General features: G+C 38.8%; 3 protein-coding genes, 1 non-coding gene and 1 pseudogene across 4 annotated transcripts; 1 reads left to right on the top strand and 4 right to left on the bottom strand.

The window, feature by feature from the left end:
* Positions 1 to 11543: 11543 nt before the first annotated feature.
* Positions 11544 to 13337, bottom strand: LOC133791184 (WD-40 repeat-containing protein MSI2-like). The gene is made up of 5 exons (XM_062229142.1): positions 13059 to 13337; positions 12587 to 12955; positions 12351 to 12488; positions 12081 to 12205; positions 11544 to 11988 (listed from the first exon to the last, which is right to left on the bottom strand). Exons 1-5 carry the CDS (start codon positions 13335 to 13337, stop codon positions 11544 to 11546), a joined length of 1356 nt encoding a protein of 451 aa, XP_062085126.1.
* A 6310-nt stretch (positions 13338 to 19647) lies between these two features.
* On the bottom strand, positions 19648 to 45102 carry LOC133791100 (uncharacterized). The gene is made up of 6 exons (XM_062229033.1): positions 44681 to 45102; positions 43929 to 44556; positions 43707 to 43847; positions 43074 to 43526; positions 42287 to 42309; positions 19648 to 19816 (listed from the first exon to the last, which is right to left on the bottom strand). Exons 1-6 carry the CDS (start codon positions 45100 to 45102, stop codon positions 19648 to 19650), a joined length of 1836 nt encoding a protein of 611 aa, XP_062085017.1.
* Positions 34466 to 34572, bottom strand: LOC133813071 (small nucleolar RNA R71). The gene has a single exon (XR_009884116.1). It is a non-coding gene; the product is annotated as a small nucleolar RNA R71 (small nucleolar RNA).
* On the top strand, positions 44593 to 44734 carry LOC133813115 (small nucleolar RNA R71; annotated as a pseudogene).
* Positions 45103 to 65879: 20777 nt separating the features above from the next.
* On the bottom strand, positions 65880 to 68566 carry LOC133788308 (WD-40 repeat-containing protein MSI3-like). The gene is made up of 6 exons (XM_062225743.1): positions 68158 to 68566; positions 67642 to 67965; positions 67404 to 67547; positions 66866 to 66990; positions 66513 to 66608; positions 65880 to 66355 (listed from the first exon to the last, which is right to left on the bottom strand). Exons 1-6 carry the CDS (start codon positions 68461 to 68463, stop codon positions 66154 to 66156), a joined length of 1197 nt encoding a protein of 398 aa, XP_062081727.1. The 5' UTR covers positions 68464 to 68566; the 3' UTR covers positions 65880 to 66153.
* Positions 68567 to 72089: the final 3523 nt, after the last annotated feature.

Genomic DNA, 72089 nt, shown 5'->3' with positions numbered 1-72089 from the left:
TGTGGCCCATGCTCCAGGCCTCAAACTCACCCACGCTGGTATGGTCTTTCTCCTCCTTCTTGGCCAACCGATTGTAAAAGAGCTCGGGAGTCGATTCTACTCCCAGATGCTTCTGCAAAGCATCCAGCATCCAGTAGTTTCATAATTCGTTTTTCTCCCTGTCCATCACCCATGTGTTACAACTGGGAGGTTTGTCTCCTTCCAGGATGATAGGGGCAGATTAGACATATTCTTCCAGGTGCAGAGTAACGCCAAGGCTCATGGTTGGTGATCTGGGAACAAAAAAGGAAGCAAACAACCATGCAGTTAGCACCAAAATCCAAAAAGGATGGTTAAGATACAAGGGTTCTCCTAAGAACTGCTTGGAGGAGTCCCCTCCGGACCAGATCCAGGATCACTAAAGATCCCCAGAATCTTGATCGGGAACTAAGAAGAAGAAGTTTTTTCTCAGTTTTCCCAAGTCAGCCTATTACCGCTTGTTCCAGGACGACCTAAACCCTTGTTCTACAGACCTACTACGCACGAAACCACCCTAAATGGTGGCCCCGACTCTAATAACCCTATAGCCACAAATATAATACTACAAAACAACAAGTATGAAGAAACATAAATAAAGGTTCAGGGAATTTACTGTAAAGTGCTGGTGTTGGAGTGTGTAGTGTTTCCAGCGATAAGGTCGGCAAGATCTCTATTTTGAACAGGCGTACGTGACACAAGAGCTCATTTACTGGTTAAACTGGGATTGCGTTGTCGATTGATGGCACGAAAATAGGGCGTGTTGGGAAGAAACATCGACGAAAATAGAGCAGTTATCGGAGAAGTTCGTTGACAAATTCGGACATAGAAAGCTCTCTTTATAACTCTGGTTGTTCAGAATACGTAAACTTGCAAATGAAAATCTAGGGGTATTTATAGAGCCAAAAACACATTTCTCGATCCTACGGTTCAGGATGACTTCCCCCATCTAACGGTCCCGGATTACGCAGGGGCTTTAATTAGCCCACTCGAGTACTGGATCGTGGATTCGCCAAGTCGCGATTCGCGCCATCCCGATCCAACGGCTCAAGAAAGGAAATTTAAAAAAAATTCCCATCCGACGATCCCAATTGACACAGAAATATTAAATGATCCACTCGATTACCTTATCGACATCACTCATACAGATGGGACGCCTCAGAATTTACGCTGACGTTTGGTTGCCAACATGATAACCAAGAGATTCTCTCCAAATCCGTCAGGCGCGAGTAATATTGACGCACTAGTTATAGGGAAACACGTACGTGTAGCGTGATGAAATTGAAAGGTCGGGGGTCACCCAAGCGTCCTTGAAGTAAATGAACCCACCTCTTGGTAAACGAACTGGGCCATTGGGATTTTTTCAAGGATATTGGCACGAACACTTTTCATGCGAATTTACATCAAGCGGTCCCCCACGAAAATGGACCTGTTTTCTGAGGAACAAAGCGGGACACCGAAAATTGATCCGGGAGATGAAACAAGCCTCCACTGCGCGAACACAGATACCCGCAGATGTAGCTCGGAAGGAAAGGTTTATCTAGGGATTGAATCCCATAATAGCTCAGGGCATTAGAGTTGCCCAAGTGCATGAAACCTCTTCCTGTGCTCAGGTTGTAGGGAAGGCTATTGCTGTTGAGAGCACAGGAAATGAGATTATAAAGGAGGGTGCTGAAGAGTGTCGTACTCAAGTATTAACACCTCTGTTTATTGGTTCGAGCAAGAATAAGAACAGGAGGACTTATCGAAAATGCGCTCGGTGCAAGAGGCATCATCTGGGAGAATGCCAAGCAAAGGCATGTTTCTTATGTGGAATGGTTGGGTATTTCATGAAGGATTGCCTAGGGCGGAGGACAGATGAGCAAAAAGGGGTGGACACCTTGACTCCGACTCGAGTGTTTGCTCTGATGCAGTCAGAGTCGGAGACTGAGGCTGAGGCTGGTTCCTCAGTGGTGGCATGTCAACTTCCTAGTTTTGATTTTTGTATTGTGCTGACTGGATTTTGGTGCCATGTTGTTCTTTGCTTGTTCCATCTAGAGAGGCATAGATTTGATACGCATATTACATGGTTAGTTGGTTTGATAGGGTTGGTTATGACTGACTTCAGTATGATCTTGGATATAGATTGGTTAGCCAAGTATGGGGGCAATGATAGATTGCAAGGAAAGGATAGTAACTCTTGTGTTTGAGAGTGAGAAACCCTTGGAGTAGTTGGCATCATGCTTATGACATCTGTACTTAGAGCTAGAGATCTAGTGCAGGAGGATGCATAGAACTCTTAGCTAGTGTGGTGGATACCACTTAGGTCGTGCTAGTGGGACCAGGACATATTGAATTAGTGTGTGAGTTTCTGGATGTGTTTCCAGGAGATTTGTCAAGATTACTTTCACATAAAGAGATAAAATGGTGATTAGATTGGTGCCAGAGATGGAATCAGGACGAGGGTACTGTATTGAATGGCTTCAGCAAAGCTGTAAGAACTAAAGGCTCAGCTATTGAGTAAGATGTTATTCTCCAAGGTGGATCTTTGATCTGGTTATTACCAGCTAAAGATCAGGGAGAAGGATACGCAAAAGACTGTTTTTATATCAGATAAGGGCACTAAGAGTGCTGAGTTGTTTTGATGAATTAGATGAATAGAGTATTAAAAAATTATCTAAATTAGATTTGTGATCGTCTTGATCGACGGTATTGTAGTGTACTCGTAGCTCGAGATTTTCCAAGGTCTAGGAGCGCCTCAGAGGACAGGAGTTTACTTGGACGGGCATGATATTATATGTATTTTGTGGAAGAGTTCTTAGTCTTCTTACAGATCAGAACCAGTTGTGGGTTGTTATGACACCTCATTGATAAGAAAAGGTGATTGTCCAAACATCACGTTATTTGAAGAGTATGACCAGAACTAGAGTGTTATTGGTGGGCCAGTTGGCCAACATTATGTTTGAGTTACTCTTGTAGAAAGGATTAAAGGAAAATAGTTAAGTGAAACACAAATGGGAGAATTGAGGGGAATGTCTTAGCTGGATTAGCTAAGGATTATGCAATGTCAGGTATGCGTTTATTGTGGTATAAGGATCGGACTCGGGATCCGATGGACACTGGGATTAAATGAGAGATTCTGGATGAATCCCATATTACTCTCTTATTCTCTTCATCCAGGCATCATGAAAGATGTATTAGGATATGAAAGCTTTATATTGGTGGCTTGGGATGGAGAGGGACATGTCTGAATATGTGGTAAAGTTCTTAACCTGTTAGCAGGTCAAGAAAGAGTATCAGAAACCAGTAAGGCTATCATAGCCTTTGTGTATTCCATAGTGGAAGGACATCGCGATGGGTTTCGCGGTGGGGCTGCCCAGGATAGTGGGTCAGCGTGATTTGGATTGGGTCATTATGGACCAATATTTAAGTCAGCTCACTTCTATCAGTAAAGACAAGTAACACAGTTGATCAGTATTCATATCTTTGTGTGAGAGAGGTAGTACACCTTCATAGAATTTGAGGTCTATCTTATCAGATGAAGACTCTATTATTACTTCCAAGTTTTGGGGAAGGTTGCAGAAGGCGATGAGTATACAGTTGGAATTTAATACAGTTTATTATCCTTAGACTGATGGTAAATATGAGAGAAAGAGTTATCCAATTATTGGAAAGGCATCGTATGAGATGGGTGAGATGTTATATCTAGATCCTGAGGTAGCTCAGAGGATCATTAAGGATATTAAAAAAAGGTTATAGCTTGGATGCTCACTTCTCAGAGTAAATGAAAATGTTATGATGATTTAAAATTCAGGAACATGGAGTTCCAGGTGGAACATTGTATCTTCCTTAGAAGATCACCATGGATAAAGGTGAGGAAATAAGGGCAAGTTGAGCTCTGGATTGGTAAGACTGTTTGAATCCTGAATAGGATCAGTCAGGTTGCCTTTGCGTTGACCTCAGTTTTGGCACTGTCGGTTGTATACAATGTATTTTATATTTCCATGTTGAGGACATGGGTTAAAAGAGACTCATGTGTTGAGTTATGAGAATCTGGAGATTGAGGATAAGTTATCCTGTGAGGAATAACCAATTTAGATTTTGACAGAAAGAATAAGGTTCTGAGGAACAAATTTGTACCTTTGATTAAGGTATTATACAGAAACAGTGAGGTCGAGGTAGCGACCTGGGAACTGGAATCAGATATGCGGAATTTATATTCCAGGCTGTTCAGATAAATTTCGATGACGAAATTTCTGTAAGGAGGGGATAGTTGTAATGACCCAAATTTCCTAATAAGGCTTAGGGCCTTGATTAGGGGGCATGATGGAAAATCTTGGAGTTATATGATTATGTGAGTTATATTATAATATGACTATATATGCATGTTTAGGTGTATTAAATATGCATGTGGGCTCATTTCTCTTTAATTGGGCAATTTTCATATTTTGGCCATTTTGGGCATATTTGGCATATATGTGGTATATGTGTGGTGCATCATTATTTTTTGGTTATGCTAAGGTTACTCAATATGAGGCGATCCTAGGAAGCAAGCTACTGGGAAAGTCACAATGGGATTTATACTTGACTCAGAGTGAGTCAAGGGGTATTTAGTCCATTACCGGGATATTGAGTAATGGGAATAAATATTTGGTGATAAATTGGGAGTTAGTGAGATCAGGGGGAAATTCTGGAAATTTTGACTATTTTACCCTGGGGGCGTTTTCAGGACCCCGAGCATTAGGATTTTCTTGAGATTACTTAAGCTTGAAGTAACCTGTCAGAACATAAAAAGAACGTTCAATACGTTCTCTCTCCGTCAAAGTTCCATTTTTGACACCAATTGCATTTTCGAAGTAAACTTAAGTTTTAAGACTTGGATTCAAGAGAGGATCGAGGCATAGCGATTTTAGGGAAGATTAGAAGCTTTTTAGTCGAAGGATTTAGTTGGGAAAAAAATCAATCGGAGGTAATCCAAGTTTTAATAAGTTCTAAGTTTTTAAAGTTTTTAAGCTTGGATTGGATTTTGTGTTTTGATGAGTTTTTGAATGAATTGAAGCTTGGGTTTTATTGGTTTTGGTTGGTTAGGATGTTTGGGAACTTTGATTTTGGAATTTGGAGATGTTTGGATAGGTTTTTGGAAGGTTTTTAAATGGAGAAAATGAGGTTTTTTGGCTGGTTCGTGGTTGGGTTGCGACCTTATTCTAGGGCGTCGAGGCTAGCTTTTGTCTAGAGGCGGGCTGCGGCATAGGATTTGGAGGGTTGCGGCGCTTAAGGGAAAATTTTGCCATATTTGGTTTTTAGTCCTGGGAACTTAACTCTAAGGGCCTGGGATTGATCCTACTACCCAGTTTGTGGGATTCGACGTCCCGAAGGCTTGGGTTGGGTCTGGAAGTATTTATTTACTCATTTTGATGAGGTTTTATATTATGGTTGTGACTAGGTTATCACTAGGGGCTTGGAAACAGGATCGTGCTTGTGGCTCATTTATTGGTAACCTGTGCTTGGACCAAAGGTAAGAAAACTGCACCTAGTTTGTGATGCATGTAATGCATAAGATACATGTGATTAAGGCATGATATAAATCCTGAATATGGAATTGATCAGAGCTTGAGTCTCTGTAATTGTGCATGATCATAATTATGCTAGTGATTGTTGAGTAAGCATGCTGAATGCCCTACATTTGGATATTTTACATATGATATATGCCTGGTTGCATTGCTTACTTATGAATGGAACTGACCTATGAGTTGGGAATCGACAACGATGTCAGTATTGACTGTGAAGCTGGGACTTACTAGTCAAGTTCGACAGTAGTATTGAGCACTGGTCGTATGATATTGGCTTATGAGTCAAGAACGGTATTAGCATGTTTAACGCAAGCTGAAAAGATTAGATCTAATTGACATAAGCATTATCAACATAAGCATGAAATGCTTGACTGACCTTAAGTTCGATGAAAAACAAAAGCACTTGTCTAGTCTAAAGGCCAGTTATTTAGAGCCAGAGCCAAAGGGCTAAGGTGACCGACACATCACATGGCTAAGAGGGTGTAGGACCTCAGAGATAGACTTATCAGTCATCTACACACAGAGAGGCTTATTAGTCATCTACTCAGAGCACAGGACTCCACAAACATTTATTTATACCTGCTTGCATGCATGAGTAGGGTTATTACTGCTAGGCATGCCTATTATGATTTAGTGACATGTTATTACTTGTTCATGAGCATATTGAGTTTTCTTACAGAGCTTTGGCTCACGTGTGCTATGTGGTACAGGTAAAGGCAAAAGAAAGCTAGACCATCCTTGAGTTGGAGAGCTTTGGTGACGATGTGTACATATGCGGTTGCTCGACCGCCACGGCCGAGGGTTTAAAGAGGAACTAGGGTTAAACCCTATTTCCCTGCTTAGGTCGGCTGGTTGTAAATATTTTATTGTAATTAACCTTTAAATTATATTTTTGGGATCCCATTGGATACAGTAAACGTTTTAGTGAAACGTTGCATCTTAACCAAAAATTTTAACCCTAAACAAGTAATCATACTTAGTTACACAATTATGGCCAAATGGCTCGGTTAGCGAGTTTATCACTGTTTAAAATGCATATCGTAACGGTCCCTAGAGATTAGGGCGTTGCACTTGATATGCAGGTTACATGGTTATGTTGTGATGAGAATTTGATACTCTAATGGTAGTTTTAAGAGATGAGTTAGATTATGATGGGGAATGACTCATCAGTTGACTTGATAGAGTTGGTTATGACCGACTTCGATATGATCTTGGATATGGATTGGTTAGCCTAGTATGGGGCAATGGTAGATTGCAAGGAAAAGATAGTAACCCTTGGGCTTGAGGGTGAGAAACCCTTGTATTTTTTGGCACTGTGCATGGACCATGTATACTCATGACATCTGTACTTAGAGCTAGAGACCTATTGTAGGAGGATGCATAGGACTCTTAGCTAGTGTGGTGGATACCACTTAGGTCGTGCCAGTGGGACTAGGACAAACTAGATTAGTCTGTGAGTTTCTGGATGTGTTTCCAGGGGTTTTTCAGGGTTACCTCTACACCAAGAGATAGAACGGTGGTTATGTGATACCAGGGACGGAACCAGGTCTAGGGTACTGTATTGAACGACTTCAGCAGAGCTGTAGGAACTAAAGGTTCAGTTATTGAGTAAGACGATATTCTCCAAGGTGGATCTTCGATCTGGTTATTACCAACTGAGGATCAGGGACAAGGGTATGCAGAAGACTGCCTTTTATATCAGATATGGGAACTAGGAGTGCTGAGTCATGTCTTTTGGGTTTGACTAATGCCCCAGTTATTTTATGGATAGATGAACAGAGTTCTTGAGGATTGTTAACTCATTGATAGAAAATGTGATTGTCTATGCATCACGTCACTTGAATAAAATGACCAGAACTATAGTAGAGTTACTGGTGGGCCAGTTGGCCAACATTACGCTTGAGTTTACTCTTGTAGATAGGATCAAAAGAAAAAAGTTGAGTAACCCACATATGGGAAGGATTGAGGGGAATGTCAAAGATGGATTAGCTAAGGACTATGTAGTGTCATGCTTGAGTTAGTAAGATATAAAGATTGGATGGGTATTATGATGGACACTGGGATTAAACTGAAGATTCTAAATGAATCTTATACTACCCCTTATTCTCTTCATCCAGGCACCATGAAGATGTACCAGGATCTGAAACTGTATATTGATGGCCTGGGATGGAGAGGGACATAATTGAATACGTGGCAAAGTGTCTAACCTATTAGCAAGTCAAGACAGAGTATCAAAAACCAGTAAGGCCATTATAGCCTTTGTGTATTCTAGAGTAGAAGTGGGAGGACATCACGATGGATTTCGTGATGGGGGTTGCCAAGGATAGTGGGTCAGCGTGATTCAATTTGGGTTATTATGAACCGATATACAAAGTCAGCTCACTCTTACCAGTAAGGTTGAATAATATAGTTGACAGTATGCATATCTCTGTGAGAGGGATAGTATGCCTTCAGGGGATATCGAGGTCTATCCTATTGGATAGGGACCCTGTATTTACTTCCAAGTTTTGGGGAAGGTTGCAGTAGGCGATGAATATACAGCTAGAGTTCAATACAACTTATTATCCTCAGACTGATGGTAAATCAGAGAGAGTTATCCAGTTATTGGAAGGGCACCTCATGAGATGTTGTACAGTAGGAAGTATAGATCGCCCATTCAGTGAGATAAAATAGGGTGAGAGAAAAAGTAATTGGGTTCTGAGGTAGTTCAGAGGACCATTGAAGCTATTGAAAAATTGGAGCACGGATGCTCAATTCTCTCAATAGATAGAAAAGTTATGGTAATTTGAAATGCAGGAACATGGAGTTCCAAGTGGAAGACTATGTTTTCCTTAGAGTCTCACCATGGTAAGTGGAAGACTATGCGTTGAGCCCTAGATTTGTAGGACCGTTCGAGATCCTGGAAAAGATCAATCAAGTGGCTTATAGATTGGCCTTATCTTCGGCACCGTCGGCCGTATACAATGTATTTCATATTTCCATGTTGAGGAAACATGTGTTAGACGAGACTCATGTGTTGAGTAATGAGGAATTGGAACTGGAGGAACATAGTTAAGGAACTCAGGGCCTGGGGTATTCAGTTTTGCCTAGGTGCGCCGCGAACCTTCAGGGCTAAATCGTGGCGCGTTTCCTTGGGTTTGTGGTCGTAGGGGCATTCTAACTTGAGGCGCGTCGCGATGCGCATAGGTGAGATAGGCCAATTTAGGTTTTGGGTGACAGGAACTCAAACCTAAGGGATCGGGATCGGGATCGATTCTACTGCCCGATTTATTAGAATTTGACATCCCGGAGGCTAGGACTCGGTTCGTAAGCCTTTATTCGCTCGTTATTGATGGTATTCTATATTATGGTCGTGACTAGGTTACCGCTAGGGGCTTAGAATCGGGATCGTGCTCGGGTCATTCTTATTATACATTGCACTCAGACCTGAGGTAAGAAAACTGCACCCAATACATGATATATGTGATTAGGACTTGGCTCGGTTGTTAAATTTAATTATGAATAGGGTTCGGGCCCCTGAGAATGAACATGATTAAGATTATGATTGTGATTGTTGATTATGCATGCTTGAATGCTCTGTATCTGGATAATTGTTAAATGGTATACGCTTGTTTGCATTATCTGCGTAATTAGAGCTCGACCCCGTTAAGGAACATAGTTAATATTGTGTTTATATTTAATCGGTTGAGATATATGATTAATATGTATGCATACTTGTATTGTTTGAGGTATGGTTATCTGTGTCTAGTTATCTATTTATCTGGTTGTCTGAATATCTGGTTAAGGCATTGACTTATTAGTCAAGGACGACAATAGCACGCTATGCGCTGGTCGAGAGGCTTAGGCCTAATCAGGGACGTATGATTACGTTGGCCGACCCTATGGTCGTTTGGAAAGAACCAAAGCGCTTGACTAGCTCTATGGCTAGTTACTCAGAGCTAAGGGCCAAGGGCCCGGGTGACTATATGGTCACATAGCTAGGGCATAGGGCCCCGTGTTGACTCTATGATCACCTATTCAGGACAGCGGGCCCCAGAATGATCCTATAATTGTTTATTTGTAATGGTATGCATGCATGAGTAGGTTATTACTGTTGGGCATGCTAGATGTGAATTTGGAATCTCTATTTACTGTTTATGCACATGTTAAGTTTTCTTGCTGAGCCTCGGCTCAAGGGTGCTATGTGGTGCAAGTAAAGGGAAAGGGAAGTTGGACCAGCCATGAGTTGGAGAGCTTCGGTGGAGGCATGTACATATGCGGCTGTTCGACCACCACGATCGGGGTTATCTTGGAGGAACTAGGGTTGTATCCCCTATTTTGCCGCCTAGGTCGGCTTGGCTTGTATTTTGGACTTGTATATAACCATTTTAAACGTCTGTTTATGTTATATTTGATCCCATGTATATACTAAACTTTTAAATGAAAAGTCAACGTTTCTCTTTGACCAAAATTTTTAACCCTAACCCTTGTCACTAACCTTAGTTACACATTTATAACCAAGGGACTTGATTAACAAGTCTAGCACTATTTAAAGTACACAGTGTAACGGTCCCTGATTAGGAAGACATTACAAGAGTCATCGTAGGGCCACTTATGATGGCTCCTCCAACAACGTCTCCCATGGGGGGAGACATTAAATGTCTATAATATCTCCCCCATATAGCCATTAAACTACTATTTTGTTGTAGTATTCATACGACCTGAGGAGCTACCAAGACGATAGATAACTTCCATCGCAACACCTCGCTTCGAACTTGATTGGAATATCTATGACATTAAACTGCAAGCTTAGTCAAACACTTAATTCGTATTTGACCTTAACCAAAGAATATGTATTGTAATTGTCATACGATAGGTATGTTTAACCAATGTATCTACCATTATTCTGTATTACGAACTAGATAAGTCAGCTCATATTTTTCGGGTACACCATATATGATGATGTAAAAACCTTTACAAACTAGCATGATTTATATATTGACATCTTTCAACAGAAGAAAAACGTTGTATATACATAATGTAATATTTTGATAAAGAAAATTTAGTAATACTATGTTGTTTAACATTCAGATTTGTAGCCCAAAAATATTATGATTTAATTGTGTTTTTTGTTTGGGACATTTTTTCTTGAAACAAATATTTACCAATTTTTTATTTATTTAAAGAGTTGGTAATTATTTTAATATGGAAAAAATAACACTTTAAATAAATTACTTCAAAAAGAAAAAGAAAAAAAAAATATATCTTTATGTGAAAAAGAATAATGTCTAATAATGTTTTATAGATTTTAATTTAAAAGGTGAAATCATGTTTTTCTTTATAAATTATCTTATATGTTAAATTTAAATAAGATGAATTTTAAGATTTTTTTTAATATTAAGAAATATAAAAATAATTCTAAATAAATAAGTATATAATAATAATAATAATAATGAATTATGAACAAAATTAAACGCAATGAAGTATTTTATAATAATTAATAAAGTATATAAATATGATTTGATTTGATTTGATTTTATAGAATATAAAAAAAATTAAACAAAACTCAAAGGATAATAATTTGGTATTATTGTTATGAACTTATACCTTGATGAAATTATAAGAAAGAAAAAAAAAGATGATAGAGAGTACAAAATGTCAAGCGAAATCACGAAAAGATATATAATTCGTTTACGCCACTGTTCACAAAGTAGAGTAGAAGAGAATTCAAAATAAGAGAAATTTGTTCTCTCAAGTATGAAAGATATTTTTCTCATGGACGATGAACTTGTTAAAAGACAACATGATTTCATTTCGCACACAAATTATTAAGTTTTCCAAGTTCTAATGAATCTGTCATTTGTGGATATACTCTTTATTAAGTAGTGAGTTTGGCTTTCTTTAGGCTTCTTTCATATTCACTAGTCACAGCAGATACAGCAATTTTGCAATGCAAACAGAAAGCTATAAAGGTAAAACATCTAAAAGAAATTTGTACTCTTACACTTGCATGTGCAAAATGGAGCTGGTAATTACAACACCATGAGATTTCTTTCTAAAGATTACAGCAAAGGCCAAACGGTTGCGTTTGAAGATGCTGTACGATTTTGATGAAGTGAGATAATCTTTCTTTCTTTTTTTATTGATTTTCACATGCATAGCAGATTCAGCAATTTTCCAGACCTGAAGAGTTTGGTCCTCGGCCACACTAGAGATGAGCCATGGCACATTTTTGTTCCTCGAGATATCTCTTAACCACTCTGTATGACCAGCATGACGAAACATTAGTTCAGATGGATCGTTCTTATAATAATCTTCTACTGCACACTTATCCTTTACACGCCCAAACCTACGCTGGTCCCAAAGAATCACTGCTCCATCTAAACCAGCAGAAGCCAATATATCTTCATGGTTTGGATCCCACTCAACCCGAGCCACCCCACATCTGCAAATTAATAAAAAGGTAACGTTAATGCAAATATACAATTAAAATTATTTGTCTGTGTATGATTAAACTAATCGTATAGCTTAGCATACTGATGACCACAGAAGCTCAACATTTTCTCTCGTTGCATCCGCATGTCAAATAAATCAACCGTTTTTTCTGCTGATCCAGTGGCCAAAAGCCATTCTTTGTATGGATTAAAAGATATATTTGTATGCTATAAGATCATAAAAAAAAAGGATACAAGTGAGAAAATTAAAGATCCATATATGATAGATGACCAATTAATTCAAAATATGTATTATACATTAGTTGATCAATTATATATATATATAATTGATCAATATATATATATATATGACCTCATGATCATCTTTGATCAGAAACTTGATTTGATTAGAGCGTGAATCCTTTACAACCACTCCATCTTTATCGCTCACATATCCAAATAAATCCTTGTTCAAGCTATGCCATTGTACGTCTCGAACTTTTCCATTTTCCTGATACATAATAAAGATTTGTTATATACAAGAACCCAAATAGTTATTAATTAATTAAGTAAATATACACATAGATAGGTACTTACGAACGTACGTACCTTAAAAACATGGATTGGAAAAATTGTTCTATGAAGATGATGAGGCAAAGCAGACAAGTCCCACAAAGTAATGTCATCAATCGAGCCACTCAAAATGCAACCTTCATTAAAGGGGCTCCATGAAAGACCAAGGTTCATGAGCCCTGAACCGATCAATCTTAGTTCTGGCTGAGCAACCTTATAATTCTGATCATCTTGCAAAGTAAATTTGGTAGAATCAAACACCAACACCTCATCAACATCATCCAGATTCATTCTTCTCATCTTCACTCCGATAATCTTTTCTTGCTGCGGCATGAAACGTGCTCTGCCTACCATATCTCTTTTACGACCAATACCCTCCACAAATAACTTCTGGGATTTCTTAACCTACGTAAATTAATGCAAGATTGTTATTCTTGATATAAAAGAAGATATCATATAAATATGAATTGCACTTATGCATGAATATAATGAACTAGAAAGTACTGACTCGCTCAGTGATAAGGTCAACGTCGGCGAAAGTGAGAAGGGCGTCGCCTGGGGCCGGAATAAAGTTGCCGTAAAGGAGCTTTGCCTGAGATGAGGCGGCGGAGGAGGGTGTTGGGGACCAATGAACGGTGAGAGATGACCATTTGACAGGTTCATGTAAGATGACGTCATAGGAGAATGGCAGGATGTACTTCTTCCACCTCTCGAACTCACTATCGAACCTCTTCTCAAATTCCTCTTGAAACAACATGGCTGCTTTGTCGAGTCGATTGGACGCCATGGTTACCTCTTTCTTTCTTTTTTCTTTCAGTTTTTGTTTTTCGATGGAAATCTATTGGTCTTTGACAATGACAAGTTATGATGATGTAAAAAGCTTTACAAACTATAGCATGACTTATATAGTGATATCCTTGAACAAAAGACGTACAGTTATACATATTTTTATATATAATAATGTAACCTTTATAAGAAAATTTAGTAGCTATTCTTTATACATTAAAAGGTTGGGAAATCTAAAAAGAAAATCTAATTCACTAAAAAATGTAAAAATATATATGGTTGGAAAAAATAATTACAAAAAATATTTGTATTATTTTTTTACTAAAATAGGGAAGACAAAATCGTAAATAGATACCAGCAATTTTGTAACAAATTTATATAAAAAATAAAAAAAACTACAGAAATATATTTCTGTAAACAATATATTAAAAGACTAATTCTTAGCTAAAGAATGAATTGTTTGTTTATACGTAACAAAGATTTACATAACTAATTTATAAATTTAGTTAAACATTTTGTAACTAAACTGTATAGAAATGTTATGTTGTATAAAATGAGTTGTAAATGTAAAAATTCATTGTTTTATTTAGTAATATAATTTTTTTAAGTGGTGGGACCCACTTAAGTCAGAGAGTCAGACCACACTCATTCTTTCCCCCTTTCTCTCCCCGACTACTCTCTTCCTCTTCTCTTTCTCTCTCTATTTTCTTTCCCACATCAGCTCACGGTAAGCACCAAATCGGATCACCACCCTACCTTCATTTCTAACACACGCCAGAGCTGCAGCACCACTGATCAGCAATGGCGACAACCCCAAGTTCGATGGTAATTGGAAATAAGACGTGCCAAAATAGAAGCTCTGAAGCTTCGTCGTCAAAACTTTGAGGTGATATTCCAGCCAACTTCAACATTCGTTTGACAAGTAGTTAGTATCATTGGAATCAGCATCGCGAAAGGAAAGTTGTCCACTAAACCATTTCGACCAACTCATTATTTTTCTTCGGCGAGATTTTTGGATCTCCGCCCCTTGGAAGCATTTTTTGGCGACATTGATAGTTGTTTGGACAAATGGATTGTACTTATGTGATGTACTCATCAAGATGATCATTTTGATATATAGAATGTCAATTTGAGGTGATATTCCAACCAACTTCAACGTTCGTTTGACAAGTGGTTAGTATCATTGGAATCAGCGCCGTGAGAGGAAAGTTGTCCACTAAACCATTTCGACCAACTCGCTATTTTTCTTCGGCGAGATTTTGGGATCTCCGCCCCTTGGAAGCATTTTTTGGCGACATTGATAGTTGTTTGGACAAATGGGTTGTACTTCTCTGATGTTCTCATCAAGATGATCGTTTTGATATATAGAATGTCAATTTCAGTCATTGTTACCAGAGCACCGCCACGGGCCACCACGAACCATCACTACGCGTAGCTGAGGTGATAATTTTTTTTACTATTTTTAAATGGTATCATGGTTTGTGTCATTTAACTATATACGTTGAATAATACATTATAATGATGATAATTGTTTATTCAATTGAGGATTTTAGGACCAAGTAACTTGAAGTGGACTAATCTACTTGGAACCTAAAAATAGGAGACTTAAGAGCATCTTTTTAGACAAATGATAGCGGTAACTTGATTATTGTATTTGTTTTTTATGTGTTAAATAACATTACACATATTCCAATTTTATAAAACATTTGAAAATTGGAATATGTCTAATGTTATCCAACACATAAAAAACAATCTAATAATCAAGTTGAGTCCATACTTCCTTAGAATCACTATCCTCCTCTGTATAAAGAGACGCTACTAATCCCCCTATTTCTAGGTTCCAAGTAGCTTAATCCACTTCAAAGTCACTTTGTCCTACAATTCTCAATTGAACAAACAATTATTATTATCATCATAATGCACTCTTCAAACCGAGTCCAATGACACATAGCGTGATACCATTCAAAAACAGTAAAAAATCTCACATTTGTGAACAATGGAAATTCGCGGTGGCCGGTGGCATTGCTGTGACAACAGTAAAGAAAACTAACTTTCTATATATCAAAACGATCTTCTCGATGAGTACATCAAGGAAGTACAACTCATTTGTCCAAACAACCACCGGTGTCGCCGAAAAATGCTTCCAAAAGGGCGGAGATCCAAAAATCTCTCCCTTCCAAAATGGTTTGGTGGACAATGTTCCTTTTGCGACGATGATTCCAATTGTATCAACCAATCATCAAACAGACATAAAAGTTGGTTGTCATATCGCCTCAAAGTTTTGACAGCAAAACTTCGGAGCTTCCGTTTGGGCACGTCTTAGCTCCAATTGCCACCAAACTTGGGAGTTGTTATTGTCGTCGGTCAGTGGTGCTGCATCTCTGGCACCTGTCAAAAGTAGAGTTCCAACGGTGGTCTAATTTGGTATTTTCTGTGAACTGTTGTGGGAGAGATAAGGAAAGAAAGAGAAGAGGAAGAGAGTACTCAGGGAGAGGCGGAAAGGAGTGTGGTCTCTAACTTAAGTGGGTCCCATCATCACTTCAAAAAAAAAATTATTATTAAAAAGATAATGGGTTTTTTTTATAGTAAATAGGTAAACAAGGTTGACAAAAATGCAATATTGCATAAAACATGTTTTTCATTGTCTCCACACTTATGTTGGTTGGCGACAAGTGGGGTGATAGGACTTGAGAGTTGATGGCTTCAGCACTGATTAACACAATTGGGCAGAGCATGTCAATCGATGTTGGTGTTGGTACCACATGGAAAAAGAAAAGAGAAAGAAAGGAGAATCATCCAATATTTTGACACACCTATTTTTTTGGGTGGATTTTGTAATTTTTCCTTCAAAATTTTGGTAACTCGTTATGATTCACTCGAATTTGTTAGCGTTGTAAACATAACATTTCAATTGAGTAAATTATGTCTTAAATCTTTAAAGTTCAATTATAGGAATTTTTTTTAGGAAAAGAGCATGATGTTAGGATTAATGCCCTAAAAGTATGTAAAGATAGTTTATTGATTTAAATAAAAGTACAATTTTATTATATTTGAATGTTATAATTATTGTTTGAATTAATTATATAATAATATCAAGAAAATTATGCATTCATTCATGAGAATATGATCTTGTATTAGTATGAGAGAATTAAAATCATATATAATGAATAAAATAGTAAGTAACATATTAAAGTATGGAATCTTCAATGAATGGTTACTAGTGCGGTTTACTAAGCAGACAGGATGCAGGTGATCTAGATTCGGATTACTGATGTGGATAAACATCTTAGTAAATGTGTTGTATATAATAGAGATTATATATGACATGACCGATGAGAATTAATTATCCTTATAAACTTGTCGTTTGACATAAAGATTTAATTCTTATCATAATAGATGATCATTTGTAGATTAGTCTAAATCCTAAGTATTCATGAACTCTTGTTTGTGTTTATTGGATCTTTTGATTTACTCGTTAAGGTTTCTTAGAATAATGGGGCTAATAACTTGTAATGACCCACTAATCTAGACTATTTAGACCATTAACGAAACTATACATAAAACTTACATTTTTATGAAAATACCATAATTTATTGAGTAACTTGCAAAATAAGAGTTATTTACAAATAAACAGAATACTAAGAAGGATTATGGGATCCCATTGTCTTTAAAACAAAAGATGATTTAAAATAAAAGACATTACATCATTGGTGCGGAAAATACACATAAAACCATAGAAAACATAAAATGAGACTACATCCTCGAATCGAATAACGCTCGGACCCTTGACTCCATTCATCATCGATACACATCCTCCAAGCGTCACGAATCTTACCGCCTCTAAAGCTTATTTTCCTGCACATAAAACAAAAAGGAATGAGCCTAATGCCCAGCAAGGAAAATCTAACACATAGTCATATACATAATTTCATAAGAAAACATAAAGACTTAACATAATACATATAACATACACTTATTATAATGGCCATTATTACTTGGGGTCCCATAGACTAAACAAGCATATGCCCATGGGATTAGTGGGGTCCTACTAGCTAAGTAGGTCATATGCCCATAACCCATTTGGGGTCTTGTTAGTCATATGGGTCATATGCCCAAGCCTGCAAACATATATACATATCATAACACATTTAATAACATTAAACATATAGATAACATAAGCACATAACATATTGATTCTAGCCTATTTTCCTTACCAAAGTTACCGGGATATAATGGACTGAGTTGGGACTTTTTGGAACACTCCTAAAACCATAAGAAAGAGTGAGTCTAAAGAAAGGAGATGAAATGAAAGAGATGGAAAGACTAAACCATAAAAGAACATACTTACCGACTTATATGCTTAAGAACTTGGATTCCCTAACCAAAATAAGAATGAGGTTAGGGGACTGAGTAGAAGGTTTTGAGAAAGGAAATAACATGAAATAGAGTTTCGGGTTTACCTCAAAGATTTGCAAGATCAATCTAACCTCCACCGAAATACTATAGAACTCACTTCCCAAAGTGTTTGATAAGCTTATGATGTTTAAGCTTATAGTTTTTCCCCAAACCAAGTGTTTACACTCTCACACTCACTTAACACTAGCAGCTTCTGAACTTAGAGCAAATGGTGAATAATGGCTGGGTACTAGGTCCTATTTATGGAGTTTGGGAATGAAAGTATCTTGATTTTACTTGAATAAAAATAATGGCTTTTTAGGTGAAAATCATTTGAATAATCGTTCAGCAGAGGCTGAAGACTCGTTCAAAAGATGCTGGACTGTTGAAGGAGTTTGAATGGCTGAAAGGAAATGAATTCAAAACCATTTGAAAACATACTGGAGGAGGCGATATATCGCCCCCTGTAGGCGATATATCGCCTGGGCCAGTATGCCCGAGGCGACCGTGCATCGTTTCGTGTTTTCCGTATTTACGTGCTGCGATATATCGCCCCTTATAGCTGCGATATATCGGCACACGCTGAATATTTAAACACGAAATTACACATTTTTAGCTAAGTTTGAATGGAGTAAACAGCCTTGACTAAGCCTTTAACGTATTCAAAGCTGCTGACTGACCCTATATCATTCAAACTTTACCCTTATTTAATTTAATCCTCAAAAATACTTAATCCTTAATTACCATTCATAACATGTGCTTAAAATCCTATTGGTTGATGTCTAAATCTTATAATATAATAAATATAATCCTTAATATCAGTCACATTAATCAAACCTTAGGTTATACTTAATATTCTTCAACTATAGATTAAACTTAGAAAATCTATAAGTACTACTATGAGTGTCCAAATAATTCCCGGTCTGAACCAAAAATCCATAGTAACAAAGATAACACTAAACATACTATAATACTACTAAAAAAATTAGCTAAGTAAAGTTCTTAGACTCTACAATTCTCCCCTACTAAAAAGAATTTCGTCCTCGAAATTTACTTACCAAATAACTCCGGATACCGTCTCTGCATGTCCTCTTCCAACTCCCACGTTGCCTCGCGTTCAAAACTATTGCTCCATAGGACTTTGACTATAGGAAAGCTCTTGGACCGCAACTGCTTCATCCCTCTATCTAGGATGCTAACCGGTCGTTCCTCGTAACTTAAGTCTTTCTGGAGCGCTATGGTATCGTACTTGAGGACGTGAGATGGGTCTGACACATATTTGCGTAGCATCGAAATGTGGAAGACGTTGTGACTATCGGCTAGTGCTGGCGGTAGGGCTAGTCTATATGCAACTGGTCCCACTTTGTCCAATATCTCAAAAGGACCTATGAATCGGGGACTGAGCTTGCCTTTCTTCCCAAATCGCTTGACACCCTTCATAGGAGATATCTTCAGGAAGACTTGAAAATCAATAGGAGGTTTAACCATAGGAGAAAAAGTCTCTTGAAAATCAATACCAGGGGTTTGCAAATACCCTTTAGCAACTAACCTTGATTTGTATTTGTCCAAAGTGCCATCTGCTTTGAGCTTAATCTGAAATACCCATTTGTTTCCCACGAGGTTCATGTGAGATTCATAAGGAACTAAGCTCCAAGTACCATTTCTCATGAGTGCATCATACTCAACTTGCATAGATTGAAACCAAGTAGGGTCTTGTAAGGCTTTCTTAGCTGAGGTGGGTTCCTTTGGGAGTAGAGGCTCATGAAGATGATATTTGTGCTAGTGTAAGCCTTAAGCTTATAAATTCCATCCTTAGCTCGAGTCCTCATAGGGTGAGTATTTGATGGAGGAGCATGAATAATTTCTTGAGACATTTCAGGTTGAACAGGTCCAGCAGGTGAAGCAATTGAATGAGGCTACTTTGTTTCAGCAGGTGGTGCCACAAATGCATTAGGAGTAGGTGCAATGGCATCTGGAGTGACAGTTGGAGCAAGTGAAATAACCTCAGTAGCTAGAGGTAGCTCAAGAGCAACAGTAGGTGATTGAGAACAATCATGAAGCACCTCAGGCACATATGTTTGTTCGCTAAAATTGATATGTAAGTATATGTAATCGACACAAGTAATAAAGTGATAAATAAAGATCGCTCCCACGGAGATTGATTTACTAATTACCAACAAATTAATTTCCTATTTCTATTTGGTCAACAATAAATTGGTTTAAAAAATATTAAAATAACAAAAGCAATAAACATAAAATAACACTATGAAAGAAAGCAAATAATTGTAGAAACTTCAAAAATAAAGAACTAGAGATTTTAATTTCATCAATTATTTACTTTATTATTTCGCTAATCAAACTTCACAATTTAGACTCGTTTATGGTCTAGTTTTAGGATGGTTTTTGTTAGTTTAAGATTATTTTATTGCAAAATTATGTTCGTTTGTTCATGTTTTAGGTTTTCCATGCTAAGTTGGTGAAAAGAGTGAAAATGAGTGAAAGTGGAAGAAAATATAGTTAAGTTGGAGAAAATCGTGTTTTTTCAGGGTCGATATGTGCGAGTTTTGACGTTGTCAATAGCACTACAACGCTATTAAAGGAGCGTCATAGCACTAGGAAGGCTAGGAAGGAGGTTGTTGAATCTGTAAGTAGCGCCCCAACACTACAAAGCCAGTGCTACAGTGCTATCAAGAACAGCAGAGCAGCGCCCCGACACTACATCAAGGGCGCTACAGCTCTAGTGAATAAAGTTTTAAGGGATTTTGGCTCTGACTTTAGCGCTATAGCGCTCAATACATAGCGCTACAACGCTGTAAACACGTTTTCTAGATTTTTTATCCATTTTTTTGAAGGACAAAATGGTCTATTCACTTGGGAACATTGGAGGGTTATTTGAGAACATTTTTGTGCGATTTTTGAGAGGAGTCTTAGTTTTAAAAAAAAACCCCTAGATTAGAAGAGGCTGTTGTAATTAGTTTTCTGTTTCATCTAAATTCATTAGGTTGATTTTTATGATCAATTATTTGAAGTTTAATTTCATGATGTTATCTATGAACTAATTTCTTTTATCTAGGGATTAATGTAGTCACTGGAATTTCTATTTAATTTTAGAATGATTTTTCTATTGATACTTCTTTTCTATTCTAATCTATATGATGTTTGTTTAATGCTAGTAAATACTTGATCACTATTTACTTGATTTAATGGTTTTGATTCAAAATTTGAAAGATGAGAATTGAATATGCTATCATTGTATAGACATAGGTTGCATATTGGACGAAAGTACCTGTATGACTTGTGTAGTAATTAGGTTTCCATGTTTAATGCCTTCTTTATGTTCAAGTGTATCACAGAAATGTAGAAAACCTACATATAGATTGAGATCTTATATCTTGAAAAAGAATAGGAATTGTGTACGCCCTGATTTTCCCACGGGCTGATTAGTAGGCCGAGTTACTGACTAATCGTGATTAGTCAGTGAACATCCCCAAGACCGGAGCTCCCGCTTCGAGGTCGTACCTTATTAGCTTGAGCAATCCCTAAGGACACGCCAAGGTTGCCCAGGACTGGGGGAAAGAATCTGAAGGCCGAAGGTCGGGTCAGGGGAGAAGCTCGTGGTACGAGCTATATACGGAGCTCTGACCCTCTGTAAAGTCAACACACGCAAGATAAACGTGCATATATCTGACATCACGTGTCCGATATCTCCCTGACTTCTCAGACACGCAGCAGGAACGTGCATGTTCTGAAACCCACGGTTGGGTTGGGCCGTGCGGCCCATTATCTTCTTACCTATCGATTTGACCATACTTATGTGTCAGGTTTAGGAATTAATCATGAATGTCACAGAGTTGATATGACAAATAATAAGATCACGGGATGACCTCCTTACCAACTTCCAGGTGCCTTCTCCTATAAATATGGAGAACCTGGGAGTTGATAAGGGTTGGAAAAAATAGTCTCTGAATAGATATATGCTTTGTAACCAGATACCTAGAGGATATCAATAATATTGACTAGTGGAGTAGAAGGATTTTAACCTTTGAACCACTTAAAAAAAGTTCCTTGAGTCACCTAGTTCATTCTCTAAGATTTTATATCAGTGACGGTTCTATATTCAGCAGTAATCCCTTTCTCTTCTTCTCTTAATTACCTGTTGGCGAAGAACTGCGTCGACAGTTTGGTGCTTTCATTGAGAGCAAGTTTGATTAGTGCTGCCACAAACATCCAAATATGGTGACTACTCGATCCAGGCATGGCAACGAGACAGAACAGCATGATGGGCAGGAGGCTCATCATATTGCCATCCCTGATGAACAAATTCCTGAAGTCCAGCAGCGGCCAGGAAAGCAGCCAGCGGGCCAAGACGATACGGGTAGTTCGGCGCCCCGGCCACCTAATCCGAACCCGTGTTATTATACTGCGGTGGAGATGGAGAACGCTCAGCTGAGGAGCCAGTTGGCCACGGCTAGTCGGCAAATCCAGGATATCCTGGCCCGATTACCCCCTCTCACAACCAACGCTAACGTTGGAGAGAGGCAAGGTGAGGCTCCTAAGTCTCGCCGGGGTAGTCGGTCCAGGCATAGACGTTCGGATAGACTTCCAGCAGCCAACTCCACCCCTTCATCGGACCATCGAGACGTAAACTTCGGGGAAATGCCTGGGACCAGACAATAGCAATACAGCCGTTCAGTTAGGACGTCAACTCCTAGCTCTCAACCATCCATGAGGACGCCCAGGAGAGCTCGAGGAAATTCCCGGAGGAGATCCGAGGAGGGCCAAAGACGTCAGCCCGTCCCCGAAGATCGTCCTGCACCTCGTCCAGGTCGCCCGGCGCGGGACCAGCAAGCTGGCAGGGCCGAAAGGCCCCCACCAAATTTGATCCATCCAGATGGAACCAGGATCGCTTCTCCAGTCAGGCATCCTCCATCTCCGATTAGATATCCGTCTCCTCCTCGGCCCGTCCGAGACATCCCAGCTTACGGGAGTAGTAGGAGAAACCCACCATCAGCGGGACCTTCCCGGCGTAGCAGGGCGCCGGAAGAAAGCCCAGGTCCTCACCACCAAAGACGGACTCCAAGTCTGTCCAGCAGGAGTCATTGGACCGATAGTCGCCGGAGTGATCTCTCTGGAGGAGATCTACGTCAGCGACTAAGTTCGGCACAAAGCCACCAGACCACCCAGGGAGGCGACCTTCGAGATCACCTCAACTCTCATAGAGAGGACAGGGCTAGAGATGGTAGTCAGGCTCGCTCAGGGGGGGCCCGATCCGAAGTACGTAATGGAGGGAATGTCCCAAATAACCTATCTCAAGATAGGAGGGGCAATAACCCGCCTAATATGTACAATGGATCCGGAGTTGCTGAAATGCCCCGGAATAACCAAGGATCTCAGGATCAAACCCTCGAGCGCCTCACTCAGATGGAGGAACTGATGAAGATGCTCTTATCAGAAAAGGAAAAAGACGAATATGATTCGGGAGACGAGATGGAACTCTTCACCCCCAACATAGCAGCGACGGCATACCCACCTGGTTTCCGTATGCCTCATTTATCAAAGTTCAACGGGGACGGAGATCCGTCGGACCATTTAGGGATGTTCAACACCTTAATGATGGCGCATAATATTGGCCTGGAGCTGAGATGCTTGATCTTCCCCTCCACACTAACCGGACCTGCTCGACAGTGGTTCAAGCAAAGTAAAAAACAGTCAATCAGCTCCTGGAAGGCCTTCTCAGCCGACTTCAAAAGGGCCTTCCGCGCCTCCCAGGCCGCCCGGGTTCAAGCCGACTCCCTGGCCAATGTGAGACAGCAGCCCGGCGAGACGCTGAAGGCCTACCTGAGCAGATTCGCGAACTTCGCTGCCCGAGCTAGGGACGCGGATGATAGCTCCAAGCTCATGGCAATTAGAAACGGAATCCTTGTCGGAGGAGACCTATGGTAGGATATACAGAGGAAGGGAGTCAGCTCGGTTAACGAATTCCTTAATAGGGCCCAAGAGTGGATAAACTTGGAAGAAGTAGAAGCCTCAGCCGCGGGAACCAGCCAGGTTCCCGACCAGCCCACCGAAGTAGGGACGGAGGTCGTGGCAGCGACCCCAGGCGCCATACAGAACAACCAACCGGGTGGAGGCAAAAGAAAGGGAAATGGCAAAAACAATCAGCAAGGCCAAAAGAAGAATAAGTCTGTAGACAAGTTTAAGCCCATGTTCGCGACATATACCAAACTCACCCAGTCCAGGGAAAGTATCTTCCTGGCCAACTCTACTCGGGTCCCCTGGAAGAGGCCGGAACCATTGAAACACCACAAGGGAAAGAGAGACACTTCCAAATTCTGTCGTTTTCACAACGACGTCGGCCACAATACCGACGATTGCAGGCATCTCAAAGATGAGATCGAGACTCTCATTCGAGCAGGCCCCTTGGCGCAATACTCACGAAACAGGGTCCCAACAAGTCGACCCGCTACGGAAGTCCCAGCCAGTCAGCCCGGGCCTCGGGTAGATCAGGACGTCCCTCCTCTCATGGTCGGAGGAGAGATATCCACCATCTCTGGAGGACCGCACATGGCTGGAACGAGCAGAGGCGCCCAGAAGAGATATGTGAATGAATTAAAGGCCCACAACGGAGTGGAGTTCATCCCGGAGCAGCGTCAGTCAAAACAGCAACGATTAGAGAAGCAACCGATCACTTTCACGGAGGAAGACGCAGGCCATGTCCAGCTCCCCCACAATGATCCGTTGGTTGTAACAGTCCAGCTCGCCAATCGGAAAGTCAGAAGGGTGCTGGTGGAAAACGGGAGTTCGGTGAACCTTTTATTCAGCTCCACTTTAGAGAAGATGGGTCTGACTGTCGCCGACCTAAAGGCGACCTCCATGATGCTGTATGGCTTTTCGGGAGAAGTATTGGCATCAACAGGGACGATCGAGCTGGTGATCACCCTAGGGGAAGAATCTCGGACAGTCTCTAAACTACTTGAGTTCGTGGTCATTGACTGCTCCGCTGCCTACAACGCCATTTTGGGCCGACCTACGCTCATAGCTTTCGAGGCTATCACTTCCATTCGACACCTCGCCATGAAATTCCCTACTTCAACAAGAATTTGCACCATCAAGGACGATCAGCTCGCTGCCAGGGAATGCTACAGCATTTCCATGAAGGGAAAATATAAACCCGGGCAGCTGGCTATGGCCATTCTGAGTGAAGAGGAATCCCAGGAGCCCTTGGTGGCTCCTGAGATTGAAAAACCTCAAAACGCCCAAGGGGAAAGTGTCACCCTTAGTGAGGACATTGACCCCCGAATAGGCGAAGATAGGTCCGAGCTCCAGGCTATTAAGGAGCTCGAGGAGGTGAACCTTGATCCACAAAATCCGTCATGGACGGTCAAGCTCGGGAAAAACCTCTGCAGCAAGAGGAAGGCGGAGTTGATTACGTTCCTCCGGGCTAGTTTAGATGTATTCGCATGGTCGCACGAGGACATGGTAGGAATTATCCCGAGTGTCATCATGCACACGCTCCATCTGGATAAAAGCGTTCCCGCCAAGTCTCAGAAGCAAAGGCGTTTAGGGACAACCCGACCTTCGGCCTTCCGAAGCCCTAGAAGCCCTAGGGACAACTCGAGCTGAAGCCCTAGAAGAAGAGGTAGCCCGACTAAAAAAATGTGGCTTTATCCGGGAAGCCAAATTTCCAATTTGGGTCGCCAATCCCGTGCTAGTTCCGAAGCCCAACGGGAAATGGCGGACCTGCATTGACTTCTCCGATCTGAATAAGGCCTGCCCCAAGGATTGTTTTCCATTGCCAAGGATCGACCAGCTGGTGGACGCCACGGAGGGGCACGAGCTCATGTCCTTTATGGACGCGTACTCAGGCTACAATCAGATCGCGATGAATCCGGCGGATCAGGAACACACCAGCTTCATGACCCCGACTAATGTCTATTGCTACAAGGTCATGCCGTTCGGTCTGAAGAACGCCGACGCTACCTACCAAAGGCTAGTAAACAGAATGTTCTCGGACCAGATCAGAAAAAACATGGAAGTGTATGTCGATGACATGCTCGTCAAGTCAAAGACTGCCGACAACCATGTTTCCGACCTGGAAGAATGTTTTAAAATACTGCGGGAATACGGCATGAGGCTCAATCCCCAGAAATGCACTTTTGGGGTTGCATCCGGGAAGTTCCTGGGGTTCATAGTTAATACCCGAGGAATTGAGGCAAACCCCGACAAGATCAGGTCACTGCTCAAGCTTCCTTCCCCCAGGTCGCGGAAAGATGTCCAAGGCCTCACAGGAAGAGTGGCAGCACTCAACCGGTTCATTTCCAAGTCAACCGATAAGTGTTTGCCCTTCTACAACCTGCTCCGGGGAAACAAGAAGTTTGAGTGGACAGTAGAATGCGAAAGCGCATTCCTCGACCTGAAGGCACATCTGTCTGAACCGCCCGTGCTATCCAAGCCCAAGGCGGGAGAGCCTCTTTTCCTCTACCTGGCCGTCACTGAGGATGCGGCTAGCGCCGTACTAGTACGAGAAGAGGACCAAGTTCAGAAGCCAGTCTATTACATCAGCAAGAGACTCCTCGGGGCAGAATCACGATACCCACTGATGGAAAAACTGGCATTCTGCCTAATCACGGCTTCGTGAAAGCTCAGGCTGTACTTCCAGTCCCACTCGGTACACGTCATGACCGATCAGCCTCTAAGGCAGGTTTTGCAAAAACCTGAAGCATCGGGACGTTTGTTAAAGTGGGCGGTTGAACTCAGTCAGTTCGAGATTTTCTATACTCCACGAACTTCTATAAAAAGTCAGGCCTTGGCCGACTTCGTGGCAGAGTGCACGGGATTCCAGGAGGATCCATCAGAAGGCTCATCTCAGCTCTCCTCGCCCGAATCATTGTGGAAGATCTTTGTAGATGGTTCATCCAACGAGAACGGCTCCGGGGCCGGAATCATTCTGATATCCCCCGTGGGACATAGGTTCCACTGGGCGCTAAGGTTCGGGTTCAAGGCCTCCAACAACGAGGCGGAATACGAAGCTTTGTTAGCCGGGTTGAGGATAGCCAATGAGTTAAAGGCGAGCTCCGTCCAGTGCTTTAGTGACTCCCAGCTCGTGGTAAACCAGGTTCTGGGCGAATATCAGGCGCGGGGACCCAAGATGGCCGCCTATCTGGCAAAGGTAAAAGCCGAGCTGTCCGCATTTGAGCGAGGATCAATCGAACAGATTCCTCGAGAACAGAATACCAATGCAGATGCTCTTGCCAAACTCGCCACCTCGGGAGAGACGGAGACCCTGAGGTTGGTACCAATAGAATTCTTGGAAAAGCCAAGTATAGAAGGATATCGGGCGGAGGTCGAGATGGTCGACGCCAGGCCGACCTGGATGACCCCCATTCTTGAGTACCTCGTCGAGGGCAAGCTGCCTGAAGGACGTAACGATGCGCGATGAGTCCTATATCAAGTCCCTAGATATACAATAGTTGATGGGTTATTGTACCGACGTGGGCACTCCCTTCCTCTCCTCCAGTGCGTTCTTCCAGGAGAGGCGAAAGCCATCCTGCAGGAAATTCACGAAGGATTCTGCGGAGACCACACTGGGGGGCAAAGCCTGGCCTTAAAGGTTCTCAGGCAAGGTTATTACTGGCCAAATCTGTCCAAAGATGCGATCTCATACGTGAAGAAGTGCGACAAATGCCAGCGATTCGCTGTAGTTGCCCGAGCTCCTCCAGTCGAGCTAAGGATGATCTCGACCCCTTGGTCGTTTGCTATCTGGGGAATAGACCTGGTGGGCGCCCTGCCCACTGGAAAGGGCGGAGTCCGTTATGCCATAGTAGCCATCGACTACTTTCCAAGTGGGCCGAGACAGAACCATTGGCAACAATCACATCGAAGAAGGTACTCGACTTCGTGGTTAAAAGCATCATCTGTCGATTCGGCCTGCCGAAGAAAATCGTCTCCGACAACGGCACTTAGTTCGATAGCGACCTATTCATCGAATTTTGTGAAAGGCACGGAATTGTGAAAAGCTTCTCCTTCGTGGCCTATCCTCAGGCAAATGGCCAGGTCGAGGGTTTCAACAAGACTCTAAAGGCGAGCCTCAAGAAAAGATTAGATGAAGCAAAGGGAGTCTGGCCGGAACAGCTCCCCCAGGTCCTGTGGGCATACCGAACCTCGCATCGGACTCCTACGGGTCATACTCCTTTCTCCCTAACCTTCGGGAGTGAAGCAGTCCTCCCCGTGGAAGTTAAGGTTCTGACGCATAGAGTTCAGTCCTACGTCCAAGATCGGAACCACGAGCTCCTATGTCATTCCCTAGACCTCGTTGATGAAAGGCGAGAGGATTCGGAACTCCAGCTCGCCCATTATCAGCAAAAATCACTCGCTACTTTAACACCAAGGCCAGAAAACGCGCCTTTAGCGTTGGCGACTTGGTCCTAAGGAGAGTTTTCCTGGCCGGGAAAGATCCCAAAGATGTAGTCTTGGGACCGAGCTGGGAAGGACCTTACCAGGTCATCGAAGTCATCAGGGAGGGAACTTATAAGTTAGCTCGACTTGATGGAGGGGCCGTCCCACGGACTTGGAACGCCATCCACTTAAAGAAATATTATCAATGATCCACTTGTAAGGCCTGGAAGGCCACTTTTTATGTATTAATAAAAATCAGCTTTTTTCGCAAATTTGCAAGTGTAATCTTAATGTAACCACGAAAGACCCTTTCCCAGTTACTTGGGGGGCATATGGTACCTGGATATAACCAGGTCTCCTTAACGACTTAGATGTTGATTTTTATCTATGGATCGTTGCTCTTCCTAAAGAGCTCGAGACACGGATAAGGGTTAACGCCAACTAAGTCCTACCCTGGTTTTAACTGGGTCATAAAACTTGGAAGTTAACTTAAATTTATTGATCGTGGTTCATCTTAAAGAACTCGAGATATGGATAAAAGTTAACACGAACTAAGTTTTCAAAATAAGTTTCTGGTTTTAACTGGGTCATAAAACTTGGAAGTTAACTTAAATTTATTGATCGTGGTTCTTCTTAAAGAAATCGAGATATGGATAAAAGTTAACACGAACTGAGTTTTCAAAATAAGTTCCTGGTTTTAACTAGGTCATAAAACTTGGAGGTTAACTTAAATTTATTGATCGTGGTTCTTCTTAAAGAACTCGAGATATGGATAAAAGTTAGCACGAACTAAGTTTTTTTTTATAAAAAATATATATATATATATAATGTAGCCAAAAGCATGAAAAAAGCCTAAGTTAAAAAGTATGGATTAAAGGAAAAGCGTCTCGAGGTGAAAACACCTCATGCAAAGGTTACACAAAATACTTCAAAATATGTAAAGAGAAAAAGAGAAGAGCGCCCTAAGCTCCGTCATTCGGCCCTTTGGAGGTCGCCGTTTCACCTTGCTTCGCCGCACCAGAGGCTTCCCCAGTCTCCGAAGGTGGCGCCTCTTTGTCGAGGCGAGCTTGGAACTTCACCAGCAAGCGCGCCCAGAGGCTCGGTGGCATGAAAGAGAAGTCAGCCTCCGGGTTGTGGGCCCAGCAATGGTAGAACAGATCCTGCATGGACTGCTCCGAGGTGGTCCGTTCAGCTTCCAGGGCGGCCTGGGCCTCAGTCTTAGCTGCCTCGAGGTCTGTCCGCGAGGTGGCAAGGGAGGTCTCGAGCTCTTGAACCTTCGAGCGTGTCCTCTCCAACTCGGCCTTCGAGGTCGCCAACGCATCCTTTGCCGCCTGAGCCTCCTGGAGAGTGGCCTGGTGCTCAGTCCTCATTTCCTTGAGCTGAGCTCTGGCCTTGGTGATGCTCCGGTGGAGTGCAGCGACGCCCTACGAGAAATGAAGGATAAATTGGCTAAGTGGAAAAATAAGGCAGTATGCAAAGGTAAAAGCTTTAAAAGAACGGGGCAGCTTACCGTTAGGGTCATGCCCATTGAAGACTCTATTACGTCAACCGGGCTCATTGTCTCAATAGCCTGGAGCTCCTTCTCCTTGAACTTGTAAAAATGGCTGACGGCGTAGTTTGCCGTTTCGTACACCGTTCCTCGGAAGGCCTCTGGGAACTTCTCCAGGTCCTGGGGATCGACCGGGATGCGTACCTCGGGGGCTACCACGGTCGGAGTCCCGATCTCCATTCCCACGTCCTGGGTGGCTGATGGAGATCGCTGGTGCGGTGGGAGCATTTGTCATGCTCCGGCAGCTGGAGGGATCGCGCCCATGACCTGGGCTGGCGGGGTTTTCTCCTTCTCCTTCGCAGGAGATTTAGTGGGGACCCCGGCAGAACTTTTGGAACCCCGGAGCCTTTTTGCTCTTGGCCCGGCTGGGGGGTTCCCCCCGAAGACTATGCCCCGCAAGCTATCCTCGGGCTGAGACATCTCTTCTGTCAAACAAAAAACATGGTTATTACAAGTTAGCAATCATACAAAGATAAGGACAAAAGTTTAAAGCTAAAAAGCATGTGAATACTGAGGTAGCCCTACCCCCCGAGCTGGAAGAACCTAAGACGATTATTTCGCGAACTGGCGCAGGTTCTAGCTCCGGTTCTGACTCAGGGCTAGACTCTTCTACATACTGCCTAAGCCCCGGAGCATAGATACCCCTCTGGAGTGATGGCCATGTGCGTAGGTTGGTCCCATACTCCTCGAATAAGATCGACCTAAAAGCTAGGGTGTTATCTACTACTACGGGACCCCTAGGCCGGCTCTCCTGGTGATCCAGCACGAGCCGGTCAACACAATGGAGCAGGAGTGTGTTCAGGTCCGGGTCCCTTCGGTGATGGTGGACGATCTTCCTAGGATTGAACCTAACTAGCCGGGGGTCTGCAGTGGCCCTATCTACATGCCTAAACAAGTAAGGGTGACCTTGGCCGGAAGGACCTGCGGCTGCTCCGGATTGGATCCTCTCCTCCAAGGCCCTCTTCCTATTCCTCACGAGCGGAACTTAGGCCGCCTCGTCCTCCTCGTCTTCCTCTACCGCGACCTCCTCCACGATGATAGGTCTGTTGTCGCGGGCTGGAGGCGGCCCCCGGGGCCTCTTCAGGTTCAGGGTATGATTTGGGAAAATCAGTTTGCAGAACACCATCGTCTCGTCCGTCACGAGCACGCGATAGTCCTTCTCACTCGGGGGCAAGCCCGCCAGTGTTTCATATTGGCCCCCGAGGGTCACAGACTTTTCGGTCCTCGCGTAGATGGCTGCAAGATTGGCTGGAATCAGAGTGGGATCCGGGAGAAGCTAAGATAAAATAACACTCAAAAGGTGAGCTAAGATCAGAGGGTACTTACGAGGACGATTGAAGTAGTGGTGGTCGCAGTTCCGGAACCCAGTTGACATGAAGAACTGATCCTTGAAGTCATTTGGGTGGTTGGGCAGCTCGATGACCGCCGCCGTATTGGGAAAACGGGTTAAATAGTAAAACCCGTCACCTCGCCCCCTCTGATTCGGGCTGGCTTTGAGGCAAAAGAAGTATAAAATATCAGCAGGGGTAGGGACCTCCCACTCCTGCTTCTTGAATAAATACCTCAACCCCGCCAGCAGACGGTAGGAGTTGGGGGGGAGCTGAAAAGGGGCCAACCCCACGTAGTTCAGGAAGTCAGCGAAGTACTAATCCAGGGGAAGGAAGGCCCCTGCCTTGAAGTGTTCACCACTCCAGGCTGCGAACGATTCATCGAGCGGCATGCAACTCCTCTCACCATCCGAGGCAGGTCGGGCAATAACGGAGGCTTTCCCCAGTGGAATGTTTTGACTGAGGAAAAGTTTGTTGATCTTCGTCTGGTCGGTTATCTTTGAGACGATTCTCTCCGCCTCAAAGAATGCGTCGGGGGCCACCTCGACCTTCTTCTCTACAGCCGGGCCGAAGCGGGGGATCGGGGAGCTGGGCATCACCGCCTTTCCCTTTTCCTGCCGGGAGGCCGAACTTCCAACGTTCTTCTGGGGAAGGTTCTTTTTTGGAGCCATCTGGTCACCTAGCGAACAAAAGAAAACACTTTAGAAAAGGCGACCCAAGCAGGAGAAAGAAGTAATTATTATTTGCACGAGCTGAGGTAAGCCCAGCCCGTGGAGAGTGGAACCACGCGATTCAGTGAACACGCGCGTATACTCCCAACGGATCCCAGATTACTCGGAATTCGCGTGTCAGGGGGTTCATAATAGAATTTTCCTTGGGGGGGAAGTTTCAACAGGCGGAAAATTATAAAACCGCTTAAAGGCGTGTTCCCTAAGCTACCTGGTTTTACACCCAAAAATTCCCAAAACTCCTGTCCAGAAATTTTTCCAGAAAAAGCATCCTGAAACCCATACTCTAAAGCGATTTCCTACAACAAATGTGCCCTAACCTAAAAAGGGCTGTCACCCCCCATATTCACACAACCCAGAAAACCCTTGCATGCGGCTACAGTGCAATTTTTTACCTAAGCTACAGTAGCATGTTTTCAAAGTGAACAGGGTCAGGAAACTTACAGTGTGTGGCTGGGAGGTGGACGACGGCGTTGCGTTGGTAGGAGCTTCGTCGGTGTAGTAGCTTCCAAAGCTTCGGAGAAATCCGTGCGCCTCAGCTTCGTGAACGATGAAAATGGCAGCAACAGGGTTGAGGGTTTCGTTCTTCTGAAATATGGAGAGGGAAAAAGAAAGGAGATTTGGAAAATTTCGAATGAAAGGGTGGCCCGCGCGTAGGGTGGCCACCCCCTTTTTATATATGTGAAGGATCACGTGTAGAAGACTCTTGGATGACCCTGGTGAGGGATCCGAGGCCTTCCACTCGAAATACGAAACGACGGCTGGGCATAGGCTAGGCCATTAAATGCGGTTCTCGTAAGACGTACCGTCACCACCCACGACGTTCCACGTGTCAGACGCCTGCGTAAGGGTGGAATGCGAGGAGTCTATGGGGAAGTCTAAAAGCCCCTACTGTGGTCTTATATACGACGTCATGTACCACGAGCAGGAGCTTGGGGGGCAGATGTACGCCCTGATTTTCCCACGGGCTGATTAGCAGGCCGAGTTACTGACTAATCGTGATTAGTCAGTGAACATCCCCAAGACCGGAGCTCCCGCTTCGAGGTCGTACCTTATTAGCTCGAGCAATCCCTAAGGACACGCCAAGGTTGCCCAGGACTGGGGGAAAGAATCTGAAGGCCGAAGGTCGGGTCAGGGGAGAAGCTTGTGGTACGAGCTATATACGGAGCTCTGACCCTCTATAAAGTCAACACACGCAAGATAAACGTGCATATATCTGACATCACGTGTCTGATATCTCCCTGACTTCTCGGACACGCAGCAGGAACGTGCATGTTCTGAAACCCACGGCTGGGTTGGGCCGTGTGGTCCATTATCTTCTTACCTATCGATTTGACCATACTTATGTGTCAGGTTTAGGAATTAATCATGAATGTCACAGAGTTGATATGACAAATAATAAGATCACGGGATGACCTCCTTACCAACTTCCAGGTGCCTTCTCCTATAAATATGGAGAACCTGGGAGTTGATAAGGGTTGGAAAAAATAGTCTCTGAATAGATATATGCTTTGTAACCAGATACCCAGAGGATATCAATAATATTGATTAGTGGAGTAGAAGGATTTTAACCTTTGAACCACTTAAAAAACGTGCCTTGAGTCACCTAGTTCATTCTCTAAGATTTTATATCAGTGACAGTTCTATATTCAGCACTCATCCCTTTCTCTTCTTCTCTTAATTACCTGTTGGCGAAGAACCGCGTCAACAAATTGATTATATCAACCTGCTATTAGAATAGAAAGAAGAGATTTATAATTGATTATTACAATTAATAAGAATGAACAGTTGATGAAATTAATTCCTAGGCTTTTTATTATTGATTTTTGATTAGTTGATTCATTGTTTTGTTTCCAGTTATTTAAATTTTGTTCATAAGTTAGAGTATTCACTTTAATTTTATTCTTTTCATCATAATTTTAATTCTCCAAATAGAATTTAAAAATCAATTAGTGGTACTTTGAAGATAGTCTCTGTGAGACGATATCTATTCTTTAGGAATTTATTACTTGACACGATTACGTACACTTGCGTACAAAATTTTCAGATCAAGTTTTTGGCGCCGTTGCCGGGGACTTAAATTCCAATATCACAGTTAATTGTTATTTGTTCTAATTTTGGTTATTTTATTTTATTTAATTTATGTTTAACATTTATTTGGATCAAGGTTCTATTGTGTTTCGGGATTTGTTGGTATATGCGAAGCAATCGACACAAGGAGATTATACCAATCAATCTGGAAATTGAAAGAACGTGTAAATAGAACCGAAAAACAAAGAGGAGATTGGAGCTTACCATGGCTGAAAATTTGGCAAACGGTGCTAATAATGGTCAAGGGGCTGCAGAGGTTCCAAGGGAGCAAGGACCAAGAACTTTGAGAGATTATGTACTTCCTACTGTTACAAGAGTGCATTCATGCATTAGACCTCCAATCATTGCTGCAAACAATTTTGAGATTAAGCCAGCAATTCTCCAAATGGTCCAAACAACTGTTCAGTTTGGTGGTATACCAACGGAGGACCCCAATTTATACATAGCTAATTTTCTGGAGTTATGTGCTACGTTCAAGATGAATGGGGTGAGTGATGATGCTATAAGATTGAGGCTATTCCCATTTTCACTAAGGGATAGGGCGAAGAGTTGGCTGATATCCTTGCAGGCGAATTCCATCACTACACGGGAGGAGTTAGCTTAGAAGTTCTTTGCCAAGTTCTTTCCTCCAACGAAGGCTGCAAAGCTAAGGGGAGAGATCAATAATTTTTATCAGATGGAAGGAGAGTCACTGTATGATTCTTGGGAGCGATTTAAGGAGTTGTTAAGGAAATTTCCACACCATGGTATAGAAAAGTGGATGTTGGTGCATAATTTTTACAATGGGTTGAATGGAACAACTAGAACAATCATAGATGTTGCGGCGGGAGGTGCTTTTATGAGTAAGAGTGCTAATGAGGCGTACGAGTTATTGTTATATTATTTGATAATATAATGTAATATTATATTATATTATAATATAATGTTTAGATTAAATAAATGTGACAAAGTGTGTCACATATTGTAACATATAATAGAGAGTAACAATATTTAGATATATGAGATATATCCAAATAATGTAACATATTTGGTGTTACAAATTTGTAACTTCCAAATATTACCCTTTATTGTGTAAAATTGTTGTTACACAATATTGAGATGAATTTCATAAAGCCATATGTGATATGGCTGTTAGAGATATGATTTTAACCCCAATAATGTGTTTTGGGAGTTACAAAATCATTTGGGAGGGTTTGGAACCGTTTGGAAAAACAACACATTTTTAAGTGCTGAAATTGGTCGATGGCCGCGGCCACTGAATGTTGGTGGCCGCGGCCTGTGGGACAAAGACCAGTGGTCGCGGCCACTAATGTCTCTGGCCGCAGCCACAGGCCAAAAAACTGACCAATTTCAGTTTTTTCAATCTTTGTTGAACGGCTCAAAAAACCCAAATAACTCCCAAATCTCATTTTTAATTCCATATTAATCCAATTAAACATGGTAACAGCCATGGGGGTTGGTGGAATTTGAAATTCAAAGGGTGTCTCTAAACTCTATAAATAGGAGCCTATAGCTCACTTGAAAGACACAACAACATTTCTATCCATTAGAGCACTTGGCTAGAAACACCTTGAGGCTTGATAATTCCAGAAAGCTTTTCCAATATCTGAGAGAGATCCCTTAGTGCTGGAGTTAGGGGGAAATAAGCTTTTGGACAAAAGTTTTAAACCTTGTTCAAGTTGGTGATCCCCAACCCTCTTCACTTAGGTTGTGTAAGTGAGAGTTTCTTGCATTTCTGTTCTTCTTTCTATTGTATTGTTTTCTTCTTATTCTCTTGTTCTTTTACTTGTATTTCTTGTTCAAGAGTTGTAATCTTTTCTTTACTTTTGTTTCAAACACCTTACTTTATTTGTAACATTTTGCTTAAAGTTGTATTTTACTATTCTCTTCTTCTTCATCATCTTCTTCATTTCCTTTTTTATTTGTATTTTCAGTTATAGAGTTGTAACACTTTACTTAATCAATCCTTGTCTATTGTAATATTTTGCATAGAGTTGTAACATATTATTATCATTTCCATTGAGGCAAAACAATTTTTCCTAACATTCAAAAGCTTAACCCTTTTTGTTTCAATGGAAGGGGAGACAATCAAGATCATGAACCAAGACCTAGTGAGATTGGATAGGTTTGATGGATCCAATTTTACTAGGTGGCAAGACAAGGTGAGGTTTCTTTTAACCACTCTTAAAATCACCTACATCCTTGAGTCATCCTTGGCACCTCTAGCCGAGCCATCCGACAAAGACACTCCCGAGGAGGTGAAGAAGAGAAGGAAGAGGGAGGAGGAAAACCTTCTTTGTAGGGGTCATATCCTCAATGCCCTAACCGATAGGCTCTATGACCTCTACACCGAGACCAAATCGGCCAAGGAGATATGGGATGCACTTGAGAAAAAGTTTAAGTCGGAAGAGGAAGGTACCAAAAAGTTTTTGATATTTCAATACTTCGATTTCAAATTTTTTGGTGATAAGCCTATTCTTCCTCAAATTCATGAATTGAAAATTATTGTTAATAAATTGAAAGTGTTAAAGATTGAGCTTCCCGAGGCCTTTCAAGTTGGTGTTATAGTGGCTAAATTACCACCAACTTGGAAGAGGTATAGGAAAAGAATCTACATAAAAATGAGGATTATTCTTTGGAGGAGATCCCAAAGCATATTCGAATCGAAGAGGAATCGATATGTAGAGATAAACTTGTGGAGGGGTCTAATGGAGAGACTTCTAAAGAAAATACGGTGTCACAACCAAAACATCCCAAAAACAAAGGGAAAAAGGGTAACGAGAAACTTTTGGGTCCAAAAACCAACCCAAACAAGTTTAAGGGCGAGAAAGGTCCTTGCTTTGTGTGTGGGAAAAAGGGTCACCATGCTAGAGAGTGTAGGCATAGAAAAGATCAACAAGGACCTAAGGTGAACGCAACTCAAGAGGAAAACATAGTTGCTACCCTTAGTGAGGTGAATGCGGTCCAAGGCAAGGTGAAAGGGTGGTGGTATGATACATGTGCCACCGTCCATGTCACCTATGACAAATCATTGTTCAAGACCTTTGAAGAGTCAAAGGGCAACCATGAGATACAAATGGGCAATGAGGGCAAATCCAAGGTACTTGGCAAAGGTACTATTGATGTCTACTTCACCTCCGGCAAGAAAGTTACATTAGTAAATGTACTTTATGTTCCTGAAATGAGTAGAAACTTGGTAAGTGGTGATTTGCTTGGCAAGCCCAGCATTAAAGCCGTTTTTGAGTCCGGTAAACTTATACTTACCAAATCAAATGTATTTTTGGGAAAGGGGTACTCTTGTGAGGGTATGGTTAAATTGTGCACCAATGATGTAACTTTCAATGTTATCAATAAAAATGCTAATTCCGCCTATATTGTTGAGTATGATTCATTATTTTTGTGGCATCTTAGACTATCGCATATAGGTTTTTCTACCATGAAAAGAGTAGTAAAATGTGGTATGATTGCATGCAATATTAAAAACTATGGTAAATGTGAAACATGTGTTAAGGCAAAAATGATTAAGAAACCATTTCCTAGTGTAGAAAGATCATCTAATTTACTAGATTTAATCCATAGTGATCTTTGTGAATTAAATGTTGTTTTAACAAGAGGTGGTAAAAGGTATTTTCTTACTTTTATAGATGATTTTAGTAGATATACCTATGTGTTTCTTTTAAAGCATAAAGATGAAACTTTTGATGCTTTTAAATTGTATAAATTAGAAGTTGAAAATCAACTAAATAAAAAGATTAAGGTGCTAAGAAGTGATAGAGGAGGAGAGTACTTCTCTAATGAATTCAATACATTTTGTGAAGAAAATGGTATAATTCATGAGTGCACTGCACCTTATACACCACAACACAATGGTGTTGCCGAAAGGAAAAATAGGACTTATCTAGAGATGATAAATTCTATGTTGGTGTTTTCTAAGTTGAACTTCAAATTATGGGGTGAAGCGCTTTTAACCGCTTGTCACATTCTTAATCGAATACCGATGAAGAAAAATGAGATATCTCCATATGAGTTATGGAAAGGAAGAAAACCCAACATAGGGTACTTCAAAGTGTGGGGGTGTCTTGCATATTGCAAGAAAAATGAACCTAATAGAACAAAGTTAGGTTCAAGAGTCATAAAGTGTGCTTTTGTTGGTTATGCCAACAATAGTAAAGCTTATAGGCTATTAGACTTAGAGTTTAATATTATGATTGAATCTAGAGAAGTTGAATTCTTTGAGAATATGTTATGTGACAACAATTCTCAAGCTTCAACATCTCTAAAGGAGAATTTGTTATATGAGAACAATTCTCAAGCTTCTACATCCAAAGTTGATTCTCAATAGGAGAATTCTCAAAAGGATGTAAAGCAACCCTTTGAACCTAGAAGAAGTCAAAGGCTTAAAAAACATAAAAGTCTAGTAGGGGATGAGATAGATACTCAACGAATTTTATTCTACATGGTAGAAGGAAATAGAGAGGAAGTCATTAGGAAAATTCCCATTGCACTTCTCGTTGAGGATGATCCTAAGACTTATAGAGAAGCTATGCAATCGAGAGATAGTGCATTTTGGAAAGAAGCCATCAATGATGAGATGGATTCCATTCTTTCCAATAACACTTGGGAATGGGTAGACCTCCCACCGGGGTCTAAGCCAATTGGGAGTGGGTATTTAGGAGAAAATATCACACTGATGGCACTATCCAAACCTTTAAAGCTAGATTAGTGCTAAAGGGTTTAGGCAAAAAGAGGGTATCGATTATTTCGATACCTATGCGCCTGTTGCAAGAACAACTTCTATAAGAATTTTGTTCGCTTTAGCTTCTATACACAACTTGTATGTTCATCAAATGGATGTCAAAATGACATTCCTTAATGGTGACCTCAATGAGGAGGTCTATATGGAACAACCCGAAGGGTTTGTCCTACCAAAATATGAACATAAAGTTTGTAGACTTGTAAAATCCTTATATGGATTGAAACAAGCTCCTAAGCAATGGCATGAGAAATTTGATCAAGCCATCATGTCTAATGGGTTTAGACATAACAATGGAGACAAGTGTTTGTATTTCAAAACTTGTAAGGGATATGTGATCATTGTTTGCTTATATGTGGATGACATGCTTATTCGAAGTAATAACATGAAAGGGATAGAAGAAACGAAGAGGTTTCTATCATCAACCTTCAAGATGAAAGATCTTGGAGAAGTTGATACCATACTCGGTATCAAAGTAAAGAAACATAGTGGGGGTTTTGCGTTAGGGCAAGCCCACTATGTTGAGAAAGTATTGAACAAATTTAACCATCTCAAGGTTAAAGATGCCAATACTCCATTTGATCATAGTGTAAAACTAGAGAAGAATGAAGGAAGAGCGGTGGCTCAATTGGAGTACGCTAGTGCTATAGGGAGTCTAATGTACGCTGCCCAGCGTACTAGACCTGATATAGCATTTGCGGTAAGTAAACTTAGTAGGTTTGCAAGTAATCCAAGTGTGGATCACTGGAAGGAAATTGGAAGAGTCCTAGGTTATCTCAAGAAAACCAAAGGACTAAGCCTTCATTACTCCAAATTTCCTTCGATATTAGAAGGATATACAGATGCAAGTTGGATATCCAATCTTGGGGACAACTTGTCCACAACTGGTTGGGTATTTACACTTGGTGGAGGTGCAATTTCTTGGGGTTCCAAGATACAAACCTGTACATCTCATTCCACTATGGAAGCAGAGTTCATAGCTCTAGCTGCTACCGGTAAAGAGGTCGAATGGTTAAGGGATCTGTTGATAGAGATTCCCCTAATCAAAGATAATGTATCTACTATATCGATACATTGTGATAGCCAAGCGACATTGGCTAGAGCATACAGCAAAGTGTATAATGGGAAGTCTAGACATATTAGTCTAAGACATGGATATGTAAGAGAATTGATTCAAAGAGGAGTCATCTCAATATCCTATGTGAGAACAAGTAAAAATCTGGTGGATCCTTTCACTAAGCCACTAACGAGGGATTTAGTGGTTGCATCATCTCGAGGGATGGGACTTAAACTCCCTAAAGAGATTCACGATTGATGGTAACCTATCTTAACACTAGTTATTCAACTAGTGTTAGGTTCAATAGGTAACAACAAGTCAATCAAGTGAATATTAGTTGTACTCAAAACAAGTCCCATCTGAGATATTGAGTACTTGTGTGTTACCAAGTGGAGGGTTAAAACCGAAAGGTTTTTTAATAGAATTCAGTCTTGTAAAGACAAGTATTTTTGGTAACAAAATACTGTAAGAATTCTATCTATATGGACCTAAGGGTGGTGCCGCCTCTTATGAGAATTGGGAGTATTCTCAAGAACGTCCATGAATGGAAAGTGCACATGGCCATTAACGGTGCAAAGTGATACATAGAGGTCTCAAGTGAACATCACAAAGGTGTGTGTGTTATCACCGATTTGTCATCATGAAAAGATGGTTCAATGCCTAGTGCAACCTAATTTTCGACAAATTTTGTGATAATTACACTATAGTAAAGTTCAAGTTGAAAAACACTTTGCTTTATGCACTAATGCAATGACTCCTATAAGAGAGAGTTCTTATTTAATCAAGTGAGGGATATGTTATATTTCAAAATATAATGATTGATTAAATAAGTGTTACAATAGATGACTATTTAATCTAGTGGGGGAATGTTATATTATTTTATAATATAATGTAATATTATATTATATTATAATATAATGTTTAGATTAAATAAATGTGACAAAGTGTGTCACATATTGTAACATATAATAGAGAGTTACAATATTTAGATATATGAGACATATCCAAATAATGTAACATATTTGGTGTTACAAATTTGTAACTTCCAAATATTACCCTTTATTGTGTAAAATTGTTGTTACACAATATTGAGATGAATTTCATAACGCCATATGTGATATGGCTGTTAGAGATATGATTTAAACCCCAATAATGTGTTTTGGGAGTTACAAAATCATTTGGGAGGGTTTGGAACCGTTTAGAAAAACAACACATTTTTAAGTGCTGAAATTGGTCGGTGGCCGCGACCACTGAATGTTGGTGGCCGCGGCCTGTGGGACAGAGACCAGTGGTCGCGGCCACTAATGTCTCTGGCTGCGGCCACAGGCCAAAAAACTGACCAATTTTCAGTTTTTTCAATCTTTGTTGAACGACTCAAAAAACCCAAATAACTCCCAAATCTCATTTTTAATTCCATATTAATCCAATTAAACATTGGTAACAGCCATGGGGGTTGGTGGAATTTGAAATTCAAAGGGTGTCTCTAAACTCTATAAATAGGAGCCTATAGCTCACTTGAAAGACACAACAACATTTCTATCCATTAGAGCACTTGGCTAGAAACACCTTGAGGCTTGATAATTCCAAAAATCTTTTCCAATATCTGAGAGAGATCCATTAGTGCTTGAGTTAGGGGGAAATAAGCTTTTGGACAAAGGTTTTAAACCTTGTTCAAGTTGGTGATCCCCAACCCTCTTCACTTAGGTTGTGTAAGTGAGAGTTTCTTGCATTTCTGTTCTTCTTTCTATTGTATTGTTTTCTTCTTATTCTCTTGTTCTTTTACTTGTATTTCTTGTTCAAGAGTTGTAATATTTTCTTTACTTTTGTTTCAAACACCTTACTTTATTTGTAACTTTTTGCTTAGAGTTGTATTTTACTATTCTCTTCTTCTTCATCATCTTCTTCATTTCCTTTTTTATTTATATTTTCAGTTATAGAGTTGTAACACTTTATTTAATCAATCATTTTCTATTTTAATATTTTGCATAGAGTTGTAACATATTATTATCATTTCCATTGAGACAAAAAAATTTTTCCTAACAATTATTAGAGGAGATGGCGATGAATAATTATCAATGGACAACTGAAAGGGGACAACCAAAGAAGGTTGCTGGAATGATGGAATTAGACGATATATCCATGCGTACAGCTCAAGTAACAACCTTGACAAAGCAACTACAAAACACTACACTCCCATCTCAAGCTATGCAAGTTCAAAATCTATGTGAATTGTGTGGTACAACCCATCCACCCAACCAATGCCCTGCTCTAGATATGAATAATATGCCCATGGAAGAAGTACAAGCTATAGGGAATTATCCGAGACAACCTAATAATCCAAATTCCATGTCCTTGGTTTGGCTTGAAAGGCTCAAACATTCCAATAAATTGCCTAAATCCTTTTCCTAAGTAAATCTCATCTAGAATTTTGTCTCAAATGATAAACAAGAAAGTTCTAGATTCATTCATTCATCAAACCACAAGCCAATTTTTAACAATGCATACATTCAAATTCAAATTGCAAAGAATTTTCCAATCATGGCTAAACATTTAATTTTTTTTTCATGGATCGAAATAAGCTACCAATGAAGTCTAACCAAGCACACAGATTCAATCGATCAGAAATTTCAAAAATTTGTACAATATTTTCTTACATATCACAGGCTAGCATTGACAACTTGATTCACACAAACACAACACAACATTTAACTAAGATAAAACTCAAACAACAACAAACATAAACTGACAACACGACACAAACACACAAAATAATAAGACTCCTCCCCCAAACTTGATTGACACATTGTCCCCAATGTGACATAAAAAGAAAAGGAAAGAAAACTTACCAACAATCCAGCTAAACATCATTAAAATGGAGGTGGCAGAGACGGTACTTGGAAAGTTCAGTTTGTCCCAGGCGCTGTAGCTCAAAATAATCATTTTATTTATTTATTTTCATGTATTTCACGATTCAAAAATTACAAACTAAACTAAAAATTACTAAAAATAAAATCTAAACCGAAGAACAAAAATTAAAAAGAGTTTAATAGAAAATAAAAATTATAAACACATAAAAACTCGAATTAAAAATAACATTGGGTTGCCTCCCAAAAGCGCTTTATTTAACGTCTCCAGTTGGACGCTCACTTCCTTCACTATACTTCAACTCAGGTCAATTCCACCCCACTCATCCTTTAGAGCCATAGTGTCATAAGCAAAAACTCATCTTTTGATGTTGCTGATCGTCAGAGCCTTCCACTGCTTGTGTAGCCTTCGAGCCTTCCCACTATAGAACTGTTTCAAACAATGACGAACTGCTCAACTACCAATTTCAGCATTGGTTTTTCTCTTGGTGGTTTCCAAATTACTACCACCACTACATACCACATCCACTCTACAACAAGTTGGAATATCAGTTGCTGCAAAAACATTAAATGTTACCTCTTCGTTTTGCACTCGCAGCTTCAACTCCCCCTTTTGTACATCAATTAGTGCTCTCCCTGTGGCTAAGAATGGTCTTCCCAAAATGATGGGAATGTTTGCATCTTCCTCCATATCTAGAATAATAAAATCAGCAAAGAAGATAAATTTACCATCCTTAACTAAGACATCATCAATTACTCCACGAGGTTGCTTAACAGAGCGGTATGCCATTTGTATGGACACAGTAGTGGAGCGAGCCTCTCCCAATTTCAACTTCCAAAAAATAGATAAGGGCATTAAATTTACACTAGCCCCTAAATCACATAAGGCCTTGGTCATAACAGTATCTCCTATTGAGCAAGGAATCGCGAAACTACCCAGATCTTTAAGCTTGGGAGGTAGTTTCTTCTGCAAAATAGCATTGCACTCCTCAGTAAGTGCCACTGTCTCATAATCCTCCAATTTCATTTTCTTTGACAATATTTCATTCATAAACTTCACATAACTTGGCATTTATTCAAGTGCCTCGGAAAAAGGTATGTTAATGTGAAGTTTTCAAAAAATGTCTAGAAACTTCAAAAACTGCTTGTCAAGTGTCTTCTTTTGATGTCACTGAGGATATGGAATCTTGATGTGGTGCTCATAACTTACTGGTGACTGATTCTTCTCAAGGTCTTCAATAACCTCTTCTTCTACCTTACCCTCATTCTCAACATCAACTTTTGGTGCAGGTATAGACTTCTTGACTGGCTCTTCCAACTTCTTCCCACTCCTCAAAGAGATTGCATTGCACTACTCTTTAGGATTCACCTCTGTATTACTTGGAAAATTTCCTTGAGGCCTACTTTGTAACATATTTTTCAATTGACCAACTTGCATCTCAAGATTTTTGATGGATGAGTGAGTTTCTATCATAAATTGAGATTGAGAGTTGGTCAGAGTTAACAATGTAGCTTGTAACTCATTTGTCTTTTCTTGAGCAACAGGTAGTATTGGTGGTTGTAATGGTGCGTGAGGTGGAGCTCGAAGCATAGGCTGTTGAATTTGTTGAGGACCCTGATTATTTCTCCATGCAAAATTAGGCTGATTTCTCCACCCTTGATTGAACAGGTTGGAGAATGGATTATTAGCTTGCCTATTGAAATTTCCCATCATATTCACCTGTTCCATGGGAATGGAGTTGTTCATCTCAACTACCATGCATTGCTCAAATGGGTGAAGACCACCACAATTATGACATACCGCTTGGATTTGCATGACTTGAGTGGCCATAGCATTTGGTTGCAATTGCTTGGTCAATGATGCAACCTGAGCAGTGAGAGCGGTAATAGCATCTAGCTCATGCATACCAGCTACCTTCTTATTTCTATCATGTTCACTAGGCCACTGATAGTTATTCATGGCCATTTCTTCAAGCAATTGATAAGCCTCATTAGCATTCTTGCTCATGAAAGCACCGCCTGTTGCATCGTCAATAATGGTGTGAGTCGTCCCACACAAACTGTTGTAAAAATTATGGACTAGCATCCATTTTTCAATCCCATGATGAGGACACTTCCTCAAAAGCTCCTTAAACCTCTCCCATGCATCATAAGGAAACTCTCCATCAAATTGACGCTCTTAACTTTGTAGCCTTGGATGGAGGGAAAAAATTTGCAAGAAATTTCAGAGCTAAGGCCTCCCATGTAGTGATTGAATTGGCTTGAAGAGAGTTCAACCAATTTTTAGCTCTATCCCGCTGTGAGAATGTGAACAATCTCAATCTAATAGCATCGTCGGTGACCCCATTATATTTAAAAGTTCCACACAACTCCAGGAAATTGGCTATGTGTGTATTGGGATCCTCAGTTGGGAGTCCACCAAACAGGACAGTAGACTGGACCATTTGCAGAATTGCCGGCTTAATTTCAAAATTATTAGCTGCAACTGCCGGCAGTTGGATGCATGATTGTACTCCAATAACAGTGGGGAGTACATAGTCTCTGAGTGTGTGAACTATTGGCTCAACAGTGTCCCCATTCAACACATTGCCCTGATGTTGGGCCATCTCTGCTAACCGTTTCTACTTTCTGTTATGTCTTCAAGTCCTCTCAATTTCAGTATTAATGGGCAAAAGATTGTCAGTCCCTTGACGCCACATATACAAATTGGCAGCTGAAATTAAGATTCTTAAACACAACAGTTAGAGACAATTAAAACAGGAAAACCAAATTAGAATAAAAATTAATTGTATTGATATTAAAAAAAATCAGTCCCCGACAACGGCGCCAAAAAATTGCTCGCTGAAATTGATACACAAGTATACGTAATCGACACAAGTAATAAAATGATAAATAAAAATCGTTCCCACGGAGATTGATTTACTAATTACCAACAAATTAATTTCCTATTTCTATTTTGTCAACAATAAATTGGTTTAAAAAATATTAAAATAACAAAAACAATAAACATAAAATAACACTATGAAAGAAAGCATATAATTGTAAAAACTTCAAAAATAAATAACTAGGGATTTTAATTTCATCAATTATTCACTTTTTCGCTAATCAGACTTCACAATTCTTCTTCCTAAACTAATAGCGGATTAACAAAAATGATTCTTACTCTTTTTCAAGAAACAAAGAACTCAAATTACACGTGAATTTTCTACATCCATGTGATAAATTCCAACACATAAAAGACATTGAACAAAATAATCCTAAAACTACACAATTCATATGGGTATATTCATCCAATATGAAAATTGTGATTATTCAATCATAGCATAATCAATTCTCACTTTTCAGATTTCGAATCAAAATCACAAATCATGCAAATGGTGATCAAGCATTCACAAGCATTAAGAAAAGATCAAATAATTTTGAATAGAAGAGAAGAAAAAATCATGAAATCCTCATAAAAAATAACAAAGATCCAAGTGATTACATTAAAAACCCTAGAAAATAAAATTAGCTCATAATCATCATTCTAAACATAAACAACAATGAAAAATATCATCGAATTCTAAGGTAAAAGAAAAACAACTCTAGAGAGTGAATGGAGATGCTTCACGATGTATTCCTTGCTCCACAAAATCATCCTCCCTCAGTCTCCTCTCGAAATTAGGTTTAAAACCAAAAAAAAAAAATCTTCTGAAGCAATGCGGGCCGCGGCTCAACATTTCAAGTGTCGTGGCCTGTGTCAATTTTGGTTTCGCGTGGATGTTAGGCGCACCGTGGCCCAACCTCTTTAGCGCCACGGCCCATGTCAATTGTCTGAAAAACAGGCTTTCTGCTTTGGACCGGGCCGCAGCTCAGCATCATAGCGTCGCGACCCTTAACAATTTCTTCAATTTTTGTGCTTTTGGTCCCGAAAATTCTCTAAAGCCATAAAACTGCTTGAGAATTCATCTTTTCATGGAATCAACACTAAAAATCCAATTTTTCATCATTTTTCTGCCAATTTTCTCCAATTGTTCTTTTCCTTTATTTATAAGCTAAAACTTGAAGACAAGCAAAAGCAAAGCATAATAATGCACTAAACAACTAAAAAGATTAATAAAAACTACCTAAAACACAACATAAAACTAGACTTAACAATGTTGAAGCCCCATTAGACAGTATTTGAATAGGAGAAATATTAAAAATGACGGCTGGAAAAAGAGAGGAATGAGGAGATTGTACCTGCTGAGATGAAGATGCAGTGGAAGATTGAACAACGAGAAAATCTTCTTCATTAAAAATCACATTCTGAGCTATGTAAACTCGACCGTCAGAAACTTGACACATGTACCCTTTATGATGAGGAGAGTAGCCATTAAAGATGCCTTTTTGTGTTCGAAACTGCATCTTATTGGAGAGATAAGGTCTAAGATGAGGGTAGTAAGCACACCCAAAGGACTTAAGAAAATCCTTCAAGAACTCTGGTAGGCAGTTTGTTAATAAGGAAAATAGCACTTTGAAAAGCCATCCACCAATAGGAGAGGTCTAAACCAGGTTGAGCCAACAATGTAAGTCCGGTTTCTGTCACATGTCGGTGTTTCCTCTCTGCACGACCATTTTGTTCATGGTCATGGGGACAAGGATGTTGAAATTGAACCCTATGAGCAGCAAGAAACTTAGCAAATGGACGAAATTCCCCACCCCAATCTTACTAAGCAGTCTTAATAGACAAATCAAACTGTTTTTCTGCCAACACTTTGAACTTAAGAAATGTGTCAAAATCTTGATACTTTAAAGTTAATGGAAAAATCCATGTGTACCTGCTATAGTCATCCAGAAAGTGTATATAATATCTGAAACCGTCTCTTGAAGCAACACTAAAAGGGCCCCATAAGTCAGTGTAACGACCCAAAATCACTAATAAAGTTTAAGGGCCTTGATTGGTGTGCCAGGAGGGCATGTCGGGATTTATGTGTGATTTTATTAGTTAAATGCATGGTTATGATTTAAAGCATGTTATTTGACTATTTATTTATCTGAGATACATGACGATGTGTATTAGTATGCATGTAGGCCCTGATTGTGTTTGAAGGACATAATTGTAATTTTGGCCATGATTGGGCACAGCTGTATTGATATGTGATAAATGTATTATGTGGATTGTACCACGTGAGTGTGGTGTTATTATTGTGATACACGTGCCGAGACGGTCCGAGAGAGAGCAAATTAACTTAAGAGTCACAACGGGAAGTTGTACCCGGCTCGGGAGGAGCCTAGGGGTACTTCGGGAATCTTATAAGTTGAGTTGAAAATGAGTGGTTAGTTATTGGTAATTGAGTAACCTGGGTAACCTTTTGTAACTGGTGGGGGTATCAAGTTTTAAGATAGAAAGTGATAGAATTGAAATAGAAGTGTAAAGACTTAAGTGCCCTTGAGGTTTAGTTAGGAAAGGATAGGCAAGGAGGGGTAAAATGGTCATTTGGCTGGGAATTTGATATATGGCAGCTGGGTATTAAGGGGTACACGGTTTGGGGCTTGGTCATTTGATGCTTTGATAAATTGAAGGGAAGAAAAAGGAGAAGGAAAAGCTAGGGCATGAAGAAGAAGAAGATGAGTGGAGGAGCTGAAATTAGAGACTTAGGGGATGAAGGAAGCTTAGGGTTGGATTCTCTACTTAAGGTAAGGAATTTATGCATAATTAAGTTTGATTAATGTTTTGATTTGTGAAATTTGAAGCATGGTTTAAGCTTTTCAAGCTTTGGTTTATGTTTTGGTTTATGGGTTTAGATTTCTTAAGTTGAGATCAAATGGGTGGATTTTGAGTATGATTGTGTTATTGAGTTGGGTTATTATGTTTTGGGGTTGAGATATGTGTTTGGGATGGTTTAAGGTGAGGTTTAGAGAGTAAAATGATGGTTTTTTTTTCTGGGTTCGAAGGGTCGGGCTGCGGCGTGGTTCTTGGTGAGTCGCGGCCCTTCAAAGAAGTTACATGCTGAAGAAGAAGGGCGGGCCGCGGCATGGCCCAAGCAATGCCGCGGCCCTTACCTGTTTTTGGGCCTTTGGGGGTTCTGTTTGGGGGCCATGCCGCGGCATGGGTGGCCTATGCCGCGGCGCTTAAGGGATTTTGGGATTTAGAGATTTTAGGCTTGGGAATTTAACCTAGGGTGCTCGGGGTTGAGTCTTTTACCATATTTGGTGAAGTTCAACGTTCCGAGTACTAGAGCTTGGCTTGGAAGCTCATTTAAGGTTGTTAACGGTGTCTTTCTTCATGGTTGTGACTAGGTGTTAAGCTAGGGCTCGAGGATCGGATCGCGCTCAAGGTGTATCGCCCGTAACTAACTCATTTGAAAGCTAAAGGTAAGAAAACTATAACACCCGTAGGATAGGGCATGGGCCCATAGTATGATTACAGGGCACGGCCCTATATTGCATCACATGTTAGGATGCAGACTTAAATGAATTAATATTCGTTTGAATATTGTTGTGTTATACTATATGTGTGATTATAATATTATGAACGGCAAGGGCCGAGAGCGGCGTAGGCCGGGTGCGGCAGCGGGGCCGGAAGTAACACTTAGCACATGGGATGCTATAGTCAGGGCATGGCCCGGTGGATATATGTGTTATCCTTACGGTGAGAACCGATACCCCAGGCTTCGGTAAGGCTTCTGGGGCGGCATGGCCGTGTTTGCTTAGTCTAATGGTTGACTTGTTTATCTGTGGACTATCTGATATGATTAACTGTATATTTGCATATGTTATGTTCTGCATGAGTTTTCTTGCTGGGCTTCGGCTCACGGGTGCTTCGTGTTGCAGGTAAGGGCAAAGACTGAGTCAACCAACCATGAGTACGGAGAGCGTGAAGCGACGCGTACATGTTTGGCCTGCCCGACTGCTTTGGTTGGGGGGTTTATTCGAAAATGGCTATAATAATCTATGATTTTAGTACTGATCAACTGTAAACTTATTTCAAGATGTAAATAGTTTTCAAACCTTATTTTGGGATCCCAAATGTCTATTACTAGAAGTTTTTATTGAAACAACGCATTTTCAAAGGTTACAGCCTTAACTTTTAATTAGTCACACTTTCGTTTCAAAACCTCGGTTAGCGAGATCATTGCACACTATTTTGTCTTAAAACTCACTTAGTAACGGCTCTAAGGAAGTAGGGCGTTACAGTCAGTATGGACTAATTGAAGAGGTTGAGAAGCACGGCTCAGGGAGAAAGACTAAGGGAGCTTATGACTTTTGCCTTTTTGACATGCTTCTAAAAAATTCAAGTCTTTAATACTGCCTGAATGTTTAACCAAGGGAAGAATCTGTCTAAGTATTTGTGGAGCAGGGTGACCCAATTTCGAGTGTCAAACATTTACACTTTCAATAGTATTGACATTGAAACATTGTGGGGCAAAAGAATCAGAAGAATCTTTATTATTGTCAACATGAGTACAATGTAAAGTTGATGAAACAACAAGAATTTCATTACAAGTAGAAGCCTTAGAAACAACAGAATTATGACAAGTAAAAGTTGAATTCATACAGTGATGAGAACAATTACAAAGGGTGGGTATAGTGGTAGCTAGATTACAGTGCAGAGGTACTTCAGATGTGGAACCAGACTTGTGTGAAAGCATGTAAAGGCCATCCTTAACTCCCTTTGAGCAGCGCCTTCCATGTGTCCTTGTCCTTAACAAAGCAACAAGTGGAGTGAAATTCCATGAAAACTTTGTTATCTTTAGTAAGTTGTGACACACTCACAAGATTCTTAGTAATTTGAGGAACTTTCAAAACTGAATTAAGATGTAAACGAGAATAAGTTTAGGGAAGAGAGGTGTTACAAATGTGAGAAATGGTGAGTCTCTTACCATTACCAACAGCCAGAGATTCATTGCCAACATATTTTAATTAAGAATCCAGATTCTCCATTCCAATTGCTACATGATTTGTAGCACCAGTATCGGCATACCAATCAAAGGCTTCAGCAACGTTAGGTACAGTTTGTAACACCCTACTTCCTTAGAGTCGTTACTAAGTGAGTTAAAAATGTGTTATTAGCTCGCTAATCGAGGTTTTAGGTTAAAGTGTAGCTAAACTGTAATAAAATTCATTTAAAGGCATTTGATATAAAAATGTGGTCATTCATGGAAAACATAAAAAAAAATTAAACATTTGGGATCCCAAAATTATGTTTAGAAAATAATTTACATCTCAAAATACATTTAAGGTCGACCTAAGCGACAAATCAACCAAATACATTACATCATCCCAAAATAACCCTAGTTGTGGCGGCCAGGCAAGCCGAACATGTACCCGTCGCTCCACGCTCTCCATACTCATGGTTGGTCGACCTTTCCCTTGCCTTTGCCTGCACCATAGAGCACCCGTGAGCCGAAGCCCAGCAAGAAAACTTAACACAAAACAAATAACATATGCATATCTATCAACATCATATAACAAAGCAATCAACAGACTAAACACATTGCGGCCATGCCATCCCAGGTGCTTTACCAGGCCTTGGGTTCGCTGTCTTCACCTAGAGGATGTCTCTAGCATCCTAGGAGGGTCTCGCCCTAACGGCTTGCACTTTGCGTGCCCAACGTCTTTCCCGATCCCTTGTCGTACTCGGCTCTGCATTCCACGTGCTCAATGCCGTTCCTGGCCCCTTGCCGTACTCGACTTCCTACCGTTCTCGGCCTTCACCATTTCCAGCCCTCGCCGTTGACGGCCTTCGTCGTTCATTCACAAATATGCACTACATAGCATAATATCAACAAATATTTAAACATAAATAATAGGGCTATGCCCTACAATCCAATCAATAGGGACAAGCCCTACAATACAAATAATAGGGCCACGCCTTGCTCTACGGGTACAACAGTTTTCTTACCTGTGTCCCAAGCTATCTGAGCACTGCAATCCCGAGCACAGTCCTCTAACTCAAACCTCGCTGAAAACCTAGTCACAACACATTCATAAGAGCCATCCATCAAGCTCTAATCCAATAAATAACTTCGGAATATAATTCTAGCCTTCGGGACCTTGGATTCTACCAAACTGGGTGGTAAAATCCCTCCCGAGCTAAAAATCCTTCAAACAACCAATATTTTGAATTTGAGTCGCATCCCAGCCTTTTAAGGGCCACGACGCGCTCAAGTCAAAGGCAAAACACCTCTTTGTTGAGGGACATGAGCCACGACGCTCCAAACCTTGGACTGCAGTGCACCTGAGCAGATAGAGGCTTCCAGCCTCTTCGACACTCACGGGTCGCAGCGCCTGAAGAACAGGGCCGTGACTCGAGCCCCCAAACCCAGAAAACCAAGCTATTTCTTGCATTTTCCTCGAGCCTAAACCCCAATTTCCATATTTCAAACATCAATTAAACCCATAGTTAAGCTTGGATTCCTTATTCACATACCCTAGACAACACAACAAGCCCATAAACAACTCCATATACCCATAAAACATCCAAAATCATACTTTAAAACCCATTCTCATGCAAGCTTATAACTCTAACAGAATTCAACTTGAAAACCAAGTTTAAGAGCTTACCTCTGAATTGAACTCGACCCTAAGTTGTCTTTCCCAAGTCCTTAAGGTTCCAATCCACCAATTCTTCAACCCAAATCCTCTAGGTTCTCCAAAATTCTCCAATTGCGGCTCAAAGCCTTCTAACACCAAGGGAAAAAAATAGAGGGAACTGAAGGAGAGAGAGAGATGCTTATCCTTCACTTAATTCTGGTGGTTTCTCAAACCATTTGAATGTTTATTCACCCTTAGAAAAAGTCTAAAATACCCCTTAAGTTATTTAAGTCCTCAAATATCATCAAGGGAAATTTCATCAATTTCCAACTCCTGCTAATTACTCGAGTGTTCTTATAAATCTCGTTTAATACTGACATATCCAAGTCATTGCTAAATTACTACATGTTACTCGGTAATTCCCGAACACATATAACATTCCCAAAATACCCCTAGGTTCCTCCCGAGTTGGGTATTTGACCCCGTTGTGACTTTTTAGCTAAACTGCTCCCTAGGACCGTCTCAGATCGCATCACAAATAAATCACCACTCACTCATGGTATCAATCACAACATACACAAACATTACATTTATGCCCTCAACGGGCTAAACTTATAAATATACCCCTAATAGCCAAATGGGGTCCACATGCATATTTAATTCACCTAAACATGTATTTCTAATCACATAATCATCAAATTCATTTATTAACATAATTAAATCAATTATTGCCCTCCAGGCACGCTAATCAAGACCCTAAGCCTTATTAGCAAATTTGGGACGCTACACAGTTGAAGTGGTGTAGGCTTGAGAACCACCATCTTCATCAAGCTCATTGAGATATGCACCATTATGAGATTCACCAGCCTTAGGTGTGACAAAAGACTTGTCAAAGTGATAATAGCATATTGCAGCAGTAAGAACAATCTTGTGGCAAATCTGACACAATAATCTTGGAGGGTTTGGTGTACCTCGACCACCAAAACAAGCAGGGGGGTTTCCAAGAATAGAATTGGAAAAATTTCCACGGTTATTAGAACCTGAAAACTTGTACCAAGAAAAAGATTGGCCATATCTAGGAGAACCAACAGTTAAATTGGCAGACATCTTGGTGGATAATTCACCAAGAGCATAGTGTCGTTCAAGTCTAGTTTCATGTGCAAGTAATAAAGATTGAATAGATTCAGAAGAAAGATCATCTACTCTACTGGTGACATGAACAACAACTGGGTCAAATTCAAGGCCTAAGTCATTCATTATATGCATTATTAAATCATGTTCCTCCATGGGATATTCAGCAGAAGAGAGGGAATCTGCAAGAAGCTTAATCTTGTCAAAGTAATCAAAGACAGAAAGATTACCCTTCTGAATTGTGGAGAGTTAGGATTTGATCTGAAGAACTCTGGCCTTGGATTGACTGGAAAATCTCTGGGCAAGAGCTTTCCATGTTGTGTAAGAAGACAAATACTGAGCAAGAAATCCAAGAACAGCCTCGAACATGGAAGATCTAAGCCGACTGAGTAGTAGTTGATCCTTGCAAAGATACACCGTATATTCAGGATTGAGAGTTCCATCGACCATAGTTCGAGGAGGAGGATCATCGAAGAGCATGATATCGTCAAGGTCATGACCAATCACCGTAGGCAACACCTGAGATTTCCACGTGAGGTAGTCTAGGTGGTCGAGCTTGACCGTGAGAGAGGAGCTGAGAGAGTTGGCAAACAGATTTTGAATAAGAAGAGTAGAAGTGGAAGTAGTGGCCGGAAGTGGAGGTGGCGACAGAATCAATGGTGGTTTGGAGTTGATGTTGTTGTTGGTAGATGAAGGACTGGGTTGGGAAAGAGAAGAAGAAAAGGAACGAACTTATCTATGCAACGAAAGAAGAGAAAAATATAGTAGAGAAAAGAATGAGAGCTTTGCAAAAGCTGCATAGCTCTATGACTGAAACTCTTATTTATAGTGATGAAAATACAAGCAAGAGTAATGAGAAATCAAGAACTAAAAACTGTACAACCAAAACAGTAATAACAGTAATCAACGAACTAATGACGATTACACACAAAACAGCTAAACAAAGATAACAACTCTAACATGTCAACGTTTCTGTTATCAAAAAGTATGGTCCTTGGCCACACTAGTGATTAGCCATGGCACATTTTTGTTCCACGAAATATCTGTTAACGATTCTATATGACCAGCATGACGAAACATTAATTCCGGTGGATCATTCTTATAATAGCATTTTACTGCGCGCTCATTCTTTTCACACTTAACCCTACTCTGGTCCCAAAGAACCATTATTCCGTTTGAGCTAGCAGAAGCCAGAATATCTTCATGGTTTGGATCCCACTCCACCCGAATCATCTCCTTTCTGTAGATTAATGTAAGGATTGATGCACATTAATAAACATTATGTTATTATGTATGTATATGAGTAAACTAATTAACAACATTGATATTAGCTTACTCGTGACCACAGAAGCTCAACATTTTCTCTCGTGGCATCCGCATGTCAAATAAATCAACCGTACTTTGTACTGATCCATTGGCCAAAAGCCATTCTTTGTATGGACTAAAAGATAAACTCATATTCTGAGATCATCAGAAAAAGGACAACAAACTAGTGAGAAAATTAAAAATCCATATATTAGAATACCAATATATATATATAACCTCATTGTCATTATCTTTGATAGAAAATTTGAGTCGATTAGAGCGTGAACCCTTTACAACCACTCCATATTTATTGCTAATAAATCCAAATAATTCCTTGTTCAAGCTATGACATTGCACATCTCAAACAATTTTTCCATTTCCCTGAAATATAAAGAGTTATTATATAAACTAAAAGAACCCAAATAGTTATTGAATTAAGTAATTGTATTGTATATACGTACCTTAAATACATGGATTGGAGAAATTCTTCAACGATGATAATGATCATCAAGAGGCACAGCAGACAAGTCCCACAAACTTATGTCATCACAGAACAACTCAAGATACAACCTTCATTGAAGGGGTTCCAAGACATACCACGAGCCATAATCATACCGGAACCCATCAACTTCAACTTAGGCTGAGCAACTGATAACTCTACAAAATAGAGTTATTTTACCACTTTTTATGTGCTAATTGTTGCTTAATTCTTGAGTTTTTAATTGATTTATTAAGTTTTAAAATAATTTTGAATTTATTAGGTTTATTTTGATTTTATAGATTTTTGTGTGCTTTTATAGTTATTTTGTTGTAAAATGTTGTAGTTAATTATTAGAATTATTGTTGTTTAATTTGAGGTAAAAAAATGTTGAATTATTGAACTTAAATGTTAAATATGAATATAATTAATATTTTCAAAGAATTAACTTGATTTATTTTATAGTTGAAAATATTTTATTATAATTTATTTTATACTTATTTTTTAGGGAATTTATTTCATTTTTGGGCTTTGAAAAGTAAGGAAAAGAAAGAAAAAGAATGGAAATTTTGAAAAAAAGGCTCACCAGCTAGCACTTGGGCCTTCTGGATTTGGCCCAGCCGTTACTCCAGCTGCAGCAGCTTTGGCCAGCCGTTTGCTCCTCCAAAGCCAAGCCAGGCCCGAAGCTCCCCAAGGCCCATCCTCCTCCCTGCCAGCCGAACCTCCCAGCAGGCCCACGAGCCCAACAATATCAACTGTTGTTTCCCTTCTTCAGCCGCCTGGTGCCCCTGCCTCCAGCAGCTCAACCCAACGCCCCATCCTTTGGCCAATGTACCAACGCACCACAAGCAAGCCTCCTGCCCAGCTGCACCCAAAGCCCATCTCACCCAAGCCTGTTTCTCTCCTTTAGCCAGCCCGCAACCTTCACAAGCCCAGCCTCCAACAGCTGCACCTTCCCTACCCAACCATGGGCCTACTCTCCTCACCAGTTTCAGCCCAAACAGCAGGTCCTTCAGCAGTTTCTGCCTCCAGCCCAACACAGCAGCTTCACGGTCCCAGCCAAATACCCTTCTTCGGCCCAACACCAACACCACGCTTCCAGCCAACTCGAGCCCAGCTACTGCCTCACCCAACCAGCCACATGGGCCTACAAACTACCCCAGGCCCGAGCCCAATAGCCACCTGCCACCAGCCACCTTCCCCTTCTCCAATTGCCCAATGTCCCCTTGTCCCCTATGATCAAAAATGCCATTTTTTTTACCTAATCTTTCCACATATTTCCCCATAACATGATCATTACACCCTATAATTTACCCATATATTCCATATTACTATTAATTTAATCAATTTAAATTTATTATTTTAATAATCTCATTTTGGCTATAAAGATGGAATTTTCAAGACCATTTTGGTGTGCATCTTTTAGAAGAGGTTACTGTTGACGCCGTTTTTCGTCAACAGATAAAAGAAGAGAGCACGTAAACAATTAAAGATAATGGCCAAAAGAAATAAACGAATCAAACACACGGTTTTTTACGTGGTTCAGCAGTTAAATCTACCTAGTCCACGAGTCTCTGTTATTAATCTCAAGATTATCTCTGAACAATTCTTTAGCATGAATTCTCCAGAGTTTTCTCTCAAGGATCAGAATTTCGGTCCATTACAATGGTGTATGGCTTCTCTATTTATAGAGAAGGATGCAGAATACTATCCCACATATTTTGGGTAGTTACTCTTTTGTAAATAAAATAAATGGCTTTAAATGCCTTTAATCAGATAAAAAAGGAAACGTCCCTGAAGACCAGGAAACGCATAACTGACTAAATAATATCCCACGATTCTTGGGGATTTACATCAATAAATGAGGATTACATCTCATGTTTACAATATTTGTAGATATTCAAGGTGGTCATAGCGTATCTTCAAGGCTTCAGCATCTCAGGTTTCATGTCATTGTGCGAGCCACTGACATCTCCCGAGCTAACATTGCTTTCGAGATAGTACATCGAGCTCAAGACCCATGCTCCGAAGTTCCTGAAGATGAAGGTGTTCTCGGAGCTACCTTTCGAGATCGAGATCATTTCGAGGTCACCGCATTCGAGATCATATATCACACTTTGCAGGCTCGATTTACAATCGTAGAGCATATCCTAACCCTCACGAGACCATTTAATGTGAACTCAGCTTTCGAGATCATATTTACTATGGCTCGAAATCTGGGTATAACAGTTACCATACTACAAGTTCTACACTTTCAAGACCTCTCAATTCTCTTCATCTTTTTCTTCTTTTTGAACATTTTTCCTATGAGTTTTTAGAGGAAAATTTTGGGGGTTTCTCCTCCAAATTTTCCTATCTATGTTTGTAATTTTTAGTTTGTATTTGCTATTTTAATTATGAGTTTCTAATCTTTTTAAGATTATTAAGGTGATGATGAAACAATATGTAACTAAATAGTATTTATTGTGTATGTTGATTTCCCATTTGTGCAACAAAGTTTATGGATTTTTCTTTTTTCAAATATCTTCTTTCATCTTAAATATCATGTATTTTTTATTGTTAGCACATATTTACACTTTGTTCTTCATTAGTGCAAAAACATAATATTCTTTGTGTAAGATGTGTCATTAAATTGTATACATCCAATGCTTAGAACAAAAATATAATGTTTTGCCTTATAAATAATATTCATTGATTTATTTGTTATTTCATTAGATTGATTTACATTAAACACTTTGAAATTATAATTTTAAAAAGTGAAGATAGATCCTATATTTTTATAAAAATTTGTGCTTAAATAGAATATCTAATTTGAATTAGTGATGGTTTGATTAATTTCTACTATTACTAAAACTTGGGAATCAATGTACTTTTAAATATTATTGAACTTATATTTTGTGGATTCTATTATCTTAATAATCTTTATTTTACCATCTTGATTTATATTATTAATTCATGTTTATATATTGTCTTTAATTTATTTACTATTATCTTTTATTTTATTTTCATTATACAAAAATCTCATCAATCTTTGGAGCTAGGTTAGAATTTATTAATTTTGGTTTAAAATAGTTTTCTTTTCGATTTTAGACAAATCCTTTGGGTTCGACATCCTTGCTTACACGATCACTATTCTATATGAACGATTTGTGCGCTTGCGATTTATAAATATTTAAAACATACCCGTTTTGGGTCAATTAGCAACCTTATAATTTGGATCATCTTCTAATAAAGAAAATTTGGTACAATAAAACACCAACACCTCATCATCATCATCCAACTTCATTCCCCTCATCTTCACTCCAATAATCTTTTCTTGCTGTGGCATAAAACGAGCTCTGCTTACTATATCTTCTTTACGACCAATACCCTCCACAAATAACTTCTGGGTTTTCTTAACCTACATAAATTCATGAAAGATTGTTATTCTTGGTATTAAAAATAAGATATTTTTACATATATGTTGCACTTATTCATGCAGGAACTAGATTGTACTGACTCGGTTGATGGTAAGGTCAACGTCGGCGAGAGTGAGAAGGGCTTTGCCTATGGCTGGAATATAGTTTCCGTAAACGAGCTATGCCTCAGATGAGGTGGTGGAGGAGGGTTTTGCTGGGGACCAATGAAAAGTGAGAGATGACCATTCGACAAATTTACGGAAGATGACGTCGTAGGAGAAGGGCTAGATGTACTTATTCCACTCTTTGAACTGACTATGGAATCTCTTATCAATGATCTCTTCTATAAACAACATGTGAAGATTGTGACTTCTTTCCTCATCCAATAAAAAGATTAGTCAAATGACAGCTCACAGTAGTCTGTAGTTTTCAGTTGCATCTACGTTTTCTTCAGTCGCATCTGCGTGGACACCAGTAGTTTATAACAGAATAACAGATTGTTGTTATTACTATTAGTTTCTATTTGGCTCTTTAGTTCTTGTATCTCGACCCTATATATAGTTTTAGGCCTGATAAACCTAGGATAATTCAATTTCTGAAAGTTTTAGCTGAGAGCAAGAACTGTATTATAATACTCAAGTGAGAGAGTGTTTCAAGAGAAGTTGGATGAGTGTTGTTGTAATCTTGAGAGCTTGGAGGGTGTAACCTTTTTTTTGTTGATATAGTGGATTTGACTTGGGCACTGCTGCCTAGCCTTGGATGTAGGATCAACTACACTAGTTGTATCCGAACAAAGTATTCTTGGTGTTCTTTCTTTTGTGTTTTACTTTTTGATTACTTTGGATTTGTTTAATTGTCTATTACTTGTTCTTCTTTGTTGCTATTCTTTGTGCACTGTATTGACTATGTTGTGTGGGCCCTAATCCCCAACAACTGGTATTAGAGCCAGGTTAGAGTGGCTACATTCTTCACCATCTTCAACTTTGAAGTACTTCTGCAATTGAGAACTTGTTCATTGGCCAGGAGCAATTCTCTTCAATATGTCGACTTCCAAGTTTGAGGTGGAGAAATTTGATGACAAGAATGATTTCATTCTATGGCGTGCAAAGATGATGGCTCATATGGGTAATCTTGGATGTGAAGAAACCCTACAAGAAGAAAGTAAGATGGCTAAGTTGGAAAATAAGGCAGAGGTGCTGAAAAAGGCAAAGAACACAATCATTCTGAGTTTGAATGACCAAGTTTTGAGGAAAGGAATCAAAGAAGAAACAACTCATGATATGTGGAAGAAGTTAGAACAATTGTACATGACCAAGGCATTACCAAATCGAATCTATCTCAAACAAAGATTCTATGGATTCAAGATGGAGGAATCCAAGTCTATTGATGATAATATAGACAACTTCACCAGGCTAGTTTCAGATTTGGAGTCAATAGATGTAAAGATTGAAGAAGAGGATCAAGCAATTTTTCTATTGAACTCGCTCCCGAAGGCCTATGATAATCTGAGGGACACTTTGACGTATGGTAAAGATACATTGTCACTGCAAGAAGTGATTGGTACTGCATACTCAAAGGAATTAGATCTGAAAGCTAATGTTAAGGTGTCAAGATCTCAAGTCGAAGGTCTAAATGTGAGAGGAAGACCCGAAAGAAAAGATGGCAACAACCATAGAAATGGAAAGAGTATAGGGAGATCAAGATCTAAGTCAAAACCAAGGAGAACCTGCTGGATTTGTAACCAAGAAGGTCAATTCATACGAAATTGTCAACAGAGAAGAAATGAAGGACAAAAGCAAGACAACATAGATGAAGCTCATGTCACAGATGGATCTATGGATGATGATGTTCTGACTGTGTCAACCAGTGATCCTAAGGATGAATGGGTTATGGATTCTGGGTGTACATTTCATATGTCACAAAGAAAAGATTGGTTCTTTGATCTAAAAGAAGAAAGTATAGGGCAAGTTTTGATGGGAAATAATAGCACATGCAGAATTCAAGGAATTGGTTGTATCAAGATCAAATTGAGAGATGGCACCATAAAGGTACTTTTTACTGTTAGATTTATACCTGTACTAAAAAGGAATTTGTTGTCTCTTGGTGTTTTAGATTCCAAAGACTATAGCTGCAAAGCTGAAGGTGGAGTCTTGAGAGTATCCAAAGGTACAATGGTGTTTATGAGAGGTGAGCTAAGACAAGGACTTTACATACTGCAAGGAGAGACCATAACTGGGTCTGCTGGAGATTCAACTACAGAACCTAATACCACAAAATTATGGCACAAAAGACTTGGACACATGAGTCACAAGGGAATGGTAGAACTTGGTAAGCAATGTTTCTTGAACTCTAAATATATTTCAGACTTACAGTTTTGTGAAGCTTGTGTTGTAGGAAAAGCTCACAGGTTGAAATTTTCAAGTTCAACTCATAAAGCCAAAGGAATGTTGGAATACATTCATTCAGATTTATGGGGTTCATCCCAAGTTCCATTATCTCTAGGTAAAGCTCAATATTTCCTTTCTATTATTGATGACTATTCTAGGAAAGTGTGGATCTATTTTCTTAGAACTAAGGATGAGGCTTTTGGAAGGTTTAGAGAATGGAAAATTATGGTAGAAAAATCAAACCATGAAGAAAGTTAAGAAACTTAGAACTAAAAATGGTTTGGAATTCTATAATGCTGAGTTTGATTCTTATTGCAATGAAAATGGCATTGTTAGGCACCATACGGTTAGGAACATCCCTCAGCAAAATGGTCTTGCTAAGAGAATGAACAGAACAATCATGAATAAGGTTAGATGCATGCTGGCTGATTCAGGTTTGCCAAAAACATTTTGGGCAAAGGCAACTGCTACTTCTTGTTACCTCATTAATAGGTCACCTTCAACTGCATTAGATTGTAAGGTTCCTAAACATGTTTGGTCCGGTCATAAACCAAGTTACAATCACCTAAAACCTTTTGGTTGTATAGGTTATGTTCATATTAGTCAAGGGAAGTTGAATTCTAGGTCTATGAAAGGTGTATTTCTTGGTTATCCAAATGGTGTCAAGGGTTATAAACTTTGGTTAATAGATGGGAAACATTGCATTATCAGTCATGCTGTTATATTCAATGAGCACTGCTTTTATAAAACTAACATGAAATTTAGTGATCAAGCTAGCTCTAAACAAGTTGAGCAGAAAGATACTATGCAGATTGAATTGAGAGAAACATCACAGAATGAGAATCAAGGTGGAGTTCATGAGAGTGAACTTGGAGATGCATCTAGAAGTGATGCAGATGGCACTGAAGCTGATGACAGAGAGACTCAAGCTTCAAATTATCTCTTGGCTAGAGATAGAGCAAGGAGACAAATCAGACCTCCTGAAAGATTTTCACATGTTGATATTACTGCTTTTGCCCTTAGTGTGGCTGATTTACTAGAGCTACATGAGCCTATTTGCTACAACGAAGCCAAGAATAGCGCTGTATGGAGTAAATGGAATAAGGTTATGAAAGAAGAAATGGAGTCTTTATCCAAGAATGAGACCTGGATTCTGGTGGATAAACCTAAGAACAAAAGAGTAATATGGTGCAAATGGGTTTACAAGAGAAAACCAGGGATGAAGGAGTTGAGCTACCTCAATTCAAGGCAAGGTTGGTGGCAAAAGGATTTTCTCAAGTTGAAGGGATAGACTATCATGAAGTGTTTTCTCCTATTGTCAAACACACTTCTATAATAATTATATTGGCTATCTCTGCAATTAAGAATTTAGAATTGGATCAACTTGATGTGAAGACAACACTTCTTCATGGTAATCTTGATGAAGAAATACACATGCAACAACCTGAAGGAATCATACAGCAAGGGATGGAAGAGAATGTGTGCTTGCTGAAGAAATCTCTATACGGTTTGAAACAGTCACCAAGACAACGATACTTCAGATTTGATGATTTTATGCTAAGACAGAAATTTCAAAGATCAAAGTTTGATAGTTGTGTTTACTTCAAAGTTCTTGAATATGGAAGCTACATCTACTTATTAATCTATGTGGATGACATGCTAATAACATGTAAACATAGATCTGAAATGGAAAGGCTCAAGGAGATGCTAAGTCAAGAATTTGATATGAAGCAATTGGGGGCAGCTGTCAAGATTTTGGGAATAGAGATATCTAGAGACAGAAATGAGGGCATATTGAGATTGTCTCAAGAAGGATAGGTCAAGAAGGTAGTGGGGATGTTTGATCAAAAGGAAGCCAGATTTGTCAACACTCCCATTGGAGCCCACTTCAAGCTCAAGTCTTTTACAGAAGAAGAAGCGCCTTTTGAAGAAGAAAACATGAAGGGAGTTCCTTATGCTAATGTTGTTGGTAGCATTATGTATGCTATGGTATCAACAAGACCAGATTTAGCATATGGAATTGGTTTGGTTAGTAGGTTTATGAGCAAATCAAGCTTAGAACATTGGCAAGCTGTGAAATGGTTACTAAGGTACATGAAGGGCACTGCAAACCTACAGATTTTGTACACAAAGTCAGACCAGAAACAATGTGAAGTTATGGGGTATTGTGACTCAGATTTTGCTGGAGATCATGATAAAAGAAGATCTTTATCTGGGTATGTTTTCACTATTGGAGGGAATGTTGTAAGTTGGAGGTCTAATTTACAACATGTTGTGGCTCTCTCCTCGACTGAAGATGAATACATAACTCGCACATTAAAAGGGATGATGAGTGAGCTGGGATTTAGAAAAAATCATGTGATTGTACATTGTGATTCACAAAGTGTAATACATTTGTCTAAGAATATTATGTTTCATGAAAGAACGAAACACATAGATGTTAAGCTCCATTTTCTCAGGGATATTGTCTCAAAACAACTTGTCAAGATTGTGAAGATATCCACTGAGATCAACCCAGTTGATATGATGACTAAGGTCATACCCGTGAGCAAGTTCATTTCAGCCTTGAACTTGCTTGGCATCAAGATGGGAATCCCTTAGAGCTAAAGCTAAGGCAGCATTGTCTAATCCGCTGAATCTTTTTTCAGAATAAGAAGTTAAGGTGGAGAATTGTGAAGATTGTAACTTCTTTCCTCAATCAATCAAAAGATTAGTCAAATGACAGCTCACAGTAGTTTGCAGTTTTCAGTTGCATCTACGTTTTCTCTAGTCGCATCTGCATGGACACCAGTATTTCATAACAGAATAACATATTGTTGTTAGTTACTGTTAGTTTCTGTTCGGCTCTTTAGTTCTTGTATCTCGATCCTATATATAGTTTTAGGCCTGATAAATCTAGGATAATTCAATTTCTGAAAGTTTTAACTGAGAGCAAGAACTGTATTGTAATACTCAAGTGAGAGAGTGTTTCAAGAGAAGTTGGATGAGTGTTGTTGTAATCTTGAGAGCTTGGACGGTGTAACCTTTTTATATATATATAATGGATTTGACTTAGGCATTGCTGCCTAGCCTTGGATGTAGGATCAACTACACTGGTTGTATTCGAACCAAGTATTCTTGGTGTTCTTTCTTATGAATTTTACTTTTTGATTACTTTGGGTTTGTTTAATTTTCTATTACTTGCTCTTCTTTGTTGCTATTCTTTGTGCACTGTATTGGTTGTGTTTTGCAGGTCCTAATCCCCAACACAACATGGTTGCTTTGTCTATTCGATCCATGGTTACCAATCTCTCTGTCTTTCGAGCTCTGTTTTCTTCTTTCTTTCAGTGTTTTTTCAATTAGATCTTAGACAGTGACAAGTTATGATCATATAGAATTGATTCATTCCCTTTATATAACTATATAATAACATATCCTTGAATAAGAAAAATATACCCTTATAGTGTTATATAATTGTATTTTGTATGTACATCTAAATATATAAATATATATAGGGAGGTAATACAATGCATTAACTTTTTTTATAACACGGGTTCATCCTTTTTTATTTCGGCACATGGATATAGATATAATCCCAATTTTTTTTATATTACGGTGTACATTGTAGCTATCTAGAACATCTTACAAATTTTTAAGAAATTCTGAATAAATTATTACCGAAAACAAGATTCAAACAGCTTATTGCACGTGTGCTTATTTTTTTATATACAAATGTAAAAGAATTGTTTGAACCATATTTTCGGTATTGTAAATTATTCGGAATTTCTTGAAAATTTGCAGGGTGTCTTAAATGATTATAATGTACACTGTCATATAAAAAAAATAGAAAAAAAAATTATCGAAGGTGTAGAAAACACAAACTGGCTGCATCAGTGTTGTTAATAAAGTGGATATGTTGTATTCGCTCCATATATATATATATATAATATTAACCACAAATTTATGATTTAAATGTGTTAGTTTTGGAATTTCCTTTAGTAAATAATAATGATATTTAATTAGCTTTTATCTTAAATTATATTTTATTTGGTTAATTTAGAGGAGTTAGTGTTAAATATCATTGTGTTTAAGAATGTGTCCCTTAATTATTATTTATATTTTACTAATATGTAAGAACCTTTTTATTAAGATTTGTGAGTATACTCCTCAACAAGTGAACATAAACATTTAAATTGATTACATTATATCTTATAACGTAAGTGCTCAATCATAGGATAAAAGTATAAATTTGAAGTCTATAAATGACAAATAAATTTTTAAGTTATTTATAATTATTGTAACTTAGCATCAACTATGTAGATGATCTCTTGCACACTTTTCAGCTAAGTTGGCTATCATACAAGATAGCAAATGCATCCATTCGCAAAAGTATTGAATCATATTTTTAAAAAATATATATTATATTTTTCCAAAAAAAAACTATTATATTATTAAATATTTTTGTACTTTCTTTTTGAGATGAAATATTTTTGTACCTTAAATGATAAATTTGTATTCAAATTCTAAAATATGTCCTATCTTTATATTTAATGGAAATATCTACAATAAAATACGCATATTTACCTTAATGGTAAACCGCAATCTCGATTTAGAGGCATAAATCAATTATGACTAGTTTTTTTTATAAAGGTATTCATTGTAGTCATAATAGATCTACTTAATTTTTAAGAAATTAGTCAGTTGCACAAATTATTTAAATTCTAATTTTGACATCGTAAATTATTTTAAATCTCTCAAAAATTTAGATGAGACCTGCTATGATTACAATGAACAGCATCATAAAAAAATGTACTCATAATTGATTTACATGCGTAACACAATATCATATTATAACTGATAAGATCATAAGCAGACCTAGATGGTGCCTAGAGTAAACTCTTGCCTACTCATTTTTCTTTTTCCAAAAAAAATTAATATCATTTTTACAATTTTGCCCTTGTATAAAACTTTACATTAATGCCCTCTAATTTTATAATTTAATTCTTTTATGTAAATTTTGACATTTATGATCCCTAAATTTGACAACTTACTACTTTTTTATGTATATTTTAATATTTCTGTCCTTTCTAATATATTAATTTTAAATTTTCGCCCCTGTGAATAAATTTCCACCGGGTAAGATATACCTTACTCTATACTCTCCCACGGGTTTCAAAATCTTATCTTTAATGGTAAAGTAAAATAAATTGAAATTAATTATGAATTTATATAATTTAGAAATTTAATTGCAATTGTATATATATTCAATGTTTTAAGGACAACCATGCTAGACTTGAACATAATAAAATATTGCACCCGAATATAAAAAGACAACGACATTTCGCAGAAACAAATATTTGTTTGATAAAGTTCATGCTGCAAAGACCTATCATCTCATTAACTAATGAAGGCTATTTCTCAAGTCTGGAGTCTCATGGTGACCAAATCAAAAAAGAGGCAATATTAGATGAGATCGTTGAACTAGCCATCAATGGCATCAGCATATATACTATCAGCAAGTTGCCATACTTGAAGAGTGTTATCGTCGGCTACACTTGAAATGACCCATGGCTCTTCTTTGTTCCAAGAGAAATCTGATATCTTGGCAGTATGACCGCCATGGGAAAACAAGAGCTCCGGAGGCCCGTCGTCACCATCTCCTTCCAGTTGCTCATCTCCAATCCTGAAGGCAATATAACAAAATTTTAGTTACAAGGACGGGGAAGAAGAGATTTTGGAAAATGATCATCAATGATATGACTTAAATGAGTGCTCTTGTGGTGTTTCTTTCTGAATGAGATTGAATGCAGGGTCAGAGCTTATAATATCCTAGTCAGTACCTGTTAAGGTCCCAAATCATAAGCCTTCTGTCATCGGCCGAAGATGCCAACACGGCGTCATGGTTAGGATCCCATTCAACCTGAAATACCTCCTCTCTGCAAAGAAAGAAATTGAGATGAGTAATAGTTACTTAGACAATATGATTGCTAAAGTTATAAAAGTCGGTTTAGTATATTGTATTACACAACACTTAAGTATTGGTTTTTCCTTGCATTAAAAAACAGACCAACAGAACAGGACACTTAAAACTAACGCAGAAGTCAATATAAAGACAAATAAGACAGGACATTTAAGCGGTGGTGATATGACACAATGCAGGAGAATACTAAACATTAGACTGAGGCAAACATACGTGTGACTGCTCAAAACATGCAATGGCTCTGTTATCTTCCGCATATCAAACAGACCAACAGTTGTGTCCGAAGATGCTGTAGCTAAGATCCATTCATTGAATGGATTAAAAGAAAGATAGTTCACCTGATACCATCCACAAAACAAAACAAAAACTGTGAGAAAAATATAGAAGTTTAATTTTCACAAAAATCCATGGATTATCAGAATACATTTTTTACGTGAATTTCCCCTTGTTGCCATGAACCCCAAATCAATTATAAGTAGTATTTCTTGTTATCTATTGAAAATATTCATCTAACGTTTCTAATCCCTAATCCTATATATTGTCCTCGTGGAACAAATGCTTAATAGTCAAACAAAAAAGAAAACATCAAGGATACTCCTACACTGCAAAAATCACTTTGAACGGATATAAAATTTGTAAGGGATCTCCTTTTATATCTTTCTGAATGATGGAACTTCTATAACCATGCTGGACCTAAATTATTACACGTGTCTGTAATATGTACTAGTTATAACTTGTAAAAATGTGTAACCTCTTTGTCGTGAGCTTTGACAGTATGTTGGCTCTGATTTGTGCGCAAGTCCCATATGATCAATTTACAGTCATCGCCAACTGACCCAAATAAATTATCATTCTTCAAATGCCATGAGACATCTCCAACCACACTTTCGTGACCCTGAAGAGAAATTTACAACCATCATGACCAACAAATGTGTCAAATGCATCATAGTCATAGTAACCAGTAACCAATGTAAGATTCCCAAAATTACCGTATAAATATGCAATGGATCAAGCACTTTGTCTTCAGCCACGGCAGACACATCCCACAAACAAATCTTACAATCATGGGAACCACTCAATATGTAACCCTCCTTACTGGGGTTCCAAGATAACCCATACCCCTCTTTGTCGTGACCCCTTAACCTCAAATCAGGATCAAAGTCACCCCCTTGGGGTTTCGATTCCTGTTTGGTACAGTCAAATACAACCACCTCAGAACCACTCGTCTTCGCACCAATAATAGACGGCTTCTGCGGCATATATCGTGCTTTATTCACTTCTCCATCAACTTGTATCTTCTGAGTTATCTCCACCTACACAAAAGAAAGGAAGAAACGGGAAAGAAAAAAAAAACACATGTATTTCAAAAACTCAGAGACATTTTCACAAACAGTTGATACCAAATTTTTTAGTTTGCAAAAAAAAATTGAAAGATGTTCGCTCCTTATAATCTCAAATTGATTACACGAAAAGAAAAGAAAAATGAGATTAGAAAAATAACGCACCTTGGGAATAATGGAGCTAGGGTCATTGACGTTGAAAACAGTGTCCTTGATATTGGTCGGGAGAAGAACATCGGCGACCAAAAGAAAATTCGGGATGCCCTCGGAAGTGTGCGTCCCAAGAACAAGTTTGTGAGCGGCAAGAGATGAGTCAGTTTTGTGGGGTCGTGGGGACGAAGTGGACCAATGAACTGTGAGAGACGGCCATTCGAGAGGGTGAGAGATGATGAGATCGTACAAGAATGGAGAGTTCTTCTTCCACACACTGTACTCCTCCTCCACCTGCCCCGCGTCTTGCTCGTCCGCCATGGCTGCCCCTTGTTACGAGCTTTCTAACTTCTCCTTCCTTCCTTTCAGATTTTCCCGCCAAAACTGTGGCGCCAAAAGAGTTTTCGTTGGTAAACTGTGAAGATGAACTTCGCATACAATAGAGCCCTCTTCAATATATAATAGGTTTGATCAGTGTATATGGGCTTTGAAATTAGTGATAGCCCATATTTTGAAAACAACCCATTACATAATTGGGCTCACATAGTAAACTAATTTGGGCTCACTATTTACACGCCACGGGTTTAACTTTGGGAAATTTTTAAAAACATTGGTTTTATACTGTTAATTTGAAAAAAATACGTGAATTATATTTTTTTAATTTGTATAGAAAAATTTATTAATGAAAAATTTAAAGCATGAAAACATAATTAGTAGAAACTAAAATATGAAAATACCGTATTTTTTTTATCATAGTTATGTTTTTTTTAATTTTGAAGATAACATTCTATAGTCAAACATTTTTTTTTCAATTTTATGGTTTCAAAAAAATGTTTGCATTTTTACGATTTTACCTTTTTTTCTTTCTTTTTGTTGTTTTTAAGTTATTTTCACATTTTTTTTGGTTTATTTTAGGTCAATGTTGAGTTGTTCTGATGTTTTTTTTAGTATTTTTTTGTTGATACGGTAAATTGTTTTCAAATTGTTTTTAAGTTATTTTCTAGTTATTTGTCCTGAGATTGTATTTTTTTAATTATGTAACTTTGAAAATCATATTTTAAAAAATTAAGTACGTATTTTTTAAGAAAAAAATTAGGAACTAAAAAAAGTAAGAAAAATATATATGTATTTAAGAAAAAAAAAAGTCTTAAATATTAGTGGTACCACTTTTTTAAGGGTAAATACAATTTTGTACTCTGTGTTTTGCAAACGTTACCAATCAAACCATTTGTTTTGTTAAATGACAATTTGAACTGTGCATTTCGCAAAATAGAACAAAAGAATACATTGGACCAGATTTTTGTCAAACTTATTTTAAATATGATAAAAATGTCCTCATATTTTGTTAATTAATGAATTAAAGAAATAATGAAAAATATATTTTAAAATAAAAAATTAAATTAAATATTTTTAAATAAAAAATTATTAAAAAACTATTTTTATTTTGAAATATATTTTTATTATTTATTTAATTCATTAATTAATAAAATATGAGGGCATTTTGGTCATATTTAAAAAAATGACCAAAATCTAGTCCAGAGTACTCTTTTGTTCAATTTAGCAAAATATAGAGTCTAAATTATCATTTAACAAATTACGGGCTGATCAATAATTTTCGCAAAACACATAGTCCAAAATGGTATTTACCATTTTTGTTTAATGTATAAATTTAATATTTGTACTACTCTTTTTTTAGTTTATTAGTTTTCTATGAAATTTAATAGAATGGTTTACTAAAACGGAGGTATAAATCAAATAAAAATATCGTGATTGTATGAATCATTAATGTACATTCGAAATGGCACTACATTTAAATAACACCTTTTTTATTCAATTGAATGTTGTGTTTTTTTTTGGTCTTCACTATTTGTTTATAAAAAAGACCTGCATTCTGAGTAATACTGTGAACACTTTTGATTCGCACACAAATATGTGCACACTATGCTGTATAATAATAAATAATGAAAAACTGGTATAAATTTTTATCCATATATAAGTGGCATGTCACTATTTTATTTAATTAAAGTTTTGTAACAGTAGATGACAGTTTAATTCAACAATTATATTAAAATTGAGATTGTATTTGGATTACAAAACCTAAATGAATAGGTAAAGTATCTGTCTATATATAAGTGGCATGTCACTATTTTATTTAATTAAAATTTTGTAACAGTAGGTGACAGTTTAAATCAACAATTATATTAAAATTGAGATTGTATTTGGATTACAAAGCCTAAATGAATAGGTAAAGTAATTTATCACTTTCGAAATTTTCTTGTCATTTTATCAATTGTCTATTTCACTTTTGATTATTGCCATGTTATTTTTTGAATCTAGCTATGCTCCTCCTACAATTATTAGCCCACATATCATCCCACTTATGCTCAGTAGCACTTAAACTAAAATTCTAGCCCTACAACACCAGAAACTTTGAGTCACAATGCACATCTAAAAAAATAATATTCACAAATTAATTCAAAAGGTTATTCTTACGGTCCAATTCAATACCACAAATAACCTTAAACCTACAAATGGGGAACATATCTTAAAAAAGTTTAAATGGCCTCAAGTTATGTCTAATGAGCTTAATGCTCTTATTCGTAATAGATACTGAGAAATTGTTTCGCTCGATCCTAAATATAATTTAGTTGTTACAAATGGATTTTTCATACTAAATATATACCTGTGTATATGCATAAGGCTCGTTTGATGCTAAGGGGTTCACCAATCCAACACTCTAAAGTTGATTACCATGATACATTTAGTATGTGATGAAGCACATTTCGTATATTCATCTTGTTATGCTCTTAGCATTGTAATCAATCACAATTGGACTTGGGATGTAAATGGGGCATAATTAGGGATGGCTTTCCTATCCCACCCAGTCTCCAGGTTAGAGGCTTTATCGGGTATTCATTTGATAAAAAAAATTAACTTTTTTTTCTTTCTAAATATGATAAAATAAATTTAAAAAATGAATACTATTATGTATATTTAAGAAGAAGAAAAAAATGAAATTATACTATTAGGAAATATAATTTTTTGATATAAATTATTATATTATATATTTAATAATATTTATATAAAAAAATTAAAATAAAATTACAATATAAACGAGACACGTTTGTGACGGTTATGTCCCCGCACTCATCCCATTAGGGACAGGTCCCCTTTGTCTTGGACAACTCTATGTTAATAATGCAATTCTTTAGAAAATTTTCATGTAATAATTACAAAAAGTTTCTCAAATTTCTCTCATTGAATTCAACTATAGGTGAATAAACTATCATAGTTTGTACATCAATCTACATATGACCACTAGAATACTCTTAGGTGCTTGCTACGGTGTCTGTGTGGGATTGTTGACCATGGCATTGTGTTACACTGCAAGTCTTCATTGGCTCTTCATGCCTTCTTTGATGCTGATTGGACTATTAGGAAAATTATGTAACTTTTCTTATGAATTAGATTAGTGAATTAGATTAGTGAGTAAAAATAATATCAGAATTAATACACACACAAATTTGATAGCAGAGTTCGACAAGTGCCTATGTTTCTAAATCTGCTGCAAAATTTTTACTAAAAAGATAAACATATACAAAGTGTTAACAACACTTATAACTCACAACCTATACTTATACCCAAATTACACCCAAGAATTTCTCTCAAAAGCTTCTCTCTCTTTTTAAGCTCTTTAACTAAGTTTTTTTATCTCTTTTTTTTTGGGATATATAAGAAAGAAAACAATACATTAATTTATAGGTTTCTCTAACCATATAAACCGTACAATATTTAGTCATCCTATATATAATAATTAAAATAAACCTATCCTTAATTTAGTAAAACTATATTAAGAAATCAAAATATTGGATTATCTAAATAAGGCATTCATTTTCTTAACAATCTTTCACTTGAAGATTGATTTTAATATGTCTTCACTCCTCATT

This window comes from Humulus lupulus, chromosome 1 (assembly GCF_963169125.1).
Source record: "Humulus lupulus chromosome 1, drHumLupu1.1, whole genome shotgun sequence".
Lineage (NCBI taxonomy): Eukaryota > Viridiplantae > Streptophyta > Magnoliopsida > Rosales > Cannabaceae > Humulus > Humulus lupulus.
This window is presented reverse-complemented; position numbering and strand designations above follow the sequence as displayed.

Excerpts from the sequence above, each read along its gene's own strand:
- LOC133791184 (XM_062229142.1), bottom strand. The coding sequence starts at position 13,337 with ATGGCGTCCAATCGACTCGACAAAGCAGCCATGTTGTTTCAAGAGGAA. Across the intron at positions 12,489-12,586 it reads TTCCAATCCATGTTTTTAAG|GAAAATGGAAAAGTTCGAGA; the intron begins GTACGTACGTTC and ends ATTATGTATCAG. Across the intron at positions 11,989-12,080 it reads TTGAGCTTCTGTGGTCATCA|ATGTGGGGTGGCTCGGGTTG; the intron begins GTATGCTAAGCT and ends ATTAATTTGCAG.
- LOC133791100 (XM_062229033.1), bottom strand. The coding sequence starts at position 45,102 with ATGGCCCAACATCAGGGCAATGTGTTGAATGGGGACACTGTTGAGCCA. Across the intron at positions 44,557-44,680 it reads CCTCCATCCAAGGCTACAAA|TTTGTGTGGGACGACTCACA; the intron begins GTTAAGAGCGTC and ends TTTTTACAACAG. Across the intron at positions 42,310-43,073 it reads TGCGAGTGCAAAACGAAGAG|TTGTCAATGCTAGCCTGTGA; the intron begins GTAACATTTAAT and ends GTGTGAATCAAG.
- LOC133788308 (XM_062225743.1), bottom strand. The coding sequence starts at position 68,463 with ATGGCGGACGAGCAAGACGCGGGGCAGGTGGAGGAGGAGTACAGTGTG. Across the intron at positions 67,548-67,641 it reads ATCCATTGCATATTTATACG|GGTCACGAAAGTGTGGTTGG; the intron begins GTAATTTTGGGA and ends ATTTCTCTTCAG. Across the intron at positions 66,609-66,865 it reads CATGTTTTGAGCAGTCACAC|AGAGGAGGTATTTCAGGTTG; the intron begins GTATGTTTGCCT and ends CTTTCTTTGCAG.